The sequence below is a fragment of the Hemiscyllium ocellatum genome, chromosome 4, assembly GCF_020745735.1.
Source record: "Hemiscyllium ocellatum isolate sHemOce1 chromosome 4, sHemOce1.pat.X.cur, whole genome shotgun sequence".
Classification (NCBI taxonomy): Eukaryota; Metazoa; Chordata; class Chondrichthyes; order Orectolobiformes; family Hemiscylliidae; genus Hemiscyllium; species Hemiscyllium ocellatum.
The window spans coordinates 106241418-106293874 of NC_083404.1; the positions used below are offsets into that span (position 1 = coordinate 106241418).

The following is a 52457-nucleotide window of genomic DNA, read 5'->3' on the forward strand; positions in this document are numbered from 1 at the left end:
CTTATTTCTATGGGAAGTTTATTTGGATTTACACTGTGGTTTTGATATAAATGGAAGTAGAAACGCCTTGACGTTGAAGAGTTTAGGACAACCCCATGCTCCCATTATTCTCCAGCTCCACTACTGTAGCCCTTGGCATGACATCCGCAGTGCCGCACTTCCGGGTCACGTGCCCATGGTGTAACATGAACGAGCTGATTGGTCACTCGGTCGTCGTCACCCTGGCGGTGACCTCTGTACGTCATCACTACGGTCGGATGACGAATGTGAGCAGCCATGCCGGTCTCGGGGAACTGGGTGAGTGAGCTTCAGGGTGGGAGAGCTGGGCCTACGGGCTGGACTCGCGATCCTGAGGAGGGAAGGAGAAGCGAGAGCGCGGCCTCCGGCCTGCACTTGTCCGGATCCAGAACTAGGGACGCCTCTCCCTCCTCTCTCTTTCTTTCATCCACTCACCACATTGCTTCTTCAGTGTGTGTGTGTGTGTCTCTCTCTCTTTCTCAGACACACACTCTCAGTTTGTCTCCCCCCACGACACACACCCCCACCCACATCCCCATCCCCCCACCCACATCCCTCCACCCCTCCACCCACATCCCTCCACCCACATCCCCATCCCCCCACCCACATCCCTCCACCCACATCCCTCCACCCACATCCCCATCCCTCCCCCTCTCTCTCTCTCACAGGCTCTGGCCCCTCGCGCATGCGCGCTCTCTCTCTCACATCCTTACCCACCCCACCATATGCACATACACTTCCCCATCCTCAGACCAGCCTCCATACCTGCAATTACTGTACACATCTTGTTAGAACTGAATAAGAGTCTAGTAAGGTGACAGCCCTGGCCCATAGGACAGATGTGATCGTGTTGCAAACGTTTTGTGCGTATCCTGCCTGGACTTTGGAAATTTGAGTGGAAGAATAACAAATACTGGGATAATTCCTTTCGAAAGAAAGATAGGATGGTCATGTTTTCCGGGTTAAACTTCTGGAAGTTTGGGGTTTATGGGATTTTAGAGGTTCCTCATGATAGACTGGTTAGCAAGGTTAGATTTCATGGACAATTTTTTTTTAAAAAATCACACAATGCCAGGTTATAGACCAATAGGTTTATGTGGAAGCACTAGTTTTTGGAGCTCTGCTCCTTCAGGTGATTGTGGAGAATAAGCCCATAAGACAGAATTTATAGCAAAAGATTACAGTGTCATGCAACCGAAATGATATTTTGAACAAGCCTGAATTGTCTTTTCGAATGAGTTGCAGGTTTTCGTTCATTAATATGTCAATTCCAGAACTACTTTTAAGTCACCTCGAGACAACTTAAGATTTTATAACAAAAGGTGGTATCTCAGCTTAGGCAGTGTATTAAAGGTGTGAGGTTAGGGTCTGTCTGTTTCCCACTCTTGAGTCAGACTGGTTCAATTTCTAAAGTGGAATTTACAAAATATTACATGTATGGACTGCCTGCAGATTTAGTGCTTTTTCAGCAAAATAGAATGTATCTGTAAATATAATTCTCATTGAATTCAGGGACAACTAGATATTTGGATACAGAACTGGCTCGAAGTTAGAAGACAGAGGGTGGTGGTGGAGGGTTGCTTTTCAGACTTGGAGGCCTGTGACTAGTGGAGTGCCACAAGGTGTGGTACTGTGTCCACTCCTTTTCATAATTTATATAAATGATTTGGATGTGAACATAGGAGGTACAGTTAGTAAGTTTGCAGATGACACCAAAATTGGAGGTGTAGTTGACAGCAAAGAAGGTTAACAGAAAAACACAGCAGGCCAGATAGCATCCAAGGAGCAGGAGAATCGACATTTCGGGCATAGGCCCTTCTTCAGGAATCAGCTCATTCCTGAAGAAGGGCTTATGCCCGAAACGTCAATTCTCCTGCTCCTCGGATGCTGTCTGGCCTGCTGTGTTTATCCAGCACCACATTTTTCAACTCTGGTCTCCAGTATCTACAGTCCTCACTTTTTCCTAGCAAAGAAGGTTACTTCACAGTACAGGGAGGTCTTGACCAGATAGGCCAAACGGCTGAGGAGTGGCAAATGGAGTTTAATTTAGATAAATGTGCGGTGCTGCATTTTGGAAAAGCAAATCAGAGCAGGTCTTATACATCTTAATGGTAAGGTCCTGGGGAGTGTTGCTGAACAAAGAGACCTTGGAGTGCAGGTTCATTGTTCCTTGCAGCTAGAGTTGTAGATAGATACAACACTGAAGGTGGTATTTAATATGCTGTCCTTTACTGGTTAGACCACTGAGTATAGATGTTGGAAGGTTATGTTGTAGAAAAGGTTTACAAGGATGTTGCCAGGATTGGAGGATTTGAGCTATAGGGAGAGGCTGAGTAGGCTGGCGTTGTTTTCCCTGGAGCATCAGAGGCTGAGGGGTGACCTTATTGAGGTTTATAAAATCATGAGGGGCATGTATAGAACCAATGGAGAAAGTCTTTCCCTGGCGTGGGGGAGTCCAGAACTAGAGGGCATAGGTTTAGGGTGAGAGGGGAAAGATATAAAAAGCACCTAAGGGGGAGCAATGTTTCATGCAGATGGTGGTGCATGTATGAAATGAGCTGCCAGAGGAAGTGGTGGAGCTGGTACAATTACAACTACTAAAGAGCATGTGGATGGGTATAAGAATGGGAAGGGTTTAGAGGGATATGGGCCATGTGCTGCCAAATGGGACTAGGTTAGGTTAGGATATGTGGTCAGCATGGATGAGTTTGACCACAGGGTCTGTTGCCGTGCTGTACATCTCTGAGAGGGAAACTTTTTCTATGCGGGTGCTGGACCTCTGCATTCATCCCTCCCATCGACTAACCTGGGCATACCCTCTACCTGTGTTCACCTACCCTGACCTCACCACCCCCTCCGCTCCTAAATCCCCCCTATCTGCAGCTCCCCTTACTCCCACCTCCAGTCCTGAAGAAAGGTTGTACCCAAAACGTTGACTTCTCGACTTCCTGATGCTGTCTGGCTTGCTGTGTTCTTCCAGCCTCCTGCTTGTCTACCTTGGAGAGTGGGAGAGGCTGAAATCCTTACATTTGAAATAAATATGTAGTTGAGGTGTCTCAGCCATTAAGACTAAGAGCAAGAGTTGGAAAGTGGGATTTAGCTCTATGGCTATTTCTGGGCTACTGCAGACACACTGGGCTGAGTAGCCTCTTTCTGTGCTGTAAATTTCTATGATTCAACCATTCCCCTCACCTATCCCTCCCTCAACTGTTTTTCAACCCTTCCCCATTCCCCTCTCAGATCCACTGCTTCCTGAGAACAGTCTTTCCCTGATGCTGCCAGCATGTTTTCAAAGTAAATGTTACATAATTTGTTTAAATATACTTTCAAACTACAAATATAATTTGCACACAATTTCTCATAAATGTTTGTCCTGAATTATGCAGTCAAGGTTAGAACTTGATGCAGATGAAACATGTTCCTAAATGTTTTAGATCTGGATTGGCAACTCGGCCTATCGAGGTTGATGGAGAAAAGGCAGAAAAGTGGAGCTGAAGATTATCATAACAGCCATGATCTCATTGAATGTTAGAGCAGAATCGATGAGCTGAATGGCTTCTGTCTCCAATGGTCTTAAATGAGGGTCTTATGCTTCTTTGAGCCTGCTCTGCCATGCATAGCTAAATTCCATGTTGTTTCTACTGTCATCAAATTTCATGATTCCCTTGCTGCTAGAAAAAAACGTTTTTTATTTCACCCTTGAGTGTATATAATAAAACATATATACAGACTGAGTTTGACAACCTTCTGAAAATTCCAAAGGTTGCAAATTTCTCCTCATCTCAGTCATAACTATCCAACCCCTTAGCCTGAGACTTTGATTCTGAGTTCTAGACTAGCAAACCAGGAAAATAACTTCCAGACATCCATCCTTTCAAGTCATTGAAGAATTTTGTGTTTCAATGATATATCACTTTTCTTCTCAACACTGGAGATTATTGGCCTATTTATACTCAAGCTTTCGCCATAAGCTAATACAGCCATGCCAAGAATCAGTCTAGCAAAAGATTGTCATGAGACCAAAACACAACTCCAATTGTGGTTTCGCCAAAGCTATATCCCTGCTTTTGCATTCGGATCCTTTTTGGATATCGGTCAACACAGTTTCTTGTCAAGTAAGATTCTGCAAATTCTGAAAATCTGACACTGGGTATCCTAATCCCTGACCCATGGAAGAAAAATTGTATTGACATAGCAAATGCTGGAAATACTCAGCAACTTTGGCAGCATCTATGGAGAGAGTGAGGACTGCAGATGCTGGAGATCAGAGTCGAAAAGAGTGGTGCTGGAAAAGCACAGCAGGTCAAGCAGCATCTGAGGAGCAGGAGAGTCACCGTTTTGGGCATAAGCCTTTCATCAGGAATGTTGAATGATGAAGGGTTTATGCCCGAAACATCGACTCTCCTGCTCCTCGGATGCTGCCTTATCTGCTGTGCTTTTCCAGCACCACACGTTTTAGCATCTCTGGAGAGAGAAATTTTTAATTTCAAGTTGATGGCTTTTCATTAAATTTTTCATTGAACTGAACAATTAAGCTGTTTTTCATTCCATAGATACTACTTGACCTGCTGAATATTTCCAATATTTTGTTTTAATACTATTTTCCTCCAGGGGCATGAGATTAAGAAACCAAAATGTCAGGGGAAAAGGAGTGTCAAATAAAGGGGAGACTGAGTGATACCAGCAGTGCTAAGGAAATAGGAAAGGCCAGTTAGTGTCAGGTGATGGGCTCATAACAGCAGAAGGGAAAAGAAGAAAATACCAACAGGATCAAACAGAACGAATTGGTAATTCCAATTGCGTCGTCAGCAATCACTTGCTATTGAATATGACTGTCCACCTAGGACAATTTCATGTCATTGGTCATGGTTTCTGAGAATCCTTTGTAATTGATGAGCTCAGTTCTAGAGCCAGCCACATCTCTGATCAGTCATTCGGCAGTAGTCTCCGGGAGGTGGAAGTGGTCCTTTTAAGTTGACATTCTTGACATTGTTTTCTTGAGTTCCTTTTCCATACGCCCTCTTGCCAATGTTCTTGAAGAATTAGTTCCATTGATAAGAGTTATTTCCAAGTTGGTTTCTTTGGCACTCAGAACTCCGCTTCTCCTAAGTACCTAGGTGGCCAGTGAAATTGGTTTTGGATGATCATAGCATTGATGCTATTAGCTGCGTCAAAGGTGCTGATATTACTATGCCTGTCCAGTCATGTTAAGGGTAAGGGGAATTAAGACACTTGTGGTTTAGGGGGAGTGATCTGGGAATTTCAATAGTATTGGGGGATGGGGATGGAACATCATGTTGAGTGAGAGGGCTGAAGAATGCTGTCAACATGACAGGACCAGAGAGCATCCTAATGCCATAGAGGCGCACATAGTGCCACTGGCCAATGTTTTTCCTTTAGTAAATATAAGAAACAATAACTGGTCATTGATTTTTGCTGTGTGCAGCATCTTGCAGATGACAATCGAGTATATGTTTGCATGAACTCTTAATGGGACCCCATCCAGAATAATGCAGTGGGTTTGGGTATCACATTTCAGGAAGAGGTCTTGATTTTGGAGCTGGTGCAGTGCAATTTGCCAAAATGATCTCAAATGGTTATCAAGCAAAGTTAGCTAAACAGATTAAGTTACTGTAAACACCAAACAATGTCTTAATTTAAATTCAAATGATGCAGATACATTCAATCAAATGGTAAAGTGTTTACTTTGGATGTGAGAGGTAGTAAGCTCACTGCCCGCATTTCCCACTGTTTTGAAATACTCAAAAAATTTTACGCAGCTGAATGGGATGGATGCGTGTGGATGTTACCCCTGTCAGAGGTGTCAAAAAGGCGACACAGACTCAAATGAGGGAAAGACAATTTAGTACTGTCCTGAAGAGGAATTTCTTTGCCCTCAGAATCCTTAGTCTGGAACTCTATACTGCAGAGGGCTGTGGGAGCTTTGTAATTGAGTACATTCAAGGGAGAGATTGATTGATTTCTAGATGTTAAAGATATAATGAATAGTGTGAAAATGTGTGTTATGGGAGAGGGTAAGTCATGATTTAGTTGAGTAACTGAGCAGGCTTGGTGGGCCAAATAGTGTACTCTTGCTTCCTGTGTTCCCATGAATGATGGAGATGTTTTTAAACAACCTGTTCAAACATGTTGGAAAGCATCACTGCTGCAGGTCTTGAATCCAGGTCTTCTACCTTAAAGGTAGGGACACTACTTCTGTGCCACAAGAGCCCAACCATGACAGGTGGAACATTCATCATCTGAATGGGCAACTCCTGTTCCTACTTTAAACACTCATGTCACATTTTAATACAATGAATAATTACTGTAAGTACATGTATTCATTTAACATCAACATCACAATTTCTGTCTTTGCTTTAGGTGTTTGAGATGTAAAGCACTTAATGTCACTCAGCGACAAAAATGGCAGCTAGGCTGATACAAAGATGTACACGACACTTAAGTGCTTCATTCCTCACTGTGTCGACTCCTGCCATTGTACTAACTGCCTGCAGATGGACCCCAACAGAACTGTACCAGTCATCGACGTTACTGGCTGGCATCCACACATCTGTTCACCATCACGTACCTGACTTGACACCTGCCACTGAACACATTTGCCAGCCAGAGCACATAAAAGTGGATGAGCTGATTGAATCAGCCTTGAACACAGAAGAGCTCCTGCAGATTTCCTCAGAACACACAGTTACTGGGAATCAAGCAGCTGCACTGCTCATCCGCCTGTGCCGCCACATAGTGGAGCAGAAGTTGGACACTCAGGATGTTCTTAGAGACAGTCGCTTCCAGCATTTGTTGAATGCTGTTGATGGCCAGGTTAGTGACTTTTTGTCATATAAAATGCACCCGCCTTGAGCTCGGAGTCATTAATAATAGCACAATAGAAGCATAGTTGGAGTTATGTATAGGCCTCCAAACAGTAATCAGGAGCTGGGATACAAGATATACCAGGACATAGGAAAGACAAAGTTACAATGATTGTGGGGGATTTCAGTATGCAGGTGGACTGGGAGAATCAGGTTTATAGTGGTTTGGAAGAAAAGGAATTTGTGGAATGTCTACGAGATGGCTTTTTGGAGCAGCTTGTGATGGAGCCCAGTAGGGAACCAGGCAATACTGGATTTAGTGTTGTGCAATGAGGCAGACTTGACAAGAGAGCTTAAGGTGAAGGAACCCTTCGGAAGCAATGATTATAACATGATCGAGTTTACTCTGCAATTTGAGAGAGAGAAAATAGAATCAGAGGTAATGGTATTTCAGCTGAATAAAACAACTATAGGGACATGAGGGATGAGCTGGGTAGAATTCACTGGGAGAGGAGCTTAGCAGGAAAGATAACGGAATAGCAAAGGCAGGAGTTTCTGGGAGTCATTCAGGAGCCACAGCAGAGATTCATCCTGAGGAAAAAGAAGCATGGTACAGGGAGGATGAAGCAACCCTGGCTGACTAGGGAAATCAGGGATAGCATAAACGCAAAAGAGAAAATGTACAAAGTATGAAGAACAGTGGGAAACCAGAGGATTGGGAAACTTACAAAGGCCAACAGAGGGCAACAAAAAAAAAAGGAGGGAGAAGATTAAATATGAGGGTAAGCTAGCCAGTAACATCAAGGAAGATTGTAAGAGCTTTTTTAGATATATAAAGGGCAAAAGAGAGGCAGAAATAGACATTGGGCTGCTGGAAAACTACGCAGGAGCGATCATACTGGGGATCAAAGAAATGACTGAGGAACTGAATGAATAATTAGTGTCACTCTTTACAGTGGAAAACATGAGGAATATCCCAAAAATTCAAGAGTGTGAGAGGGCACAGCTGAGTATGGTGGCCATCACCAAGGAGAAGGTGCTAGAAAAATTAAATGGCTTCAGGTGGATAAATCACCTGGACCAGATGGACTACATCCCAGAGTTCTGAGGAAGACAGCTGAAGAGGTAATGGAGGCATTAGTAGTAATCTTTCAGGAATCACTGAAATTAGGGACAATCCCAAAGGACTGGAAAATTGCTAACGTGACACCTTGTTTAAAAAAAGAGTAAGGCAAGAGGAGGAAAATTACAGACTAATTAGCACAAATCCGGTCATGGGTAAGATCCTGGAATCCATTATGAAGATTGAGATTTCTGAATACTTGGAAGTGTATGGTAAGATAGGGCAGAGTCAGCATGGTTTTGTCAAGGGTTTCTTCCTAGAGATGTGCAAGACAGAAACAGACCCTTCAATCTAATTTGTCCATGCTGACCAGATATCCTAACCTAATCTTGTCCAATTTGCCAACAGTTAGCCATATCCTTCTAAATCCTTCCTATTCATATTTAAAAGGCATCTAGATGGGTATGTTGTAATTGTACCAGCCTCCACCACTTCCTTTGGCAGCTTATTCCATATATGCACCATCCTCTGCATGAAAACATTGCCCCTTAGACCCCTTTAAAATATTTCTGCCCTGACTCTAGACCTATGCCCACTAGTTCTGGGCTCACTCACCCCAGGAAAATACATTGTCTATTTACTTTCTCTGTGCCCCTCATGATTTTCTAAATCTCCATAAGGTCATCCATCAGCCTCCGACACTCCAGGCAAAACAGCGCCAGCCTGTTCAGCCTCTCTCAATAGCTCAAATCCTTTAACCCTGGCAACATCCTTGTATGTCTTTTCTGAAGCCTTTCAATTTTCACAACACCCTTCTCATGGACGGGAGATAACAATTGCACATGATATTCCAAAAGTGGCCTAGCCAATGTCCTGTACAGCTGCAACTGACCTCTCAACCTCTTTACTCAAAGCTCTGATCAATAAAGAAAAGCATACCAAGGGTCACCTTCATATTCTATCTATCTGCAACTCCACTTTCAAGGAACTATGAACCTGCCCTCCAAGGTCTCTTTGTTCAGCAACACTTGCTATTAAGTGTATGAGCCCTGCTCTGATTTGCCTTTTCAAAATGCAGAATCTTGCATTTATCTAAATTAAACTCCATCTGCCACTCAGCTCATTAGTCCATCTGATCAAGATCCTGTTGTAATCTGATATAACCTTCTTCGCTGTCCACTACACCTCCAATTTTGGTATCATCTGCAAACTTATTAACTATGTCTCCTATGTTCACGTCCAAATCATTTATAAAAATGATGAAAAATAGTGGACCCAGCACCAATCCTTGTACCACAGCATGGTCACGGCCTCCAGCTTGAAAGGAATGCCTCCACCACAACCCTGTTGTCTCCTCCATTCAAACCAATCCAAATGGCTAGATCTTCCTGTTTTCCATGAGATCCAACCTTGCCAACCAGTCCACCAAAAGGTATGAGAATGCCTTACTGAAGTCCATATAGATCAGTTCCACCGTTCTGCCCTCATCAATCCTCTTTGTTACTACATCAGAAAACTCCGTCAAATTCGTGAGACATGATTTCTGACACGCAAAGCCAAGTTGACTATCTCTAATCAGTCCTTGCTTTTCCAAATACATGTACATTCTGTCCCTCAGGATTCCTTCCAACAACTTGCCAATCACCAATGTCAGGCTTACTAGTCTATAGTTCCCTGGCCTTTCCTTAAATACTGACACCACGTTTGCCAACCTCCAGTCTTCGGCACCTCACCTGTGACTATCGATGATCCAAATATTTTAGCAAGGGGCTGAGCAATCACTTCTCTAGCTTCCCACAGAGTTCTAGGGTACACCTGATCAAATCCTGGGGATTTATTCACCTTTATGTATTTTAAGACATCCAGCACCACCACCTCTGCAATATGGACATTTTTCAAGATGTCACCACCTATTTCCCCACGTTCTATATCTTCCATGTCCTTGTCCATAGTAAACACTGATGCAAAATAATTGTTTAGTATCTCCCCCATCTCCAGTGGTTCCATAATAGGCCGCCTTGCTGATCTTTGAGGGGCCCTATTCTCTCCCTAATTACCCTTCTGTTCTTATGTATTTGTGGAATCCCTTTGGATTCTCTTTAACTCTATTTGCCAAAGCTACCTCATGTCCCCTTTTTACTCTCCTGATTTCCCTCTTAGGTACTGTACATACTCGTGTATAGGTTGAATTTTGAAGACAATTTCAGCTTAAAAAAACTAAGGGGTCAACTAATACACAGGCGCACGTTTTGAAAGACTGAAATTTATGTTTGGTATGAGTCAGAATATGGACAAACAAGCCAAATCTCTATATAAAATAATAAACAGCAAAAGGAAAAAAGATTTATGGTCATTATTGAATATTTATCTACAAATTAACTCTGCATTCTGCCTGCTACAATAGAATGGTACAGTAGTCCCTCCATACCCATCGGGGATACGTTCCCAGATCTACTGCGGAAGCCCGAAACCAGGGATAGAAGTGAACTCATTCATTTAAATGGGAAACATAAATTCCCAGCATCCGTCTGGTCCCTGGTTCTGGAACGTTCCCTGTAATATGTTTCGGGCTGCGAATAACTGAAACCAACTCTGCAGGTTACAGGAATGCTGAAAACCTGGAGTGGAGCGTGACTGCTGGTGGACTGGAAGACCCTGAATGGAGCGGTATGGCCAGCAGACTGGAAAGCCGGAGTGGAGCACAAAGGGCAGGCACACTGCCTCATAAATGTTGATCTGTAACTGTGAAGAATTCGGGTCGATTTATACACAAGATATATAGAAAATACAAGATTTCTTTGAGCCAAAACCAAGGATTTTATTTTTACATGAGATTTACCTATACACGAATGTATACAATATACTCCTGTTGCCTTTATACTCTTCTATGGATTCACTCGATCTCTGCTGTCTGTACTTGACATTTGCTTCCTTCTTTTTCTTAACCAAAACATCAATCTCAAGGTCATGCCTGACAAATCTGCTAGAATTCTTTGAGGAAGAAGCGAGCAGATTAAACCAAGGAGAACCAGTGGAAGGGCTTTTGCCCGAAACGTCGGGATTTTCCTGCTCCTCGGATGCTGCCTGAACTGCTATGCTTTGCCAGCACCACTCTAGTCTAGAATTTGGTTTCCAGCATTTGCAGCCCTTGTTTTTACCACCGATGTTATCTACCTGCAAGGACTGATTAGGGATAGTCAACGTGGCTTTTCTGACGTGGTAACAAAGAGGATTGATGAGGGCAGAGCAGTAGGTGTGATCTATATGGACTTCAGTAAGGCGTTCGACAAGGTTCCCCATGGGAGACTGATTAGCAAGGTTAGATCTCATGGAATACAGGGAGAACTAGCCATTTGGATACAGAACTGGCTCAAAGGTAGAAGACAGAGGATGGTAGTGGAGGGTTGTTTTTCAGACTGGAGGCCTGTGACCAGTGGAGTGCCACAAGGATCGGTGCTGGGCCCTCTACTTTTTGTCATTTACATAAATGATTTGGATGCGACCATAAGAGGTGCAGTTAGTAAGTTTGCAGATGACACCAAAATTGGAGGTGTGGTGGACAGCGAAGAGGGTTACCTCAGACTACAACAGAATTTGGACCAGATGGGCCAATGGGCTGAGAAGAGAGTTTAACTCAGTTAAATGTGGGGTGCTGCATTTTGGGAAAGCAAATCTTAGCAGGACTTATGCACTGAATGGTAAGGTCCTAGGATGTGTTGCTGAACAAAGAGACCTTGGAGTGCAGATTGATGGCTTCTTGAAAGTGGAGTCGCAGGTCTATCGGATAGTGAAGAAGGTGTTTGGTATGTTTTCCTTTATTGGTCAGAGTATTGAGTACAGGAGTTGGGAGGTCATGTTGCGGCTGTACAAGACATTGGTTAGGCCACTGTTGGAATTTTGCGTGCAATTCCAGTCTTCTTCCTATCGGAAAGATGTTGTGAAACTTGAAATGGTTCAGAAAAGATTTACAAGGATATTGCCAGGGTTGGAGGATTGAGCTATAGGGAGAGGCTGAAAAGGCTATTTTCCCTGGAGCTTCGGAGGCTGAGGGGTGACCTTATAGAGGTTTACAAAATTATGAGGGGTGTGGATAGGATAAATAGACAAAGTCTTTTCCCTGGGGTCGGGGAGTCCAGAACTAGAGGGCATATGTTTAGGGTGAGAGGGGAAAGATATAAAAGAGACCTAAGCGGCAACATTTTCACGCAGAGGGTGGTACGTGTATAGAATGAGCTCCCAGAGAATGTGGTGGAGGCTGATACAATTGCAACATTTAAGAGGCATTTGGATAGGTATATGAAATAGGAAGGGTTTGGAGGGATATAGGCCAAGTGCTGGCAGGTGGGGTAGATTGGGTTGGGGATACCTGGTTGGCATGGACAGGTTGGACCGAAAGGTCTGTTTCCATGCTGTACATTTCTATGACTCTATGACAAGGTGCCACACAGGAGGCTACTGGGGCCCATGGTGTCAGAGGCAAGGTGCTAGAATTATAAATGTCTGGCAGAAAGCAGAGACTGGAGATAAAAGGGTCCTTCTAAGGGTGGCAGCCTTTGACAAGTGTGTTCTGCAAGATTCAGTGTTGGAACCACAACTTTTCACTTTATACATTAACAATTTAGATGAAGGAACTGAGGGCATTCTGGATACGTTTACAGATGATACAAAGATAGGTAGAGGGACAGATAACATTGGGGAAACGGGAAGGCTGCAGAAGGCTTTGGACAGATTAGGAGAGTGGGCAGAGAAATGGCAGATGGAGTACAATGTGGGAAAGTGTGAGGTCAGACACTTTAGTAGGAAGAATAGAGGCATGGACTATTTTCTAAATGGGGAGAAAATTCAGATATCCGAAGTGCAAAGAAACATGGGAGTTCTAGTCCAGGATCCCCTCAAGGTAAACTTGCAGGCTGAGTCAGTAGTTAGGAAAGCGAATGCAATGATGGCATTTTTTCGAGAGGACTTGAATATAAAAGCAGAGACGTACTTCTGAGGCTCTATAAGGGTTTGATTAGTTCACATTTGGAGTATTTGTGCAGTTCTGGACCCCATATCTCAGGAAGGATGAATTCGCCCTGGAGTGTGCTCAGAGGAGGTTCACAGGAACGGTCCAGGAATGAAAAGCCACATAAATGAGGAATGTTTGAGGACCCTGGGTCTGAATTTGATGAAGTTTGCAATGATGAAGAGGGATCTAATTGAAACTTTGAGAATACTGAATGGCCTGGACAGAGTGGATGTTGGGAAGATGTTTCCATTGGTAGGAGAGACTAGGACCCAAGGGCACAACTTTAGATTAAAGGGAAGAAATGTTTAGAATGGAGAAAAGGATAAACTTCTTCAGCTAGAGAGTGGTGAATGTATGGAATTCACTGCCATAAAAGGCTGTGGAGGCCAGGTCATTGAGTATATTTAAGTCAGAGATAGCTAGGTTTTTGATGGTAAAGAGGATCAAAAGTTAGAGAGAAAGTTGAGAAATTTATCAGGTATGATTGAATGGTGGGCTGTTTGGCCTAATTTCTGCTCCTGTGTCTTATGGTCGCAATAAGGTCAACAAAAGTGGCTTTGAAGCTGCCAGACCTTTGTAAAAACCCAACTATTTCACTGCGTCATTTAAAGATGGCAATCTTACATTTATTATCCATTTTGTCCTTTTTGTGAATCCAGTCCCCACAAAGTTATTGATTCTGAACTGTCCTCTGAAAAGCCTAGCAAACAATTGTAGTAGGGCACTTAAGGACCTGCAATAAATGCTGGTCTTGACCACAATATCCGCAACCCAAGAGAGATTTTGTTTTATAAACCTGGTATGCAAGTCAAAATCATCATTTCTCCGTCACCTCCTTGAGCATTTCTCTCCAAATATACATCCACAAACACTTTTTAAATGCACTGGATCTGTCCTAAATATTTACTCGCTTACTCACTTTGCCATAAACTCATCTTTGCTCAAATTCTCTTCCGCTTGTGGTCTCCATGATGTGGAGGTGCCAGTGTTGGAATGAGGTGAGCAATGTCAAAAATCGCTTCACAACAGGTTGTAGTCCAACAGGTTTATTTGAAAGTGCAAGCTTTTGGAACGCTGCTCCTTCGTCAGATAGCTAGTGGGGCAGGATCATAGGGCACACAATTTATCATAAATAAACAAAATGTCATACAACTGATGTGATGTATTGAACATTACAGGTGACCTCATGACATTAACCCCTGCCAGACCCATACCCCACACACACACACACACACACACACACACACACACACACACACACACACACTCATACTCACATAGACCCCCTCTCATACATGCGCTCTCGCTGTCTCTCTCTCTCTCACTCACGCACACACACACACACCCCCCCTCTCACAGGCATGTACTCTGTCACACTCGTGCACGCATTATCAAGTATGCATGCGCTGTCACATGCACACCAAGCACACCCTGTCTCCCATATACATTCACTCTCCCTCATGCTGTGTCACACATGCAAACAAGTTTAGGGGTTAACTTGCATTTGCAAATACATTTTATTTTGTCCAAAAAGCACAGAATCTGTAGGCAGTCATGTGACATTTTATAAATTCCTACTTTGAAAATAGAACCAGTCTGACTCAAAGTTGGGATACAGACAGACTCTAACCTCACACCTTTAGTGCATTGTCTAAGCTGAGATGTCATGTTTTGTATATGCTGACAAAACCTTAAGTTACCTCGGGAATGTGAGTTAAAAGAAGTTCCGGAATTTACATATTAATTAATTGAAACCTGCATCCCCATTCTAACTGATAAAAGATTTATAGGTTCATTCAATACATCGCACCAGTTGTATGACATTTGGATCTTTTACTATAAATTCTGTGTCTTATTGTCCTGCCCCACGAGCTATCTGACAAAGGAGCAGCGCTCTGAAAGCTTCTACTAGCCAATAAACCTGTGGACTATAACCTGGTGTGCTGTGATTTTTTTAACTGAAGGTCTCAGAACACACACACATCTTCCATTATTCAAGACACTCAACTGCATGCAAACATTTTGGCCGGACTGTCCACAAGTCAGTGAGGAATAATTAGGAAATTAGCCTCAAACTCTTAGGATTTCTTTCTGCTTGTCTTTGCTGTGAGAAAAATATGTAGTACAGTGATTCAGCTGTGTTTGAACCTTATTTGTGAGGTTTCAAAATATATATCCTGAAGCTTACTATTTACTGTACCAATAGTATTGTGCCATTAAATTTTAAGAGATGTATAAAATTGTGCAGCGATGTCATAAAGTGTACATAAGGTCTTGAGGCTAAAAAGAAACGGCTGCATGCTGTGGTCACTAAGTCTGTAGACATGTCTCTTTGACCTGAAATTAGGTACAGCGTGCATTAACTATTTTAGTGTAAATTTACATTGCCACCGAGTGGGGAAATGAATAAGACAACATATTCCCAAGGAAGACTTCCTGCTGTTTGTTTCTTGCACTCAGCTGGACTTGACCTCTAGTTTTATCATTTTCAGATTTCGTCAGTGTGGAATGGGAATCTGGTAAGCTTGCTACGGAGCCTCTTTGCGATCAAACTGGATGCTCATAACCGTGTCCTAAGGTCTGTTGAAAATGAGATTCATTGGCGGTTGAAGCGTCTGAGCTTGAAGAACCTTGCTTCGTTGGCAGGCTACTACACCAGCTATGCACAGACAGACGGACAGAAAGTACTGCTTAGTGACATAATAAAAAACGTGGAGCTACGCTGGACTGAGATCACAGATGCAAAAACTGTAACCACATTGATGACAAAGCTTGGACCCCTATCAAGTGCATTAATGGGCAGACTGGAGGATAAGGTATAAGTTACTTGTACAGTGAAATATTTTTCATCAAAAATGTTTTGTCCCTGTAATAAATATGTTATACCCTGGACTTGAAATATGAAATATAGATGTATTTGTATGGTACATGTTATATATAGAAACAATGTTAAATTGAATATCAGAATATTGAAGTGTAAGAAGCATTAGAGGGAAGTTTGATAAATACATGAGGGAGAAAGGAAAAGAAGAATATGTTGCGATGGTGAGATAAAATGGTATGAGAGAAGGCTGTGTGCGGCATAAAAGCCAGTGTTGTCCAGTTATAACAAATGGTCTACCTCTGTTCTGTAAATGCTATGTAAAACACTATTACATACTGGAGTATTGGACTGTATAACATGAGAAGTGGAGAGAATGCAGTTCTTAAGACCTCATGTGCTATTTAATGTTTACGCTCACAAAGAGTGGACATTTTTTATGGTGTTCTCCATGGTAGCTAGAATCTATGCATGTATTTGATGGCACCCATCTAAGTCACTCTTCTTTCTGTGTGTCAGTCATTGCTCAGATGGTATTACTGTTGCCTGAATCTCAAAGTTTCAGGTTCAAGTCAAACTCCTGTATTTGAATACACAGTCAAGGCTGATGCTGTCGTGGGGGACTGAATGGTTGGTCAAATGTTGGAGGTGTTGCCTTTCAGATGAGATCCAATCTGGGTGAATATGAAAGATCCTATGACACTACTTCAAAGACAAATAGATTTTCCTGTTCATTATTTATCCTTCAGTTAAAATCACTGAACCATATTATTACTGCTCTGTATGTGAATTTGTTGTTTGCAACTTGCTGCTGTTTCCTACAGCAGTTACTATACCATAAATGTTCATTGGTTCGAAAGCACTTTGAGACATCTATTGATTATGAACTATACTACATGAGTACCTCTGCGTTTTTCTTTTATGGTCTGATGTTTCTCAACATCAAGTTATTGTCCAGCAGGTTTATTTGAAATCACAAGCTTTTGGAGCACTGTTCCCTTATCACAGGTGAAGTAAAGAGAAGCACATAGGCACAGAATTTATAGGCAGAGAGATCAAAAGGTCATACAAATGATGTAAGTGGAGTGTCAACAACTGAATAGCAAGTAAAGAAATGCCCTGTTATCCAATTAATTGAGGCAGAGAGATAAGGACAAAAAAATTAAAAATAAGATGGTGCTGGAGACAAACCACATGACTGGAATAACATGATGGTTATGAGAGTTGCATGCCCAGGATCTAACCAAATGACAAGTAATCCCAAAACTCTGTAAATTAATTAAGGTAGAGAAATCGTAGCAAGTTATTAAAGTGATGGTATCAGAAGAGGACAGTAAAGATGTTTTTATAAATACAGAACAGTATGGTGGGGTCACATGTAATGCAACATGAACTCAAGATCATAGTTGAGGCTGTTTTCATGGGTATGGAATTTGGCTATCAGTTTCTGCACAACAATTCTGCTATGCTGCATATGTCGAAGGTTGCCTTGGAGGACACGTCCGAAGATCAGACACTGTCTGCTTGACTGCTGAAGTGTTCCCTGACTGGGAAGGAACATTCCTGTTTAGCAATTGTTCTTTAACTGCTGACGTGTTCCCCAGGCTGAAATGTTAGAGAACACTTTAACGGTCAAGGATGTTCAGCCTCCGATCTTCAGGTAAGCATCTTCCAAGGTGGCCTTTGATATACAAAACAATGCAGAATTGCCGAGCAGAAACTGAGAGGCAAGTTCCATACCCATGAAGACTGTCCAGTTAACTTTTGAATTATGCACTGGTCCCACATATGCCACCATCCATATAAATCAGTGTTCATGACTCAGCTGTCAATCTTGGTTAGTGGTAGCAAGTCTCACTTCAGAAATGTGTGGATATGATCTAGATCTAATACCTCAGTGAGACACTGAGGAAGCACTGTTTTGTTGAAGGGGCTATTTTTTAGATAAAGTGTTAATACTGGGTCTCATCTGTTCTGGTTGAAGTTAAAAGTTTCCATAGGGCCAAGTAAAGAAGAGAGAGGGTAATTTGTCATTTAACACAAACAGGTGATCTGAATATGATCTCATTTCTGTTTCTGGGACACGACCACATGCAAATTGGTTGCCATATTTACTACATCACAACAATGACAACACTTCAGCTGTAAAGCTGTTTGTGATATCCTGATTTTTTTTCGAAGATAAATTTATACAAGTTAACTTCTGTCTTGAGTGTGCATTCTGATTATTCATTTGTTGAATTTACATTGCAGGGCTTGGAATTGGCTGAGTTTTTCACTCCTGATGACACAAGAAAGGTGGCACTGGCTTTGGCGATGCAGAATCGGCGCACTATTCCCTTACTTCGTGCCCTGTCATATCATTTCATGCAGAAGCACTGTGACCTGAAGACTGGAGTACTGATCGACATGGCCTTCGCTTATGGTTTGTGAAAGTCAAATGTCTCTGATTAAAAAAAAACTATGATTTTACACTGTATGAACCAGGACCAAATGAACAGGAACATTTATTGTGAGGCTACCCCTGCAAACATATTTTAACATAGAACCCAATGTAGATGCAAGAATTCTGAAAAAAAATCAAAATGCTGAACAGTTGCCGTAGGTCATTAGCAGCCAGATGCAAATGGTGTGTTCTGTGTTTCACCTAAAACTGAACAATGACTTTAACTGCCGTTTCTTTTCTGAAAAGTTTGTTGGTGTACTTCCAGCACTCACTTTTAAATACTGTATAGAAGACACAGGAGCAGAATTAGGCCATTTGGCCCATCAAGTCTATTGCACAATTTGATCATGGATATGTTTCTCAATCCTGCCTTCTCCCATAAATCGTGATCCCATATGAATCAAGAACCTATTTATCTCTGTTTAAAAGACTCTCAATAACTTCACCTCAACAGCACTCTGTAGCAATGAGTTCCACAGATTCATGATTGAAGAAATTCCTCCTCATCTCTGTTCTAAAGGGCCAGCCCTTCACTTGGAGGCTGTTCCCTTGGGTTCTAGCCTCTCCGACTAGTGGAAATATCATCTTCATATCCATTCTATCAGGCCTGTCAGTTTTCTGCAAGTTTCAATGAGATCTCCCAATCCTTCTAAATTCCATCAAGTACAGACCCAGCATCCTCAAACTCTCCTCATATACCAATCCCTTAATTCCTGGGAGTTTTTACCCTCCTCTGGACCCTGTCAAAGGCCAGCAAATCCTTTCTTGGGAACGGGGCCCAAAACTGCTTATAATATATCAGATGTGATCTGACGAGAGCCTTTGACAGTCTCAGCAATACATTTCTGCTCGTTTTCTCAGTGTGTTGAATGGTAACATTGCATTTACCTTCCTGATTGCCAGCGGAACCTTGTTAACCTTAACAGCGTCCTTAACTTGGATTCCTAAGTACCTTTGTGCTTCAGATTTCCAAAGCTTCTCCCCATTTAGAAAATAGTTTACAGGTCTATTCTTCCTACCAAAGTACATAACCACACACTTTCCCACATTGTATTCTATCTATGCTCACTTTTCTAGCCTGTCCAAGTCCTTCTGTGGCTTCCCCACTTCCTCAACACTACCAGACCCTCCATCTATATTTATGTCATCTGTGTACTTCGCAACAATGCCCTCAGCTCCTTTGTCCAGAACATTAATGTATAACGTGAATAAGTTGTCCCAACACTGACTCCTGCGGAACTCTACTAATCACTGCCATCCTGAAAAAGGCCCCATTATCTCTGCTGTCTGCCTTCTGCCTATCAGCCAATTCTCTAGCTATGCCAATAGCTTTCCCCTAACACCATAAGCTGTTATTTAGCAACCTCCTGTGTGGCATATTGTCAAAGGCCTTCTGGAAATCCAAAGAGATCTTGTCCACTGGCGCTCATCTAATTTGCCAGTTATTCAAAGAATTCTAACAGATTTGCCAAGCGTGACCTCCCCTTGAAGCCATGCTGACTCTGCCGTATTTTACATATACTTCCAAATTCTCTGCAAACTCATCCTAAAAATGGACTCTAAACTCTTTATCAACGACCAAGGTTAAGCTAACCAGCTTATAATTTCCAGTCTTCTGCTACCCTCCCTTTTTAAAAGGGGTATTACATTAGTCATTTTCCAGTCTCCTGTCATCCTCCCTGTCTCCATTGATTACTGAAAAATCATGAGAGTCTCCATAATTTCCTCAGCTACCACCTTCTGAACTCTGGGTGTAGTCAATCGGGTCCAGTTGCTTCATCCTCTTTTCAGCTTGTACAGCACTTTCTCCTTAGTGGTGGCCACTACACTCAGCTGTGCCCCCTGACTCTCTTGTAGATCTGATATGCTACTGATGTCTTCCACTGTGAAGACTGATACAAAATAACTATTCAGTTCCTCCCTGAGCACTGACCAATTCAAGGTAGTTAATCTTAGGGCATCTAGATAACTCATCCTCCTCCTGATGTGTCATAGAGTTCAAAGCTCAGACTCCAGCTAATCAAATGTGAGCCGTAGTTTGTCAGCAACCAGCACTTGCTCCAGATGTGCTCGCGATGAACCACATTGCCATTCACCTGCTAAAAAAATCATTATAGGTACAAAACATTGCTTGGCCCTGGATCTCTGTTTTGTTTACATAGTTCTTAATTTGAATTTTAAAAATTTCCTACTGAACCTTTAATCTGTAACCTGTAAATATTTCCCCTCCTTTTACCTTAAATCTGAAAGTAACCAAAATAGACAGTGAAATTAGTCACTATTGCCAACCAATGAACTTACGGTGCTCCTGTGATGTCACACTTTTTTTGCTGAGCCACAAAATGCAAGCAAACAGCATCTATTCCCTTCTGCGTCTTATTCCCACACTGCCTCCAAATTCCACAAACAATTCTCTCTGTGGCCATGTCTCACTCCAGATGCAATTGCTTCTTCCCGATTGTACACAGCTTACTGTATAATTGATATCAAGGAGTGAGTCAGCATACAAACATATGAACAGGGTTCAAATCACATGTGCTCCAGAGGTGTATCATAAATCTTTGAGCAGGTTGATTAAAAATATCTATAAACTTTCTTTTAAGAAAAGAAGGAACAGGCCACTTTGCCTCTCAAGAATGTTCAGCAATTTAGTTAGATCTTAGTTGATATAATTATTATACATTCCTGCCTATTTCCAATAACTTTTTAACCCCTTGCTTATCTCCATCTGCATTGAACAATTTGAAAATACTTGCTTGCATTGCTATTTGATGAAGACTGTTTTAAAGACTGTTTGAGATAAAAAAAATCTTCTGTCTAAATTAAGCAATGCCTAATTTTTCAAGTGTCCTCTAGTTCTCAGTTCTCCTACAGAAGTAATTTCCTTTTCAATTTGACTCTATTGAAATCCCTGAGGCTCTTTGATGTTTCATTCAAGTCACCTCTTGTTCTCCTAAGCTCCAGTTGATAAAATAATAGTCTCTTCAATCTTTCCTCTTAAAACATGATTACAAAATGAAAATTAATGTAGATATTTGGATATTTCATTATGAAATTGAGAATGAATGGAAGAACTTGCATTTATACTTTTCAGAGATTAGGTCATCCTAGACCTTGAGCAAATTTAGAAAGTGCAAAGTTATAAACAAATTAAAATTAGGAAAGTCAAGTATGGGCATGACATTAGCATTGGCAAATAAAATCACTGGAAGTGAAAAGTTGCTTTAATATGCAAAGGTCAAGAGGATCACTGAGGAAAGAATAGGACTAAAAGGCGAAGTTGTTGGTGAAGAGACAAAATGTGTTCTTAATGAGCAGTTTAATGTGGATAAATGTATGATTATCCACTTTGGTGGCAAGAACAGGAAGGCAGATTACTACCTAAATGGAATCAATTTAGGTAAAAGGGCAGTACAAAGAGGTCTGGGTGTTCTTGTACACCAGTCAAAGAAGGTAAGCATGCAGGTACAGCAGGTAGTGAAGAAGGCTAATAGCATGCTGGCCTTCATAACAAGAGGGATTGAGTATAGAAGCAAAGAGGTTCTTCTGCAGCTGTACAGGGTCCTGGTGAAACCACACCTGGAGTACTGTGTGCAGTTCTGGTCTCCAAATTTGTGGAAAGACATTCTGGCTATTGAGGGAATGCAGAGTAGGTTCACAAGGTCGATTCCTGGAATGGCGGGATTACCTTACGCTGAAAGACTGGAGCAACTGGGCTTGTATACCCTTGAGTTTAGAAGACTGAGAGGGGATCTGATTGAGACATATAAGATTATTAAAGGATTGGACACTCTGCAGGCAGGAAACATGTTTCTGCTGATGGGTGAGTGCCGAACCAGAGGACACAGCTTAAAAATACGGAGTAGACCATTTAGGACAGAGATGAGGAGAAACTTCTTCACCCAGAGAGTGTTGGCTGTGTGGAATGCTCTGCTCCAGAGGGCAGTGGAGGCCCAGTCTTTGGACTCATTTAAGAAAGAGTTGGATAGAGCTCTCAAGGATAGTGGAATCAAGGGTTATGGAGATAAGGCAGGGACATGTGACAGATTAAGGATGATCAGCCATGATCATATTGAATGGTGGTGCAGGCTCAAAAGGGCAGAATGGCCTACTCCTGCACCTAATGTCTATTTTCACAAAGGTGTGAACAATTTTTCCTGGATTTTCTTTTAACCAACTTAACTTGATTTCACGGGGCAACAATCACTTTGTTTCCATGCGGCCAGTTCTCTGAGATGGTTTAAATGTTTGGCTCAGATCACAGAATTATCACAACACAGAAGGAGCTGTCCAGATGAGCATTTCACTTTGTTTCTGTTTCCTTAATTTCATTTACAGCAGATATTTTTATAACCTTGGCTAATGTCAAACTGTCCATAGCTCTGATCACCTTTCCACTATTACTTGTTTTAAAATATGAATGCGTTTGTTGTCCACTCATCGTGCTTTTTATTGCCTCCTTGATCCTGCTCCAGTTGCAACCCAGTAAAGATTGTGTAAAATAGTGAGCTAGCGGCAACATTATTTCTGCTCATGGCAATGGGGAAATGTATAGTTTGACCTAACTCTTCAAACCTTATCTGATGAAGTGTCTTAGTTTGATTGGCATCTGCGATTGGGAATTGTCCCTACGAGGTCTCAGAAGTTGAGGCCTGGAGAAGATCATATTGAAATATTTCATGAAAATGTTTTATTTGTTTTCTGAAAGAAATACCTGTAATAAATTAGTCCCAACATCTATGAAAAGTTTTCATTTCCCTTTTGTTGTTCCGACAGGGAAACTGAATTTCCAGCAGACACAGGTTTTTCAGCGGTTAGCAGCCGAACTTCTACCCAGGGTACCAGAGTTGAGCCCCATGGATGTCATGCGATGCACAAAGTCGTTTGCTTACCTGAAGTGGCTCAATCTGCCTCTGTTTGAGGCTTTAGCACAGGTGAGGCAGCAAAGGTTAACACAGACATTGGAATTGTTCTTAAAGGCAAGTTTCAACTCTGTTTATCTGTTATATTAACTGGCCAAGCTGATAAGAGTACTATGGTGCACGGACTCTCAAGCAGGAAGGGAGCAATAGTCTCTACTTATCCACAACTTTTGTAGTAATGAAAATTTCTAAATCCTGCCCAGAAAATGGGAGAATCTGAAGTTCAAAAGATTGAGTGACACAATTTCATTGCTAAACAGGTTGGGTTTAAAAGCCGAGAGGTAATGTTGCAGCTCTACAAGGTGCTGATGAGGCCACATCTGGAGTACTGTGTGCAATTTTGGTTTCCTTACTGGAGAAAGGATGTACTGACACTAGAGGGGGTGCAGAGGAGGTTCACTAGGTTGATTTTGGAGTTGAGGGGGTTGGTTTATGAGGAGAGACTGAGTAGATTGCGATTATATTCATTGGAATTCAGAAAAATTAGGGGTGACCTTATAAAAACATATAAAATTATGAAGGGAATGAATAAGATACAAGTAGAGAGGATGTTTCCATTGGCAGGTGAAGCTAGGACAAGAGAGCATAGCCTGAAGATTAGAGAGAGCAGATTTAGGACTGAATTGAGAAGGAACTTCTTCACCCAGAGGGTTGTTAATATATGGAATTCCCTACCCAATGAAGTCATTGACACTACTTCAGGAAACGCTTTTAAAGCTAAGGTAGGTTTTTTTTAATAATAAATGAATTAGGGGATACGGTGGGAGTGTGGGTAAGTGGAATTGAGTCAATGAAAAGATTGGCCATGATCTTATTGAATGGCGGAGCAGGCATTAAGGGCCAGATGGCCTTCTCATGCTTCTAGTTCTTATGGTCTTATTTCAGCAAGTAATTAATTGAAAGCTGATGAGTATTGTGTTGAAAATAAAGGTCCCAGAAAGAATTGACAGAGATGAAAGTTATGCCAAGAGAAGGTGGAATGAAGGATGTAGAGTAAAAGTATTGAAACAGCTGGATGAGTGGGAACTGCACCTTGAGTTGAGGGTGTTGCAGAATAAGAAATTCATTGGAGCACGAATAGGCCATTTGATCCATTAAGCATACTTTGCAATTCACTTTGGTCATGGTTGATTTTTGATCTCAATATTGTAATCTTGGGTAACAGTAATAAGCCAAAACTTTGCACTGGTAACTCTGGATTTACCGAATTTGTGCGAACATAACATCTATCTTTTCCAACCCATCGGACCGTAGTAAGTCTACACTTGAGCAGAAATCATTGGTAAGCCATCGGATAGCTTTGAATGCTCGCTGAAAGGAATTCAGACCCTGGATGTATGGCTGAACCTGCCAGCAAGTTCAAAGTGTTGTTGATTGAAGACAAAGTGGAGGAGATGGTACCAAACACCAGAAGTTTACTTAGTGATGGTTAGCTCATCTGATTCAAGACATGGCACAGATTATCTTCCCCGTGGTTAGTGGTGAGAATGTTGCAGTTGCAGTAGTAATGGTTCAAGAAGGCAAGTCACCACCACCTACTTGAGCAACTAGGGGTGGGCAATAAATGATGCCCATATTCCATGAATGAATACAAAAAAGGTTTCTCTTACATCCTGAACAAGTATGCACCAAACGACATTTCTTGAAAGTTACAGCATTGATTCACAGCTTGTAGGTAGCAGAAAATATGAGGACATTGTAGCTAGACAATTGCACCTGCTAGCATTTAGTGCAGCAAACAGTATTGAAATTAGCCAGGACATGCAGCATGTTAGCTGTATGGTAAGTGCAGTATGTCACACCTCTGTGAAGCAGTGCTGCATTTCAAGATTTGTACAAGGTGTCTGGTACAAAAAGACATTGTGCCTGCCTGTGCAATAAGTCTGTCTCTAAAGATGTAGCCAGAAGCTCCGAAGGGGAACAACGAAGGAAAAGGCAGGTGTAACGGTATGATAACAGCAGCAAGGAAGGCTACATAAATGTGACCTGATACACAAAGTTCACAACAGCCCAAACTTAACTCAAGGCCCAGAGCGGAACAACATCTAACCAGAGAGCAAGCAGACTTTCAGTATTCTAAATCTAACACAACTAGATTAGGTCAATCAACTGGATTGCCACAATCACCAACGTTTGTTCAAAGAAAATTGGTAAATACACACCCAACCCAAGATTGACATGGAAGATAGTGCAGACATCCTGCCAGTTCAAATTCTGAAGGACATGTATCAGGATTGTTGAAACTTAACAAGACAAGTGACAACCATTAACTACATCTAATGGGTCACCAATTCCTTACTTTAGTACCTTGGCAATCCACTGTAGCAACCACACAAATGTAGCTGGTAAAGTATGAGCTGACCAGCAGTGATAGAGCTACCAGCACATATGGATTTGAGCATTCTGACTATCCTGAGATCACCAAGGTAACCATGGTGGTAGAAATAACCAAGAATATTCATGTTTTGTCAGTCCTTCATTTACAAAATTTGTATCTGGGCAGTTTTGATCCATAATACATTTCAAAAGTATGTTGCACATCAGAGAAAATGCAATTCTGTCAATCTGACTTTCCCAGAAAGTTCAGTGTCAACATATAAAAACAATTTAATTATCAGCTGGATGACATGGAACGCTTCGTGGGTCACCTCACTTACTCCTGTAGGTCAATTATATGTGTACTAAAAAAAAAAGGAACATCGGTACATCAGGATCTGGGGTGTCATCTCTAAGGAGATGACCATGCAAGATTCCAACATGAAAGGAATTGAATCCCAAGTTTGCAGGAGATAAATTCTTCCTTAGGTTGCATACCAATCATAGATATTGTTCAGCACACTTAGCCAGAAAATCTGAGGAAATCACTAAGTTCAGAACGCAATTTCAAAAATGTTGTTTTCAGAGACTACTTTATGACTTGTTAGTTTGCTTGATTTCCAGAAGCATATGAATAGAATTATAGAAATGTGGACCTGGTTCTGTATGCATGGCTGATGATATTGCCATAATAGATAAAACAGAAGAAGAGTCTGATCAGATCCTTCACTCACTGGTAGCAGTAGCTCACTGTCAAGGGCTTATTTACAACAGCAAAATGTACCAGGTGAATATAACTCAATTATTTAGGCTCACTATATACAGTTTGAAGAATCAATCCTAACCCAGGCAAAGTCGAAGATGTAAGACCAGTGTTTACCTCAAAAGACCCAAAAAAGGGACTAGCGATGCCTTGGGTTCTTCAATCTCTTGACATAATACATTCTGAAGTTTTCCACCAAAGCATTGTCATTGAAAGAACTCCTGAAGAAAGATATACTATTGTTATGATCCCAGCTAGTGGGTCTGCTGGATAAGTCAGATTGCAGAATGAAATCTGGTTTGATAGTTCTTACTGTATTTAGTTTGTTAATGCAGTGGGATAGAGACATAGACATATAAGTGCAAGTTAACTTTTAAAAACTGAACACAATTTTATTTCACGAAAGGCAAAATAAAAAACAAATCAAGCTACCTGGAGTAAGAGAACGTTTTTACTTGTAACACAGGGATAACTAGGGGGATAGTTCTTCAAATGTGACTATCACAGCATGCTGAGGCTTGAACTAGACCGGTACTTATTACAGCATTTTTTTCCACTTGATATCAACTCTCACCTCCCAGCCTGTTTTGATCCCTTGCAATTTGTCTGCTGGGTCTACAGGTACATGACAAACACCACCTCCCTAGCTCTGCACTCATTCCTGGAACAGTAATGCCTGATACCTGCATCAGGCCTCTACTTATTGATTTACAGCTCCGCCTTCAATTCTACAATCCCAACCAACTAATTTCCAAACTCCAAGATTTCAGTTTCTGCTCCACCCTCTCTAAGTGGATCCTCGACGTTTTGACCCACAGACCGTAATCAGTGAGAATAGACAACAGCACCTTCTCCACGACAGTCTTCAACATTGGCACCCTAACCCTAAACCCATTGGCTGTGTATTCAGCCCCTTGTACACCCATGACATTGTGGCTAAATTTCATCTAAACTTCATCTATAAGTTCTCTGATGAGCCCATCATTGTAGGCCAGATATCAAACAATAAGAAGACAATACAGTAAAAGTGCTTGGTGGCATAGTGTAAAGATAACAATCTCTCCCTCAACATCAGCAAAAGGAAAGAGTTGGTCATCAATTTCAGGAAGCAAGGAGGAGGACACTCTCCTATCTACACCAATGGAGCTGAGGTGGAGAGAGTTGAGAACATCCAGCTTCTAAGAGTGATGATAACCAACAATCTGTCCTGGACCACCATGTATGTGCAATGCTCAAGAAGGCACAACCTCTTCCTCAGGAGGCTAAGGAAGTTCAGCATGTCCATAAGGACCAACTTTTACAGATACACCACAGAAAGCTTTCTATCTGGATGCATCATGGCTTGGTACGAAAAAGTCTGTGCTCAGGAAGAAACTGCAGAGAGATGTGAACATAGCCCAGTCCATCACGTAAGCCAACCTTCCATCTGTTGACCCCATCCATACTGCCATGGAAACACCGCCACCATCATCAAAGATCACTCACACCTTAGTTATAATCTTTACCAACTTCTTCTGTCAGGCAGAAGATACAAAAGCTTAAACACACGTTGTTGTGGTTCTGTTCGCCGAGCTGGGAGTTTTTGTTGCAAACGTTTCGTCCCCTTTCTAGGTGACATCTTCAGTGCTTGGGAGCCTTCTGTGAAGCGCTTCTATGCTGATTCCTCCGGCATTTATACTGGTTTGAATCTGCCGCTTCCGGTTGTCAGTTGCTGTCCGCTGCAGTGGCCGGTATATAGGGTCTAGTTCGATGTGTCTGTTGATAGAATTTGTGGCACTCATCCACAAATTCTATCAACAGACACATCGAACTAGACCCTATATACCGGCCACTGCAGCGGACAGCAACTGACAACCGGAAGCGGCAGATTCAAACCAGTATAAATGCCGGAGGAATCAGCACAGAAGCGCTTCACAGGAGGCTCCCAAGCACTGAAGATGTCATCTAGAAAGGGGACGAAACATTTGCAACAAAAACTCCCAGCTCGGCAAACAGAACCACAACAACGAGCACCCGAGCTACAAATCTTCTCACAAACTTTAAACACACGTACAAGAACAGCTTCTTTCTCCCGTTATTAGACTTCTGAATGGACCTCTCACATTTCAAATCTAATGTCGACCTTGCTTTTTTTGTGCACCTTCTTTGCAGCCATAACTTTGTGCTGCTTGCTTTGTTCTATCACACTATGATGTTTGTATGTACGATCTGCCTGTAGTGCATGCAAAACAAAACTTTTCACTCTATTTAGGCACATGTGACAATAAATCAAATCAAAATCAAATCATTAGTCCAGTCCAGTAGAGTTGACATTGCTTTTGTATAATTCTGAAAGGCAAAAAAGATATGTCTGCAAGAGGTGACTTTTGCCTCGGAAGGGTGACGGAGCCACATGGCTATCTCTTGTTGATAAGTCTCTCCCTGTTTGAAGCTTCCTGACAGTTACCTGTGGGACATTCCATGGGCTTTGCTCAGGATGTTGCCAGATGCTGAATTTAAATCTGCAGTTTTTCCTGTAACATTCCTCCCTTTAAACCAATGCATTTTTGAATTAAAAGTAATAAATGTCTATAAATATTTTGGGTTTCTGATGCATCTTCATAAAAGAATGGATTCCTGAGAACAATGCCCCCTTTAAGCTATGCATATGCACAGCAATGGGCATGCCAATCCCATCATTGACTCCAGCTTCCAGAAATTGTTGCTGCACATGGATCTCGGAAGGCTGCGTAGCCAGAAAGAACATTCAATGGAACATTTACACTGGCAGTGAGTTATGGGATAAGTCAGAATTGTTAGAGATGTATTTGTTCTGTATAAACTTTTATGTATTATAGATGTAAAATGATTTCTAGTTATAGTAGAAATCTTGATTGTTTTAAAGAATGCAAACAAAGGTGTATTAACATCAACTTTATCTCATGCAGTATGTACTCGAACATTGTGAAAATACGACTGAGATGCAGCTCTGTAACATCATCATGGCCTTTGCTCGTCTCAATTATCAACCAACCATTGGAGAGGCCTTCTATGCTAAGGTAGGAATATTGTAGTTGGTACAGACTCTGTGTTAACATTCTCACCTTTGGGTTTAAAATAGAGAAATATAATTGGGGTGTAAGACCAGTGATTTGGCCAGTTCACTTAAAATTAACCTAATGTTAGCTGGGAATGCTTAGTTATTACAGGTACTTTCAGCTTTCAGCTCATTTATACTATTCAGTTGGATCAAAACTGATCCAAACCTGAACTCTATGCATCTACCTTAGCACTATATTTTTTGATAGCCTTAACTCTCAAAAATGTTAATTAGGATAATGGTAGTTTGTACAGAAGTATATGAAACAGTACAGTATTTTTCCACAATTTGACTTTCAATTAGACAGTTAATCTTGATCTTCAGTGTTTTGTGCCCTTTTCAGGTCGAGAATTCTGGATTTCTGTTACCTTTTGTCTTTAGAGATGCTTGTTGATTTTGCTCTTGAATGGGTTAGCTGAAATTTTACTATATTGAGTTCTTTATTCCCCCACTAGACAAGGTACTTCTGTTTATTCTATTAAACTCTTCATCATTTTAAACATCTCAATGAGATCTTCCTTCAACTGTCTATCTTCAAGGGAAGATGAACCAAAATATGCACTAGTAATGTAAACCTTTAATCCCTAGTATTATTCTGCTGACATTGTGCTACACTCCCTCAAAGCCAGTTATTAATCCTGATTCTGTATCAAAGTAATCATTTAACCAAATTTCTGTACAATTGTGGGATAACTTCCTTCCCTTTATATTCAAGCCACCTTTAGCTTTTTTTTGGTTTCATTTTGTACTTATTCACCAGCTTCAAACTGATCTACATGCTTAGACTCTCAAATCTTCTCCTCACTACAGTTTTGAAATTTCTTACCATGTAGAAAATACTCCAGTTGATCTTTCTTTGGCCTGAGGTAACTGACCTCACATTTAACCTTACCGAATCATTCTCTGTCTTGTGATGGAGTGACAAAATCAGTCTTAATTGCTACAGACTAATTTCTGCTAGAGAGAGAGAGAGAGAGAGTGTGTGTGTGTGTGTGTGTGTGTGTGTGTGTGTGTGTGTGTGTGTGTGTGTGTGTGTGTGTGTGTGTGTCGCGCGTGCGCCCACAATCAGGAACGGGGTCCATTTGGTAACTATCCTCAAGTTCAAATGTCATTATGGTATATGCAGTCAAGACTGATCAGTGAAGGCCACCATTGGTTATAGATCTAAAGGGCAGGGAGACCTGGAAGCGGATAGCGTAAAAGGTGAAGGGGAAGGAAGTCATTCATTCGAAATGCAAAACCTTGCACCCCTTAGCTTTACATTATAAGCAGGTCAGTTGGTCGGATTACGTGTGTGTCAGCAAGCATATCCTTTTTATAAAGACATCCACCATTTTTCCCATCAGATTCATGAAAAACTAAGCAGTGCCCTCGTGGAGATGGAGCCATTCCTGCTGGTTGACTTAGTCTGGTCTCTGTGTATATTGCAGCAAGTAAACCATTTATACCTCAGTCAAGTACTAGATCACCATTTCTTCCAAAGAATCACAGGTATGCCTTTATTTTAACTCAATTTGTTACAGCATCTCAGATTGTTATGGTGCAAAAGGAGGCCAGGGGCCATGTGCCCAATTGTGCTGGCACCAATTCTCTTACCAAGTGCCAATATCACACTTCACCACACTGGGAAAAATCATTTCTATCAAGTAATCGCCCAATGCCTGTTGAATGCCTCAACTGAAATCCATGTTTAATCAGTACATTTCATACCCTAACTATTCACTGTATACCCTAACTATTCACATCACCCTCGCTACTTTTGCACATGACTTTAAAATTTTGCCTGCTCAGAGCAGGAACAGCTTCTCAATATCTAATCTATCCCACCTGCTCATGATTTTGAAAACCCCAACTGGAAATCTTCTCTCAGCCTTCTCTCGGAGAACAATCCCAAGTTCTTCAATTTATCCTCAGAACTGAAATTTCTCATTTCTGTTTCCTTTCTTGTAAATCTCTTCAGTGCACTCTCAAATAAATTCCCATCTTTGTTACAATATATTTCTCTCAACTTTACACAATATTCCAGCTGAGGTCTGAAAGGGTCTTATACACGTTCAACATCACCTCCCTGCTCTTGTACTCTATACACCTGTTAATAAAGCTGAGAACACTATGCTGTATGAATTGCTCTCTTCACCTGTCCTGCCACCTTCAATGATCTGAGCATATATATACTCAGGTCTTTCAGCTTCTACACCTCTTTTGGAGTTAGTACCTCTTATTTTATATTGTCTTTCATAGGGGTTGGTTAGCTCAGTTGGCTGGCTGTTTTGCAATGTAGAATGATCTCAGCAGCTTGAGTTCAATTTCCACACCATCTGGGGTTGCCATGGTGATTCTCCTTTCTGCCTTTCCCCTTACCAGAGGTGTGGGGACCCTCAGATTAAACCACCAGTATTCTTCTTTCTCTAATGAGAAAGCAGCCCTATAATCCAGTCAGTCTATTTTGACTTGACTTTGGTCAAAGAACATTAAAAGAGAACAAAACTGCATCGCTTTGCACTTCTCTGCATTGCGATCCAGATCGCAAATAAATATCAGGAAAAGTAATTGTCCCAATACCAAACTCTGGAGAACTCCACGTCAAATCTTCCTGCAGCCCAACAATATCTATCAACCATTATCATGTTTTCCATCACTCAACCAATTTTGTAACCATGTAGCTACCTCACTATCTACCATGACCTATAACTTTCCTCTCAAGTCTATTGCATGGCACTGTACCAAATGTCTTCTGGAAGCCCATGTATACCACATCTCTAACATTGCCCTCATTGACCCTTTGTTATTTCTTCAAAAAAACCTCCTATAAGTTAGTCAAATACAATTTCCCTTTTAGAAGTTTGTGCTGAGTCTTTGTAATCAACTGTATTTTTCTATGTGATTACTAATTCTATCCAAAAATTGTTCCTAGTCATTCCCCCACCACTCAAGTTAACCTAACTGGTCTGTAATTGCTGTGATCATCCTTATACCCTTTCTGGAATAAGGTGCAATTCTCCAGTCCTCTGGTACCTACCTTGAGTCCAGGGAAAACTGAAAGGTGCCAGTGCCCCTGAAATTTCTACCTTCATTTCTTTCAAAATGTCATCCAGTCTCTGTGCAATGTCAGCATTCAGTGCTAACAATCTGTCCTTAGTAATTTTGTACTGCTCAAGACAGAGTTTCCTCCCCTGTCACCATAGCCTGGGCAGCATCCTTCTCTTTTGAAAAGGCAGATGCAAAGTATTCATTTAACAAACTGGCTATAACCCCTGCTTCTATTTGGATATCACCTGATTGGTCTCTGAGTGGCCCTACTCATTCTCCAACTGCTCTCTTATTGCTTACTTGCCTATAGAAGATCTTAAGGTTCCTTTACGTTAGGTATGAGTCTTTGCTCTTAGTTGCTCTTTGCTTCTCTTTTTCATTTTTGCACCTCTGCACTAAATTATTGTTCTGGCCTTATGTCTGTCATGTTTAAAACTTTTATGATATTGAGTTGGTTGGTCACCCAAAATGTAGGAGTTTACATCCCACCATAAGAAATTATGAAATTGACTAAGTCTTGTAGTTAGTGGGCCATGGAAACTGTCAGATTAGCTGATTCACTAATGTTGTTTAGGAATGTGAAGTTGCAGGAGTAACCTAGTCTGGACCAGCATATGCTTCCAGCCACACACACACACACACACACACACACACACACACACACACACACACACACAAAAATCACCAAAGCTCCTCAGTTGGACAACTGGTTGTTGCTGTATTATGCAGCTACACAATACCCGTGACTTCAAAAGTAATTTGTTGGCTATACTTCCAGGTATCATACATTCAAACACGAATCAGGAATGGATCCTGTAGCCCTCCAGTTTTAAAAAAATCTTTTATGTGGGCATTGTTGGTTTCTGAGCATTTATTGCCTGTACCGAGTTGCCCTCGAGGAGGTGGTGGTGAGCTTCCTCCTTGAGTCACTGCAGTCCAAGTGCTGTAGGTTGACCCACAATGCCCTTAGGGAGAGACTTCCAGGATTTTGACCCAGTGACAGTGAAGGTGGCCCATGTATCTGCTCCATTATTCTGTAAAATTACAGCTGAACTGATTGTTATCTCAAATCCACAATCTCACCTACCCCAGTCTCCTTTCAGTTCCTACCCAAGAAGAATCTATCTTTCTCGACCTTGATATATTCAAAGACTCTGCTACAAACCACCATCTGAGGCAGAGAATTTCGAATACACATGACTTGCTGAGAGAAGAAAAGCTTTGTCTCATTTCTGGTTTAAATGGGTGACCCCTGATTTTTAAATAGTGACTCCTAGTTCTATGTTTTCCCATATGAGTAATCATAGTCTCCATTTCCCTTCAGGATCTTGTATGTTTCAATCAATTCACCACTTACTCTTTAAGCTTCAGCTGATACAAGGGTAGCCTGTCCAATCTTTCCTCATGAACCACTCACTCTAATGACTTGTCAAGTCAACTACCTGAACTGATTTCAGCACATACTCACATCAAATGCAGGAGAAAAGCTAAGGCTGGAATAAGGAAGGCTAAGAGGAAGCATGGAAAATTGTGCTAAAACAAATAGCAAAATGTTCTTCAAATATATTATCAGTAAAAGATTAGTGAAGGATTGAGTTGGGCCTATAAGAACTAAGCAGGGTAAGCTGCTCATTGAAGCAAAAGACTAAATGAATATTTTGCTTCTGTCTTTACCAAATTAGAAGGTGGTGATGATGGTCTAGTTGAAAATGTAGCTGTTGAGCAACTGAGCAGTATAGTGATAAGAAAGAAAAGGTGCTTATAGAGGCTGGCAGTGCTCCAGGTGGAGGAGTCACCAGGCCTGAATGGGATCCATCTTAGATTGCTGAAAGAGGTTAGGGAGCAAATTGCAGAGTCATTGACAGAAAGTTTCCAGGTCCCTCTGAACACTGGTTTGTCCCAATGAGTGGAGGATTGCAAATGTGAAACTATTGTTAAAGAAGGGGGCAAAGAATAACCCAGGAAACTACAGATCTATCACCTTGTCATCAACTGTGGGAAAAGAGATGGAGGCTATAATTGAGTTCTTTGGCAAGATTGTAAACTGAAAATAAGTATAGATGGCTATTTATTAGATCGAAGATGAATTAAAAGTGTCCCTTCTCAGGGATCGGTGTTGTGACCCTTGTTTTTTCTGATTTATGTAAATGGTTTGGAGATGGATGTTGAGGGCAAAAATATCTATATTTGCAGATGATACTAAGTGAGGGAGAATACTAAATTGTGAGGATGACACCGAGCAACTTCAAAGGAACATGGATAAGTTGATCAAATGGGCAGACATATGGCAGATGAATTTCAGTGCAGAGAAATATGAGGTAAATCGTTTTGGTGGAAGAAACAAGGAGAGACAGTACAGGCTCAGTGGTACAACTTCAAGGAGAGTGCAAGAGCAGAGGGACCTTGGGATTCACGTGCATGTTTCTCTGAAAATGATCAGGCAAGTTGAAATAACTGTCAAGAAGGCTAAAGGATCCTTGGGTTTATAAATGGAGGTACAGAGTATAAAAGCAAGCAAATAATGCTACACTCTACAAATCATTGGTCAGACCACATTTGGAGTACTGTGTTCAGTTCTGGGCACCTTCATTAAAGCCCTGGAGAGAGTTCAGAGGAGATTTAGTAAGGATGAAGCATTTTAGATTAGAGAAATTGGACTTCTACTCATTGGAACAGAGAAGATTAAGAGGTGATCTTACTGAGTTGTTCAAAATCATGAATAACTTTGACAGGATAATGAATGATATTCTGTTTCCACTAGTTGATCTATCAGTAACTAGGGGCCACAATGACAAGATTGTCAGCGAGAGAGCCAGGAGAGAGATCAGGAGAAACTTCTTTATTCAGAGAGTTGTTCAGATTCGGAATGCACCACGTGTGAGAGTGGTTGAGAATGATTCTATGTGAGATTTCAAAGACAGCTCGATTTATATTTGAAAGTGATGAACTTAGAGAATTACTGACATAGGGCTGAAGAACAGGACTAGTTGTGTAGGAGAAAATTACTGCAGATGCTGGAATCTACTGAAACAAAAAGGCTTGAGGGAGTTCTCTCTCTCTCTCTCTCTCTCTCTCTCTCTCTTCCCTCCCCCTCCCCCACCCACCTACGATGCTGCCTGTTCAGATATGATGGGCCAAATGGCCTCCTCCTGTTCTATGATTCTATGTCATGTCACCAGTGTCCTGTATAATTGAATCAAAACCTTCCTGCTTTTGTATTCAATTCACTACTGTCATATCATAATTCTATGTTCTAACCTTCTGTGATTCATTCACTAGATTATCCGGACCTTCATCCCAGAACTCTGCGACCTCTCACATTCAGATAATATGCTACCTTTATATTCTTCATGCCAAAATGGACAATTTCACATTTTCCACACTATACTGCATTTGCCAGATCTTTGCTCTCTCACTTCACCTATTTACATCCTGCTGCAGAGTCCTAACTAGGCACTGCAATTAAGCCTGATCCTGCTGTCAAGAAGCAGCTGCTACAAGTACAACTTACTTTCCTACTTGAAACGTAAATAATGAGAGTGCTTTTGCTTCACGTAATTAAATTGGTCTTGGAAGCCAAGTATGAGTGACTGCATTCTAAAATGATTTGTTTCGTGTATAACCTTATGACATGTGGATGTGTTTCAGCTACATATTGCAAATAAGGATGGGAACAATTCCCTGGGGGGACTGCCACTACTGCATTTCTTTGTCTCTGTTTTCACTATTGCTAGAAGGAATCCAGACACAGAAAAGTGAAAACTACAAACTGAAGTTGGTCCATATCAATGCAACAGCCCAACTCGAGTGCTCTGACTATAATGGTCCCTATTTACCAACTCACTGTTTGGACTCGTGGATCTCAGGAACCAGGAAGAACTTAAGTCCACTCAGCAGTGGTGTGCGTGAGATGTTGCAAACTGCTGTTGGAGATCAGACCAAGTGTCGCTGTGGTGTCAACACTACGTATGGTTGGGTAATTGGTAAGTATGTAGAATTAGTTATTTTTCTTCACTAATTTTACCGTATCCTGTTCTTGAATGTTTTTGAACTTCATTTCTATTGACAGCATTGACCTGACCCAAATGGCAATTCTGCACTTGTGTCTGGACATTGAATGTTGGTAAACTGTTTGGTCCAATTGGGCACTGCAGTTGAACTTGATATTGCCATCAAGATGCAGCTGCCACGTGCAATAGTCAGCAGGAGTCATTAGATAACATACAGGGACTCAGTGCTGGGCTGACTTTCCTCTTCCAAACTTAGCATGTCTACACAATAAAATTTTAAACATACAATAAGTTTTTACTTCAAGTTGTGGTTGTGTTCCTCAAACTCCGAATTTTAATGAATCCAAGGTTCTCTTAGGAATCAATGTTAAAAGTCAAAGTTTGGTTCTTTTGGAAATTTCACTCAAACATCAATGAACAAGTTCAATTACATTCATAGCTGAAAAAGGTTGCAAGATAAAAAATATCACTAAATATTTAATAAATGCTGTATATAATTACATATATGCACTAGTTATACATTACTTTTAGATCATGCTTGTCCAGGCCAGTACTGGGTGAGAATTGAGTCTGCAGAGAAGTGAGGCTGGGAAGGAACACCAGGGGTTTGAGAGAATCGGGAAATAAGTCCTGTAGGAGAAATGACATGCAGGGAAGAGGTGGGAGCTGGACAGAGTCTATGCAGAGATCCAGAACTGGAGGCATGTCTGAGAGCCAGAGGCAGCAACAAGAGGGATCTGAGAGAGTGAGGATGCCCTAGGGATAAAAGTCATGTGTGCAAAACTATACTGACACTTCAGTGTTGTTGAGACAACACATTAAATGAGTCAATATTAAACTGTATATTTGAGAGCACTATGAGGGTCATTTATATTGCTGGAGCTGCTGTTCTTTTGAAGATAATAAAAGCAGTACTTGTTTCTTATTGATCCTGCATACGTATTGAGGAGTTTGCCTAGTTGATCAAAAACAGATTAACTGGCCATTCATTTCATTGCTGCTTGTCATGAAGAATATAATTTTCCTTCTTGTTTTTTTTTACGGGGATTAATCACTTAAATAGTTGAGTCCTGCAGTGTTCAATCCAACTTGTAGAAATCAAGAATATGGTCCTGGGCAGACATTAATACCAAATGTTTGCAGCACAGAATGAGGATATTCGGGCTGTTTTTTTTTGGACAATCCAAATCTAATCCCACAGACATTTTAGCACATAACCTAGGCAGCGAGCCCTGTGCAATTTTACATCTTCTTTGGTGTCCTCCTTTGAATCAAACCTCACACCAGCTGAACTGAGTTTTGGTTTAAAAAAGGGGTTTAAAGATCAGCCTTGAAAGGGTGAAGCAAGAAGTCTGACTCAAGCATTGTGAGCTTATGCAAAGCTGTATGTCAAACATTGTGGAAGTACTGTTGCGTATTTGGCAGAGAAATAAATGTTGTGTTTTGTGGGGTGAAGGTATTAGTGTGGTGGGAGATGATTAAAAGTGTGATGGGAATAGGATTAAGTGGAGAGCTTGCTCAAAGATCAATGAGTTGAAATATCACCACCTGTGCTCTTGATGTCTGATTCTTTGACATTAGAAATTCCATGACGCTCTTCAGAAAATTTTGGAAGATTCTCCCAATTAATGACCAATATTATCTCTCAAAGAGCATCAAACAGCTTCTCACTCATTGCTGTTTTTTGAAAGTTGCTGTTTGGAATGGCTGCTTGTGTTTGTTCACAGAACAACATTTTTTTTGCACCATTGCAACATAAGGTGCTATTGATTGATTGAATGCTGCTAATGCAGGTAATCATTCATTTGCTTTGGTGAGCACCAGAAGATTTGTTTCACTTATTTTCTTTTTAGCCTCCTGTTTTGTACCCAATAAAGTTGCCTTGGCTGAGAACACCAGCCTTTGGGTATGGGTTGTGATATCCTTGTGTCCAGTTAGCTGTGCCACATGTCCTACAGCTTCATTGCACTGGAGTTAGAATGTTACATCTTGTGTTCTTTATTCATAGATGGAGAAGTTGTGCTTGATTCTGAGAATAAGCCTCTTGTTGTGCAGGAATACACTTCTCCACATGGACCACAGTCAGAGGGGTCAAAACCTCTTCCCTTTGGAGCCAAGAGGTAAGGAGTGAGTGAAGATTGGATAAAAAGTATCAATAATAAAAATGATCCATTCTGCCTTAAATGCCATTTAACCAGATTTGAATAATTCTAGTTAGCATGTAACGTGAGGATCTCTCACACCTGGGTCAGATACAGGCCCCAGAAGTTAAATGCAGATCATGAAGAGTCCAGGAGGGCATGCCAGGAGCTGCACTAGGCACACCTCAAAATGAAATGTCAATTTTCTGAAGATACCAAACACCATAAGCAGGAAGTGATACAGCTAAGCAATCCCATAGTGACAGATTATATCTAAGCTCTGCAGTCCTTCCACATCCAGTTGTGAATTGTGGTGGACAATTAAACAACTCACTGGATGATGCAGCTTCACATATATCCCTATCCTCAATGATGAGAGAGCCCAGCCATCAGTGCAAATGTTCGCATTAGCAATAATCTTCAGCCAAAACTGCCAAGTGGATGATCCATTTTGGCCTCCAGAGGTCCCTGGCATCACAGCTGCCGGTCTTCAACCAATTTGATTCATTCCACGTGATATCAAGTATTGGTTAGAAGCATTGGGCCTTGCAAAGCTATGGGTCCTGACAACATTTTGAAGACATGTGCCCCAGAACTTGCTTCTACACTAGCCAAGCTGTCCCAGTACATCTGCAAAACTGGCATCTAACTGACAATGTGGAAGGTTTTCCCTGTAAGTCCTGGACACAAAGTAGGACAAATCCAACGTGGACATTTATTGCTTCGTCAGTTTACTATCGATCATCAGTGAAGTGATGAAATACTGCTTTCAAGCAGCATCTGCTCATTGATGCCCAGTTTGAATTCTGCTGGAACAACTCAGCTCCTGACCTCATTACAGCCTTGGTTCCAATATGGACAAAAGAGCTAGATTCCAAAGGGGAGAGTGACAATCCTTGACATCAATGCCACATTTGATTGGGTCTGGCATCAATCTGCATCTAGCAAAACTGGAGTCAATGGGAATCAGGGGGAAATCTTATTACTGATTGGAGACATACCTGGCACATAGGAAGATAGTTGTGGTTATTTGAAGTCAGCCATCTTGGCTCTGGAAGTTCCTCAGGGTAGTGTCCTAGTCCCAACCATCTTCAACTCCATCATAAGGTCAGAAGTGGCGATGTTGAATAATGTTCACCATCATTTGAGGCTCTTCAGATACTGAAGCAGCCCATGTCCAAATGCAGCAAGGCCTGGATAATATCTAGGTTTGAACTCACAATTGGCAGGTAACTTCTTGCCACACAAATGCCAGGTAAGATCACCACCAATAAGAAATAACCTAACTACCACCTCATGACTTGCATTGGTATTAATCACTGAATCCCACACTATCAACATCCTGGGGTTTACCATTGACCAGGAACTGAGCTGAACTGTTACACCATGTCTATAAGGGCAGGTCAGAGGCTAGGAAAACTGCAGCAAGTAACTCTCCACATCCGCAGACTATTAGTCACTCCACCGACAATGCTCAGAGGCAGCGGTGTGTACTGTCTAAGAGAAACATTGCAGAAGTTCACCAAAGATCCTTAGACAGTACTTTCTATACCCATGACCACAACTATCTAGAAGGACAAGGACAGCAGATATATGGGAACAATACTATCTGCAAGTTCCCCATCAAATCGCTCACCATCCTGAACTAGAAATGTATCACCATTCCTCCAGTTGGGTCAAATCCTGGAATTCCTTCCCTAGCGGGTCAACGTACAGCACATGGACTGCAGCAGTTCAACACGACAGCTCACCACCACCTCCTCCAAGCCAACTAGGGACAGGCAATAAATGCTGGCCCAGTCAGTGACACCCACACCCCACAAGTAAATATGTCTTTTAAAAAGAAATTACAGTTTGGCTATGCTGAGTGGGTTTATTTGTAGCGTGATTAAATGAGATCATATTTGGGGTAATATGCTCTTCATGTTAAATATAGAAGCAGGTGATGTTATCAAACCCAGCCGGCAAGGATTATTTAACTGTGTCATATTTGACAAACATAATGGTTTTTTATTCAAGAAGCGATTGAGCAGATAAAGTGCATACAATGGATGTAGTTTGTATAGATTGTCAGAAATCTTGCTCAGTAATGAATTAAAGCACATAATTCAAAGTAATTTTGATTGACAAATTGGAAATGGGAAACAAAATATTTTGGTGACTGAGTGTTGCTCTCCATGGTGGTCATTTCTGGGTCCACTAATTTTTTTTCTCTATAGTTGGTTTGGTTTTGAACATAGGAAGGAGAAAGTGAGGACTGCAGATGCTGGAGATCAGAGCTGAAAATGTGTTGCTGGAAAAGCGCAGCAGGTCAGGCAGCATCCAAGGAGCAGGAGAATCGACGTTTCGGGCATGAGCCCTTCTTCAGGAATGAAGAAGGGCTCATGCCCGAAACGTCGATTCTCCTGCTCCTTGGACGCTGCCTGACTTGCTGTGCTTTTCCAGCAACACATTTTCAGCTTTGAACATAGGAAGCCAAATTGAAATTTTCAACAAATGCATTAGTTGGAGATTTGAGGTATCATTGAGAAAGGTTGTAAAAGACCTGAGTACGCATAGATGGCACACAAATTAATATGTAATATGCTGTTACATGGTTGGGTTGTCTGTACCATGGCCTTTTCCTTTCTAAGCGTTTTAGGTTGACTCTTGATTTGAACATCATTTTAATTTTACAGATTGGCATTTGTGGCTCGAGAATTCCCAAACTACAACTCACGGAGTCGGGACCTACTTGGGCGTTTCGCTATGGCCCGTCGGCATTTGCTAGCTGCTGGATTCTTGGTTGTAGATGTAAGCTTCCATCTATTTTTGGGAAGTAGCAAGAAACTACTGTGCTCCATGTTGTGTGTAGAACCCAACCAGTGCACAAGCACCAAACTGCATTGAAGCCAGACTGCTATGAAGTCTGGCAGATGGGGAAGTCAGCCAAAGGAAGTGTATGGAGACTATGTCTGTCACAGGAGGAGGAGACTTCATAACGTGACAGAACAGGAGGTTCAACCGGAGGGAGAGGGAGGATGCAAAGAGGAGATTTTCATTTTAAACCTGTTAACTAACTAGGAGCCAGGAAAACCTCAAGGCAAAGCTACATCAGTTCAAGAGAAAACTATTGGATGCTATTATAATGAAAACTGCCAGTTGTTAAATTTAATTCTTAGATTGGGATCTGATCTAACTTTACTAATCAGTCTACCATGCGGAACTTTATCGAATGCCTTGCTGAAGTCCATACAGACAATATCTATTGCTCTGCTTTCATCAGTCTTCTTTGGTACCTCTTCAAAAAAAAACACTCAATGAAGTTAGTGGGACACTATTTGCAACTCATAAGGTGATGTTGACTATCCCTAGGCAATCTTTCCCTTTCCAAATGCATGTAAATCCTGCTCCTCCGAATCCTGTTATGAAGTTGAAGGCGCGGTTGGCTTAATTAACAGAGGGATTCGCCTGTCTGTTGTAACAGATTTGGGGCATTTGAGAATTTAAAAGTGGTACTAATCATAGTACTCCCAAATCTGTTAGGACATGGGGGAGAACCCCTCTGTTAATTAAACCAAAAACCCAGAAAAGCTCACCTCGATTATGACCTGTTAAAATAAGGGTGACGGAGAATTCCCAAATTCCAATAATTGAAGAAAATAATATCAACTTATTTTCTAACCCTAAAAGTCAACATTAAAAAAACCTATTCATAACTCTAAGCCCCCTTTCTCTTAACTGCTTACTATCTGCCTCTAAGTCTATAACAATATGCTGTTCCATTGAGACACTCACTAAAATTACATCAACTTAATTTCAAAGCCACACAGTCGCTGTTTTCTTCTGTATCTTCACTCCTCCAACTGTTGATCTCCCTGGGTCGTCATCTTTTTCTGCGAGTATGTTTCACGTGGAAAGATACTTTTGATGGAGAGTGTTTTCTAATTTCTTTGAGAGCAAAATGTTATATTTGTAGTTAGCTCACTCTCTCTCTACAGCAGTTGTTCTCTGACCAATTTTCAAAATGTCTGCATTTTATACCCCCAACACCGGATAGTCTCCCCAACACCGGATAGTCTCATTGGTTCAGTGTTGGCAAAACAAATTCAAACTCGATTGGGTTTTGGTATTGTGGGGCATAATTTAAATTAGTTAAACTTGGATTGTTGTCAAAACAGTACCCAAAACTTGATATCCGTTTCACAGCCATATGTTACACATTTTCAATTTTCCAGTACACTCTAGGACTGCCATCTTAGTTCAAAACAGCATTCTCTCTCTTAAAGGTATAGTACACGCCTGCAGTTTCATAACAGTCCCCTCCAACAACTTATCCACTATTGTTGTAAGGTACATTCCCTAGCTTTTCCTCACTACCTTTCTTAGTGTCATACAGTACAGAAACAGACCCTTTCGTCCAACTTAGCCATGCTGACCAAGTTTCCCAAACTAAACTAGTCCTACTTGTCTGCTTTCGGCCTGTTTCCCCCTAAAACTTTCCTATTCATACCTGTCCAAATGTCTTTAAAATGTTGTTACTGAACCTGCATCTATAACTTTGGAGGTGTGGCGGAGGAAGGAGAAGCAAAAGGAAGAACAAAAAAAGGGAGAAAAGATGAAAAGGAGGAGGAAGCAAAGTAGCAAAGGATAGGAAGCCACCAGATGCTAAATGGTTGGAAGATGGTGATGCTGAAAATGGCGGAGCATCAAGTGACTCTTCTAGGGGGAGAAGGAAACACAACACCAGGACCACCATCTCCCATCCCAAGCCAGGAACAACACATGCCCTAAAGTACCCAACAGATGGTTACGACACACTCAGATGTAACCCAACACCCAGTAGGTAGACTGGATACATCAGAGGGCCACTAATTTCAAACACTCAGGTACAACAGAAATCCGGATGCCCCCACAACATCCAGACATGTAAAACAGATACCTCAAGGTTCCCCATCACCCAAGTTATGTACAACACATACACCAGTTCCACCAATATCTAGCAGACAGATATAACAGGAACCCCAAAGCATTGCCCACACCCAACTGGATTAAACAGAAACCCCAATGCTGTCTCACATTCACCCCTGAATGCCATATTGCTCGATCAGGTGGTCTCTGCAGTGCCTTGGCCACCTGGCAGTCGTCATCTCCACTGTCTTGGAGGCAGCTGAACCAGCCAGAGTCACTGCCTTTGGAGAGTTAAATAATGGCATCACATTAGTCAACCTCCACTCTTCCAGCACCTCAGCACAGCTATCGATGATACAAATATCTCAACAAGGAATGCAGCAATCACTTCCCTAGCTTTCCACAAAGTTCTGGGAAACACTTGATCAGTTTCTGGGTGTTTACCCACATTTTATGCTTTTTAAGAACTCCAGTGTCTCCTTTTTGGTAATATAGGCTTTTTTCAAGACGTCACTATTTATTTCCCCAAGTTCCCTAGCTTTCATGCAAAATAATTGTTTAGTATTTCATCCATCTCCTGTGGTTCCACACATAGACAGCCACATTGATCTTTAAGGGGCCCTATTCTCTCCCTACTCTTTTGCTCTTGATGTACTTATAGAATCTCTTTGGATTCTTCTTAACTCGAATTGCCAAAACTATCTGATACCCCTTGCCCTCCTAATTCTCCAACTGCAGTTATATTGCTGGAGGGACTTATTCAATCCCAGTTGTCTATAGCTGGTAGAATCCTCCTCCTTTTTCCTGACCACTTTCTCTAGTTATCTAGCATCCCCTATAACAGCAACCTTGCCCTTCACACTAACAGAAACATACTGTCTCTGAACTCTCATTATCTCAGTTTTAAAGGCCTCCCACTTCTCACCTGTCCCTTCACCTGCAACCAGACTCCCCCAATCAACATTTGAAATTTCCTGCCTAATACTAGTAAATTTGGCCTTAATCTAATGTAGGACTTTAACTTTTTGATTGTCCATCTTTTTCCATAACTATATTATTATTATTATCACTTGCCCCAAAGTGCTCCTGCACTGACACCTCAGTCACTTGCCATATCTTATTTCCCAACAGAAGATCAAGCATTGCTATTTTTATCATATGTATATCCACATATTGAATAAAAAACGTTTTTTTGTAGACATTTAGCAAATTCCTCCCCATTAACCCCTTAACACTATAGACTATCAAGTCTACATTTGGAGAGTTAAAATCCCCTAACGTTACAACTTTCTTATTCTAACAGATCTCTGACATCTCCTTACATATTCGCTTCCCTTGAGAAAATTTCAAGTGGACTTTTCAAAAGAAATTGTGCTCTATCTCAGTTATATTGCAGCATAAACTATGTACATATTCAGGATTTCTTTACAGTGAATAGCTTGAATATTGAGGTAACTTTTGTTTATTGTACCTGCCCCATTCCCTGGACCTTTTTTCCTCTGCAGGTTCCATACTATGATTGGCTGGAGTTGAAATCTGACTGGCAGAAGGTTGCATACCTAAAGGACAAGATGGGTAAAGCCATTGCTGAGGACATGGTACAATGAAGTGCAGAGACCTCCACCACAATGCTGTGATTCAGAAACCGGCTCTGAAGCCAAAATATTCCTGTTGAAATTCATGCGACAAAAAAAAAATTCAGTGGAGTTGGAACTTGGAGAGATTTGTACTGTACAGACATATTTTAAATTAAAAAAGTATTCAGTTCACAACAAGGATTGTGTGGGAGATGCAAGCAATTATTTGCTCGTTTTACATATCATGCTCGATCCTGTTTCTGTTTGAAGCCTTCCTCCTAGCTGCTAACCCCCTTTGATGTTTTTATCTACTTGCAAGTAGGTGACATTCACTGAATCCAGGTCTCGAACAGTGGGGAATGGAAATTTTCATTGGCTGCATTCCACTGTCATGGAATGGTGGTTTGCAACATGGTGGTCAGCTAAGTTAAGCACCACCTGGTTTGGCTCAGGAATCCCATTTTGCTTCAGTGTCGTAGTGAGTATCCTCACTTGTAATCTGATCTACATCCATACCCCAAATTGGAGGTAGTCGATCACATTTGAAAAACTTTGAAACAGTAATCCACTCACCTCAGGTACAGTTCAAATGATTCTGAATTGTTTTATTCCTGGAGCAGTTTTTTTGTGACAAAACCAGAAATTGCAAGAAATGCTCAATAGGTCTGGCAGCATTTGTGGAAAGAAACCAGAGTTAACATTTCAGGTTGAGTGACCCTTCTTCAGAACTGCCATCATACCTCTCTCCACCATTTCTCCTCATGTTGCTGATAAAATCTATATGATATTTCAGCGTCGCCTTGTGTTTAGAAGGGAATGAATTTGTCGAGACTCCCCAGCTGCCATGAAGCATCCTCAACTTCCTGAATAAGTCCAGATTGGATTGTCGGTCATTGCTGTCTGTCCCTGATTAAATGGTTTTGTCTGATGAGAACATTTACCACGGCTGATTTGTGTGGATGATAAATGCCTTTGGACTGAATCGTCTCTTCTGGAGGGGTGAACATTTGTGTGTATAACTCTAGAATTGATATTAATTTTATTGCCTTTGATAGTCCATCACACTTTCCCTATTCTGCCTCCTTCCATGTAAGATGAATTAATGGCAAATCAAAACATCAGAATTAATCATGAAGTTATAAAAGTATTTGCCTCTTCTACACTTGCACTGCAGAGAATTAATTTGGAGGTTTACTGCTTGTGTAGTCTTGATTATCTTTGAGCACGTTTACTGGAAGATGTGTTTCTGATATCTGAGCTGATTGGAAAGATAGAGGGGAACTTACTGTAAAAACCAATGCTGGAGATCACAGTAGGTCAGACAGCATCTGAGAGAGGTCATGATAACAGAATATAACAAACTAAATGAAAGAGAAGAAATGGTTCACAGTCTGAAGCTGTTGAAAGTATTAAGTCCAGAAGGCTGTAAAGTGCCTGGTCAGAAGATGAGATGATGTTCCTCCAGTTTGCGCTGTGAATCACTGGAACACTGACTGATGCCAAGGGTAGGTGGGCATGCGAGCAGGACACTGTGTTAATTACTACTATTGATGGAAGGTTGAGAATCATAGGTCATTGGTCATTTTGCCAGTCAACATTTATCAAAGGCAATTTGAGGAATGCACTTCCTGACAATGTGGTGGAGGCAGAATCAGTTTTGAGTTTCAGAAATATACTACATGGAAAAGATGAGTGAGTGAGATGAGCTGAGTTGCTCACTGAGACATGGAATGATATGCACACTGATGGTCAAATTGGCCATACTGACTCTGATCTCCAGAATCTGAATCCTCACTTTCTCCAAATTGGACATACTGCACTGTTACCATTCAATGATTGTATAATATAAACAACAAGCCTCCCTTTCACTGTCCATGTTGCTCAACAAATTTTACATTTTTATCATAATGCAACTCAAAAGCTGAAATTGCCAGTCATCAAGAATAAACGACAGGAAATTGGCACAAAGTATAAAATAAAATCTACATGTTTTTATAATATGTAATTCAACTGTATGTAGACCTGAATGAAATATAATCGTTATTGTTATATTTCCTTGCACTTTGGTCATTCATGGGATTTGAGTGTTGCTGGCAAAACCAGCATTCATTGCCAATCTTTATCATTGAGAAGATGGCAGTGAATCATCTTCTTGAACTGTAAAGCATCCATGTGGGATAGGGATATCATCCATCTTGTAGGGAGAAAGTTCCAGGATTTTAGTCCAGTGACAGTGAGGGAATGGCCATAGAGTTATACAGCATAGAAACAGGCCCCTTAGCCCGCTATGGCTATACCGACCAGCAAACACCAAATTACTGTAATCCTATTTACCTGCACTTGATCCATACACCTTGGTATTTTAAGTGCTCATCCAGATGCTTCATAAATGTTACAAGAGCACCTGCCTCCACCACCCTCTTCAGCAACACATTCTATATTTCTACCACCCTTAAGATGAATTTCTTTTTCCTCTCAGATCTCCTTTCCACCTTCTCTCTAATCTCCACCACCAAGAGTGGCTCAGTAGCACCACTGCTGACTGAGCTTATCAAGTATTGAAGGTCACATATGCTTGAATGGAGTGTGGGCATTGCTGCAATGGTCTGCATTTCCTAACTGTCCCTGAGAAGATGGTGGTGAGCCCACAGCAAATGTTCAGGGAAACAACAATAGGAAAAAATCTTGACATCACCTTTGTAGTCTCATCTATTAAAGATACATTTGCTCTAAACAGTATAGTAGTAGTGATCACCACACAGTCCTTGAGACAAAGTTTCATTTTCACATTAATGAAACAGTCCACTGTGGCACTACTACGTGCTGATTGGATTAGAATTCAAATCTGGCAACTCAAAATTGGTCATCCATTAGGCATAGTGAGCCATCTGCATGAGTAAAATTGTTTCAACCACAATCTGTAATTTTGTGGCTTGACATATACTTCACTTTACCATTAAAATCAAGCCAGTGAACAACACTGGTTGAATTAAATCGGAAGGATGTTGTACAATTTGAAAGAGTTCAGAAAAGATTTACATGAGGCCAGGGTTGGAGGGTTTGAGCTTTAGGGAGAGGCTGAATCGGCTGGGATTGTTTTCCCTGGAGCATCGGAGGCTGAGGGGTGACTGCATAGGTTTATAAAATTGTGAGGGGCATGCACAGGGTAAGTAGACAAGGTCTTTTCCCTGCAGTAGGGGAGTCCAGAACTAGAGGGTATAGGTTTAGGATGAGAGGGGAAAGAATTAAAAGGGACCTAAGGGGTAATTTTTTCACAGAGGGTGGTACATGTATGGAATGAACTGCCAGAGGAAGTGGTGGAGGCTGGTACAATTGCAGCATTTAAAAGGCATCTGGATGGGAATATGAATAGGAAGGATTTAGAGGGGGACAAGTGCTAGCAAATGGGACCAGATTAGGTTGGGATATCTGGTTGGCATAGACGAGTTGAACCCAAGGGTCTGTTTTTGTTCTTGTAAATCTCTATGACTCTTAAGTGCAAGATGACATGCCAAAAGCAACCAGTCATACCTAAAATTTAGATGCTGATCTGATGAAACAAAACAGAAAACTATTTGCATGCTAAACAATAGCATGTGATAGATAAAACCAAATGATTCCATAATCAACAGATCATATCAAAACAGAGCCATCCTACAGCATTCAATCATGAATAGAGGGGGACAATTAATAGAAGATGGTGGCTCTGCAAATATCCCCATCCTCAGCAATAGGGGAGCACAACACAACTGTGCAAAAGACAAGACTGAAACATTATAACCATAGCCATCCAGAAATGTAAAATGGATGAGACTTTTTTTATGTGTTCCCAGGATGTGGACTTCACTGGCTAGGATTTATTATCCATCCCTAATTGGTCCCAGAGGGTCAACCACATCGTATGGGTCTGGAGTCACATTTAGGCCAAACCAGGTAAAGATAGACACAAAAAAAACTGCAGATGTTGGAATCCAAGGTAGACAAGCAGGAGGCTGGAGGGATGCAGCAAGCCAGGCAGCATCAGGATGTGGAGAAGTCAACGTTTCAGGTGTAACGCTTCTTCAGGACAGGGAATGGGAGGGGGGTTATTTGAAATTGAAGAACTCAATGTTGAGGCAGAAGGTGAGGTGTTCCTCCAATTTGTAGCCCCTGCCCACAAACTTTCCAACATGACCATCTTTGGCCTCCACCATTCCCACAATGAATCAGATGGCAAATTGGAGGAACAACACGCCATTTTCTGCCTCGGCAGTTTACAGCCAAGAGGACTCAACATTGAGTTCTCCAATTTCAAATAACCTCCCTTCCCATTCCCCGGCCCCCTGACTCCCTTCCCAGCCCCTCCTCGTCCCTTCCATTCCTCTCATCGATCCTTTCTTTTAGCCACCTGCTGGATTAATTCCTCCCATTGACTAACCAGATCGTACCCTCTACCTGTTTTCACTTAACCCCACTTCACCACCCTGCCACCCACCCCACTTTATCTGCAGCTCCCCTTACACCCACCCCCACTCCTGAAGAAGGATTACACCTGAAAAGTTGACTTCTCCACCTCCTGATGCTGCTTGGCTTGCTGTGTTCTTCTGGCCTCCTGCTTGTGAAACCAGGTAAGGATGGCAGTTCCTTCCTTAAAGGACTTCAGTGAGCCAGATGGGATTTTCCCCTAAAGGTAAATTCATGGTGATCAGTAGACTTCTATATTCAGATTTATACAGAATTCAAATTCTACCATCTGCCATGGCAGGATTTGAACGTGAGTCCCTGAATGAACAGTCCAGCAATAATATCACTAGGCCACAACTTCCCCACTTCCTGAGGTTCTTGACAGATGCCAGTCTTTAAGCAATTCAATTCACTTCACAGGATGTCAAAGGAATTGATAAAGGGAGTGGATATAATAAAGTTACAGGCACTGACAATATCCTAGCAGTAGTAGTGGTGAAGATTTTAACTCCAAAATTAACTGCATTCCTCGTCAAGTTGTTCCAGTACAACCACAACATAAGATGGAAAATTGCATAAGTAGTCCTGTCCATGAAAGGCCAATGGGAATTAGAAGGAAACTCTGTTGGTTGGAGACATACTTAGCACAAAGTTTGTTGGAGGTATGTCATCACAACTCCAGGACATTATCATAGGAGTTCCTTGGAGTAGTGTCTTATGTCTGTTTCATCAAAGACTTTATCTTTATAATGAGGTCAGAAGTGGGGATATTGCTGATTGTACAGTAACATTGTGCTGTGCAATTCATAATTCCTCCGGTACCTGAAAAGAAAAACCTGGAAATGTTCAGTGCCAGGCAATGACCATCTCCAACAAGAGAGATTCTGGCCACCTCCCTTAATGTCTTTATTATTCCTGAATTTTGCATCATTAACATTCTAGTGGTTACCATTGATCAGAAGTGTAAGTAGAGTAGCCTTTTAAGTACTGTGACTCAAGGAGCAGGCCAAGATTGGGAATTCTGCAGTAAGCAACTCACCTCGTGTCTCCCAATGTCTTATCCACAGGGTACAAGTCAAGAATGTGATGAAACACTGTTCACTTGCCTCGATGACTGAAGCTCCAACACTCAAGGAGCTTGACACCATTCAGTACAAATTGATTGGCATTTATATAGCTTTCAAAATATATGGCCTATTTACTAAGTCTACTCATGTTGTAAATATGATATGCTACTCCTATCAGGGAAAGTAGGAAATGTTACATTGTAGGAGAAAGTGAGGACTGCAGATGCTGGAGATCAGAGCTGAAAATGTGTTGCTGGAAAGGTGCAGCAGGTCAGGCGGCATCCAAGGAGCAGGAGAATCGACTTCAGGCATGAGCCCTTCTTCAGGAATGAGGAAAGTGTGTCCAGCAGGCGAAGATAAAAGGCCTGCTGGACACACTTTCCTTATTCACGAAGAAGGGCTCATGCCCGAAACGTCGATTCTCCTGCTCCTTGGATGCTGCCTGACCTGCTGCGCCTTTCCAGCAATGTTACATTGTAGGCAGCTTTAAACTTGAAATATTCCACAGGTTGAAACTCTGTTCAGTTGTATGTACAGAGGGCTCATACATTGTTAGATTTAAATGAGACCTAAGGGCCAACCTTTTCACACAGAGGATCGTGTTTGTATGGAATGAACTGCTAGAGGAAGTGATGGAGGCTAGTACAATTATAACATTTAAAAAGCATCTGGATGGTTATGTGGATAGGAAGAGTTCAGAGGGATATGGGCCAAATGCTGGCAAATAGAAATAGATTTATTTGGGATATCTGGGCAGCACGAGGTGGACCAAAGAGTCTGTTTCCGTGCTGTACATCTCTATGATACTACTGCTAGGATATCATCAGTGTCTGTAACATTTGTTGTATCTACTGTCTTTATCAATTCATTTTGACATCCTGTAACAGGAATTGAATTGCCTAAAGACCAGCATCTGTCAGAAACCTCAGGAAGTGGAGAAGTGATGGTCTAGTGGTATTATTGCTGGATTGTTAATCCAGATACGCAGATAATGTTCTGGGAACCTGGATTCAAATCCTGCTACAGCTGATGGTGGAATTTGAACTCAATATAAATAGTAGCAGTTTGTACTATCTGCAAGACTTTGTAATAACTCAATAAAGCTTTCAAAGCCACAATCTCTGTTATTTAGAATGACAAGGGCTCCATAGGCATGGGAACATCACCTGCAAATTCCCTTCCAAGCCATTTACAATCCTGCCTTGGAAGTATTTTTCAATTCCTCCTGTGTTGTTGTGTCTGGAAATCCCTTCCAAACAGTGCAGTGTGTATATTTCCCTGGGCTGCAGTGGTTCAAGAAACAGCTCACTACCACCTTCTCCAGGGTCACAAAGATGAGTAACAATACTGGCCAAGCCCACCTACAAATATTGAAATTGAAGACAACAACCAACAAAATCTATTGTAGTTTTTTTTTCCTGAATTACCAAAGGAGTTTAGATTGTGCTTGTTATGACCCAAGAATATCTTAATATTTCACAATTAATTATGAAATTTTAAAGTTGTCACTGTTTCAAGTACAAGATCTCACAAACGTTCATCAGATAACTGACCAGAAAACCAGTTTATGTGGCAGTGGATGAGGGAGCTAGGGGCAACTCCCTTGCTTTAGAACAGGAATACGCTATTCAGTAAGATCATGACAGATCATTCAACTGTTTCTGCTTTCTTCTCACATTCTTTGATTCCTCTCACTCCTTCTTGAGTACATTCAATGTTTTGGGCTCAACAAGCTTCTGTGATTAGGAAATATTGTTTGATAAATGCTCCTGTAAAGCGGCTTGAGGTTTAAAAAAACACACAGGAAAGGCATTCTCTAAATGCAAATCATTGTTGTTGATAACCTTTCAGAACGAATGTTTGCTTGGAACAGAAATAATCCACACCCTTTTGTTCTCACATGAGGTACAACCCTTCTGCACTATATCATTTTAGAATGTGTTAAGAACGTACAGACCTTGAAAAGGCCGATACATTTAACCGCGGGCTGGCTTAATGTAGTTCCTTTTTGTATTTCTGGCAATTAAAGACAATCCGAT

The 52457-nt window shown here is 41.4% G+C and overlaps 1 protein-coding gene across 1 annotated transcript; it reads left to right on the forward strand.

Annotated features, from left to right (window-relative positions):
- Positions 1-215: 215 nt before the first annotated feature.
- On the forward strand, positions 216-45106 carry tbrg4 (transforming growth factor beta regulator 4). The gene is made up of 11 exons (XM_060823732.1): positions 216-297; positions 6400-6852; positions 15406-15729; positions 17988-18159; positions 22957-23114; positions 29109-29219; positions 30607-30751; positions 36025-36273; positions 38309-38420; positions 41120-41234; positions 44837-45106. The coding sequence occupies exons 2-11, from the start codon at positions 6442-6444 to the stop codon at positions 44936-44938; spliced, it is 1899 nt and encodes a 632-aa protein (XP_060679715.1). The 5' UTR covers positions 216-297; positions 6400-6441; the 3' UTR covers positions 44939-45106.
- The last annotated feature ends 7351 nt before the right edge of the window (positions 45107-52457 follow it).

Coding starts and splice junctions, on each gene's coding strand:
- tbrg4 (XM_060823732.1), top strand. CDS start 6,442: ATGGCAGCTAGGCTGATACAAAGATGTACACGACACTTAAGTGCTTCA. Junction 29,220..30,606: donor GAGAGGCCTTCTATGCTAAG/GTAGGAATATTG, acceptor TTTTCCCATCAG/ATTCATGAAAAACTAAGCAG. Junction 36,274..38,308: donor TACGTATGGTTGGGTAATTG/GTAAGTATGTAG, acceptor CTTTATTCATAG/ATGGAGAAGTTGTGCTTGAT.